The sequence below is a fragment of the Vigna unguiculata genome, chromosome 6 (assembly GCF_037176805.1).
Source record: "Vigna unguiculata cultivar grain cowpea cultivar isolate G323 ecotype 2 chromosome 6, ASM3717680v1, whole genome shotgun sequence".
Classification (NCBI taxonomy): Eukaryota; Viridiplantae; Streptophyta; class Magnoliopsida; order Fabales; family Fabaceae; genus Vigna; species Vigna unguiculata.
In genome coordinates this window covers 44,665,948-44,738,036 of record NC_140797.1, presented here as the reverse complement: position 1 = coordinate 44,738,036, position 72,089 = coordinate 44,665,948, and the positions used below count along the sequence as shown (strand labels likewise).

The window sequence follows — 72,089 nt, the reverse complement described above, 5'->3', positions numbered from 1 at the left end:
TATATTTAAAAAGACATATATAATTATATCTAACGACATGTTATTTAAAAAAGTGGTCAGTGGATTATTTGCATTTTCTATATAATAAGTATTTCTTTAATAATTATATTAATATTTTACTTTATTTTATTATGCTTATAAGGAACTAAGCTCAAAAAGTTTAGTTTCTTCACAGGGCATTTCTTCCTGCATCCAATAAAACCTAATAAAACCTGCAATTCCCGATTACTAAAAATATAATAAAAGTTTTTAAAAACTTTCAGTATTGAATGTTTCATAAAAAGTATTTTGAAATCCAAAAATAGTTTGATGAAGATGTATCGGAAATATAAAATAATTTTTTGAAATAGATATTTGAGAAGATATTAGTCACAAGGGGGATCCGGAATGCATGATACCCTAGTTGAATTCTCTGCACTGCTATGCCACTTTTATTGCATCGTTTTTGGAGAAACATTTGTATTGGGTCTTCCATTTTGGCCCAACCACTGCGTTCCTTGGCAAAGATGAAATTTGCAGGCATTGACTCATGCAACAGAACAGACCATACTTCTCGATATGTCTTATTATTCACTCATTTCTCACTGCTTTATTGCACTTTCTTCTCTTTTTTCGTCAAATTAATTAATTTTCTAATATATAATTAGTACATATTTGATCTCCAAATTAATTAATAATTAAATGAGAATCAATTAACATTTGTTTTTCATGAGTAATTGGAACGCCAAATAGAAACGTTGCTCAAAAAACTATGCAAACGCAGAAGTAGTGCTGGGAATTGAAGCATGGCATCATGCATTCCGGATTCCCACTGCGGGAAGTCATTTTGTTTTTAATATTTTGGAATAGACAGCTCGTTCTGAATTTCATAATACTTTTCAGAATATTTAATTTAACGTAGAATCAGTGTTTTACAAGATATTTCTGAATTTGAAATTATTTTTCAAAATATATATTTCAAAAAATGTTTTTATATTTTGGATAGGGTATTTTGAAAAATATTTTCAGATTTGAAAATATTTTCCAAGACATTTAATATGAAAAACTTAAAAAGAAAAAGTGTACAATTTTGTATTACATTTTTAACAAGGAATCATTTAAAAAATGCAAGTTTTATGGGCTGCAGAAAGAAAAAAAATGGGTGCAGAAATAAATGACCCTCTTTATATGGGTTTGGGTAAGGCAAACACCTTCTTACCATACTTTAAGCAATTGTTTATTGCATCCAATAAATGTTTCCTGGCCTTTTGAATTATAATAATACGTAAAGATAATTTTTTTTATTTTATATTTTATAATACCAGTTTTATTTTTAATTATTTTATAAATAATTTATTTTTAATTTTTATTCTAAGAATCTCTTTTAACTTAAATTATTATTTTAAATTTTTTTATATATCTTATTTTCTTTTAATTTTAAATTTAATAACTATTTTAAAAATTAATTATATATTTATTATTAATTCTAACTTAAAAATGCGAACATACTAGCACATAGTTATAATAATAATTATTATTATTCGAATTTCATAATATTAATAAAAATAACAAATGATATTTTTTGTGGTTTTATCCACAGAACTATAATTTTTATTATTCGATTTTTATAATATTGATAAATAATAACAAATGATAATTTTTCTGGTTTTATCCATAGAACTACAATTTATTTTTAAGTTTTATGATTCTGATAATTTTTCGTGTATATATATATTATTGAAATTTATAATTTTTTTAATGTATATATTATCTATAATAATATATAAAGAAATACTATTTTTTGTTTCATATTTTGTTATTCCAATTTTACCTTTAAATATTATTTTATAAATAGTTTACTTTTAACCATTAGTCTAAAAATCTCTTTTGTCTTCAACAGTTATTTTAAAAATTTCTCTTATGTATATATTTTATTTTTCTAATTTTACGTTTAACAATTATTTTAAAAATTTATTATATATTTTTTATTGAACTTAACCGAATCGAATTGAACTGAATCGAACCGAAGCAAACCAAACCAAACCACACCGAAACAAACCAGACCAATCTGAATCAAATTGAACTGAACCGAACCAGACCAGACCAAACCGAATCAAACTAAATCGAACCGCACTGAACCAAAAATGAACCAGACCAGACCGAGTCGAACCAAACTGGACCAGACCGAACCAAACCGAAACGAACCAGACCAGACCAATTCGAACTGAACCGAACCGCACTGAACCGAAATGAACCGGACCAAACGGGATCGAACTGAACCAAACCAAATCGTACTAAACCAAACCAAATTGGACAGAACCGAATTGAACCATACTGATCCAAACCAGACCAAACCAAACCAAATTGAACCGAATCTAACCAAACTGAATTGAAATACTCTTTAGTTGTGTTGAATTTTAAAACAACTTCAAAAAAGGGGGAAAAAATTTTAAGGAAAATTTTACACTTTCATAATTAATTAATATAAAGCAAAAGTATATTTGCTTTGTAATGTTGACACAAAATTTCATACCCAAAAGTTTTTACAGCACCAACACTGCAATCGTAAGGTCCATCTTAAACAATTGAAACATAATGTTTTTCCCAAATTAAATATAGTCAGTGTATAAACAATAACATAAAAAAACTGCATTGAACTGTTAGTTAGGGTTAAGATTCAAAATAAGACATACCACTTTGGTGGGGTGTGAGGTGTTATAATTGCAGTGAAGGTAGGTGGGATGACAAGAGCAAGACTACATGACCTTATATAGTAGTGTCGGGGATGAGAAGCTCATGATCATTGTCTCAATGGTGGTGATTGAATTAAAAAATAAAAAATGGAGTGTGCACAATGTTTAGGATATAGGCCATTGAAGAGAAGGGAAAAAATAAAATACATAATTTAATTAGTGAGAAGTTAACCAATAGAAGTTCAGCTTTTTAAAAATAAACGGTAAAATAATACGATTTAATATTTAATTTTTTTTACTATAATATATAATTTTTATTAAAAATAGTTTTTTTTACTTTAATATAATACATATAATTATAGTTAAGTTTAGTTAGATTAATTTTGTTCATCTATAACAATATATAAAGAGGATACTCTCTTTTGTCTTCATATTTCATCATTCCAATTTTACCCTTAATTATTATTTAAAAAACTAATTATTTTATAAATAGTTTACTTTTAACCGTTAATCTAAACACCTTTTTTTTGTCTTCAACAGTTTTTTTAAAAACATCTCTTGTGTACATATTTTATTTTTTTAATTTTACGTTTAACAACAATTTTAAAAATTCATTATATATTATTTATTGAACTGAACCGAATCGAATTGAACTGAACTGAACAGGATCAGACTGAACTGAACTGAACCGGATCGGACCAAATCGAAACGAACTGAACCGAACTAAACCGAAACGACCGGACCAGACCAAACTGAATCGAAACGAAATGAACCGGACCAAACTGAACCGAATCGCACTGAACCGAAACGAACCAGACCAGACGAACTGAACTGAACCACACTAAATTGAACTGAATTGGACTGAACCGAATCAAACCACACTGAACCGGACTGCACTAAACTGAACCGGACCACACCGAACTTAACCAAACCAAACCAAACCAAACCAAATTGAACCGAACCAAACCAAATTGAACTGAAATACTCTTTAGTTGTGCTTCATTTTAAAACACCTTAAAAAAAAGAGGAGAAAATTTAAAAGAAAATTTTACACTTTCATAATTAATTAATATAGAGCAAAAGAATAGTCACTTTGTAATGTACGCACAAAAAAATGTAATACGTACAAGTTTTTTCAGCACTAACATCACAATTGTAATGTCCCTCTTAAATAATTGAAACATAATGTTTTTCCCCAAATTAAATATAGCAAGTGTATAAATAATAACATAAACAAACTGTATATTTTCAATGAAAAAAAAAATCCAAAGGACAAGCTTGAATTGGTTTGTATTCGCCTTTCACAAAAATAACTATTTTGTCAAAGTGGAGAACATAGAGTTCCGAAATTGTTAAAAGCCAAAATATTTAAGAAAAATATTATAAGACGATGAAAAAAAATGTGAAATGGGAGTAGTGAAGCATTGAGTATAAAAAAAATGAGAAGAATGCAAAAGACATATAAGAGAAGGATAAAATGTTAGTTAGGAGGTTCAAAAAAAGACATACCAGTTGAGTGGGATGCGAGATGTTAGAATTGCAGTGAATGTGGTAAGGTGGGACGATGAGAGCAAGGCCACATGACCTTATATAGTAGTGACGAGGATGAGAAGCTCACGATCATTGTCTTAATGGTGGTGATTGAATTAAAAAATAAGTGTGCGCAGTATTTAGGATAAGATGTCATGGAAGAGAAATGAGAAAATAAAATACATAATTCAATTAGTGAGCAGTTAAAGGGTAGAAGTTCAATTTTTTTAAAAAATAAACAGTAAAACAATACTGTTTTATTTTTTTTACTTTAATATTTAATTTTTATTATTATTTTTTTGTTTACTTTAATATAATACAAATAATTATAGTTAAGTTTAGTTAGATTAATTTTGTTCATTCTAAAAGATAAAATAATTTTATACTAATGGTATATTCTTAAATATAAAGAGAAAATAGAAGAAACAAAAATCATAACAAAAGAATAACAAAAATAAGATACAACTAAAGGAAGATATCAAAGACATTTATGAGACCTATGTTATTATATTCGTCAAGTCAATTTTATCAAAAAAATTTTACAGAACAATCAATGTTTCATTTTAATATCTTTTATTTATTTTTTTAATTCCTTTATTATTTTTTAGCCTTTCATTAATTTTCTTTTTATTTCAAAAGGTCCAAAATGAACTTTTTACAATCTTGATTTATCTTAATAATTCCCTTTAAGGATACATTTGTATATGATTGAGCGTACAAATAATTTCATGCTATAATAAAAGTAATCAAGTCTACTACTATTACTATGAGAGATATTAATCTGTCCCAATGTAGATGTTAAATTTTGTCTAAAATAACTACAAATCTCTTCTACAGTGGCAAAAATATTAAGGGTAAATATCTAAAATTTATAAACCATTTTGAAAATTTTATTTAATAGACAACAACTAGACAATCAAATCAAAGAGATGAAGAAGCACATGACAATTTTTTTTTCCAGCAAGCACGTGACAATGTAAATGCAATAAGTATGAAAGAAGGAAATCTCTACTACATTTAAAGGTTAACCAACAAGTAGTTATAAAATATTTACAAGAAGAAATAAAAAATATATTTTCTATTGTATTAAAATAATGTCAACTGGTGATTGGTTGTGTCTATTCTTTATATATTGTTATAGATGAATGAAAAAGACTTTTTTTTTTTGCACTCCTATGATTTATAACAACAGTCACATGTTTCAAAACAACCTTCTACACTTCCTAAAGGGACTTCAAGATTACCTATTCAACAAGATTTTTGGAACAAATTTTATGAAATTCTAAGAACATGATTTCCAAAATAGGGTTTTTGGAAGAAAATTTTTGAAATAGAATTTCTAAAGCATATGAAATACATTTTGTAAAGAGCTTTCTAGACCAGAGTTTTCAAAATAAGCTTTCCAGAACATATGAAATACTTTTTTAGATGAACTTTTCAGATCAAACTTTTCAAAACTTATAAGATGTAGTCTGAAATAGGATTTCAAGAACAAGATTTTTGATACAAATTATTCAGAACGAGTTTTCTTGAACAAGCTTCCCATAAATTATCATCGGTTTACACTTTCTCTTATTGCTTCCTCTCAAAAGGATTGCAGCAACAATGAAGAACGAAGGTGTAATGACAATGGCGACGGATGTGGAGGCTTGGTAGCCGTAATGACATGGTTCAACAATGAAAGATATTTTAATATTTTTGCTTTTAGCACGAGAGTTAAACTTAACTCAAATTTCTATAAAATATTAAAACACACAGACGCAACAACGCCTATGTTTTTGCTACAAAAACAAAAATCATTACCAATCCATATTTGGTACAACAACAATCTTTGTGTTTATCAAAATATATGCATCAATAAGGTTATTACTATTTCTTCAATATTTGTATACCATTACATATACATTTAATGTCTCGTAAGTAAATAAAATATTCAATGATATTATTTAGTTCTTTAAAACTCAACAACTTATGGACCATGCATGTGTTCTACAAATAATTAAGAAGATTGCTTCAAAGGTAAATAAAGATTGTTTTTTATTATTTATACATAATTCAATTGCTACATAATATTTCTGTTATTTGCATATATATTAACAATAATATTTACTTTTTTAAAAATGCAGGGAAGCTGAAATACATCTTAGACATTAATCTTACGAAGTAGTAATTTACTGTTTTCTTTTTCAATCAATCTACATATACCCATCTTAAATTGTCATTGATGATTATCAATATTATACATGTAAATACATAAAAAAACCGAACACACATGCGTCACAGCACTATGTTTTCGCTAGTTGGTTATGAAGAACTTTATTTACAGAGTAAGGTTTCCATAATGCTCTTTTCTGAAGGCAATTTTTTTTTGTTTATTTTAATACATTTTTTTTTGGAGGGCCGTTCATTGGGCCTATCATGGTAGTACTCATGGAGGGTTTTTTTTTTCCTGTATCTTTTTTTTTTCTCTTCCTGCATCCCATTAAATTTATAATTTCCAAACTACCCGTACTTAAAATTACAATTAAAACCCTGCATTTCCCATTTTTCTTTTAATATTTATCTTCTAAAATACTTAATCCAAAAGATACCATTATATACTGGATGTTTCAAAATATATTTATCAATATATCTTTCCAAATACACAATTCAGATTATAAAAATATTTTCCACAATAATTGGGCTTGAATTCTTCTTATGGGCTTCATTTCTTTGTCTTGTGCTCTTTTCTTCCTATAATGAAGGGCTTTGTTATTTCTATCCAAAATGTTGCTATCAATAACTCTAACTTTTTAAAAAGAAAAAAATGTTTCTGACAAAAATATTTCGGACACCTGACACTCTTAATATCATCGGATTTTATCAACACCTACGATGAAAACATATTTTCACGCATATATCAACACTTTAAAAAAAAATTATACTAATATATAAAAGATGTAATTTTTTAGCCTCTGATGTAACTTTTATTAAATAATTTTATTCTTTGTTAATTTATACCAGTATATAAAAGAACTCAGCTCTTATTAAAATTATTTAATCAAACAATTTTATCTTTTAATGATTAAAAATATTTTTTCATTTAACAAAATCCATAATAAGTACACAATTTCTCTTCTTAAATATAATTATATAATTTCTTCACTTAAAATAAATAATACATACATTAAAAAAAATAAATCATTTTTTTAAAATTAGATCTTTAAAAAAATATATCATTTGAATTAAAAAAAATACAGATATACAACCGTAAAAAATAGACGTGCTTCCACTGCTATAAATAAATAGGATTTACTAAAAATATGTTTTTTTATATTTTAATAAATTTTGTTTATATATTGAATTTTTATTATACTTTTTTATGGTAAGTTTTTTAAAAAAATATATAATTATTATATAATTATTATTTTCAAAGTTGGAAACATTTAAAATATACTCTTTAATTATTAGTATCCTTATTTTTCAGTTGAATATTAATTACTTGATATATAATGCAATGTATAAATAAAATACATGCAAAATGAAAATTTATTGCATTTATTGGTTTTCCAAAAATAATTTTATTTTTTATGGATCGAACTTTATAAATATTTTTATTATGTTATGGAGTGTTAAATAGCAGGGTTTTTTTTGTCAATTTCTTTAAAGCAATTGAATACGTACTTATCGGAAAGTAACAGTTTACTCTTAAAATAAAAAATCTGGTAAGAAAATTAGTTTGGTATGAAATAAAAATTTAAATAATTATTGGATAAAGAAAAATAGCAATATGATGTCTGATAACTACATTAGGAATATATAGTGTGTTTGGTTCAATATCCATTTTCCAAAACAAAAATAAGAATCGATTATTTCTTTTTCAACATAAATTTTTTATCCTTTAATTAATTTTGCAAATCAAATACGCACCGATTTCTTATGCACACCTCTCAATTTTTATATCTCTTCCTAACATCTAATAAAAAAAAATCACTTTTCTAATTGGTTCATTTTAAATTATTTTATATTTTAAAATAAAAATATTACTTTAGATAGGTGTTGATATAGAAATAGTACTTTTTTATATTATCATCAAATGAGAAAATACACTCACGAGAAAGTCTTCTTCGTCAAGACAGAGAAAATGATTGTGTTGGCGGAGTGATGATGATGATGGTGTCGTCGAGCCTTAATTAGAAAAAGGTGTTTCTAAAGAAGAGGGTCTTGTGCTACAAAACTGTTTATTAATTCTTAATTCTTAATTCTATCACATTATAGTTAATATTTCACATTTTTTTAAGTATTTCTTATTTTCAATTTTCAATTAACTAATTAATTTTCGGTTTTTCATATTTTTGTTTTATGTAATTGTTATAGTTAGTAGTAATTACTTGTTGTATTGTATCGTTTCTGTCATTGGTTTTACCACACATAATAGTCTCCTATCACTTCAAAGTTGACATTTAAGATAATTTAAGTATTCATTATTCCTTTTGTCATTTAAAATGTCTTTTAAGGATGAAATTGGACCACCACGCTCTAAAGCGAATAATACCACGGATGCATGGTAATTAATCTTTACTATCATTAGACTTGGGAGCAAAACATTCTAGGACGCCTTTTGGATGTATGTTGATTGACCTTATGATGTAATTTGACGAACTTGGGATCAGAACATCAGTCGCTTAAGCCCTCGAAACATTGGTACTCATTGTGGAGTCAATAACGAGATTCTAAGACAAATCATTGATCTCTTAAGTCCTCCGTTGGGATGATTCGTAATTCTCCTTAGACCTCGATTGGGAAACTTATGTTCCTACCATGCTCAATAGTCTCACATCAATTAAGAGTCGAGGCCAAAGGCGGTTTAAACATTCCTTTCTCTTTCTTCATTACTTCTTCCACCCTTTGAAACACGTTTTAAGGATAAAACCATGACGAAACGCCATGTTGCGGACAATATCTAAGATGTATGGTGATTGACTCTTACGATGTAACTCGACTAGTGGCGGAGCTATTTAGGGGCAGGGAGGAGCCCTGGCCCCCCAAGATTTTTATTTTTTATTTTTTTTACATATATATATATATATATATATATATATATATATATATATAATTTAAAAATATATTTAAAATTTATTAATTTTTTAAAATTATAGATAATATATATTAAAAATTAATAAAAATTAAATTTTTTATTTCTTTTATTTAAACATAACATTTAATGTAAATACATAAAAAAACATAAAATTAAATATAATAAAAAATAAAAATATTTAGGTTTAATTATTTTTTTGACCCCTGATTTTATTTAAAAATTAATAATAGGATTAGGTTAATTTTATCAACAAAGCAAATCATCCATATTAACCGTTTCAATTTTAATGGAAAGATCATTGATATGTTTCGAGAAATTTAACAAAATTTATCATACAAGACGATCAGTTTCTCAAAAATTGGGACCAAATTGAGACTAAAAAAAAATTGGAGGACCAACTTAACATTTTTAAACCAAAGCATGAATCAAAAGAATAATTAAACCAAATATTTATTAACCTAATTTTTATTTTCCTTTTCATTGTCTTTTTAGTTTTTCACAAATTGTAATAATTTTCGACTCTCATGTGTCTTCTTTTTGTTTTTAAAGAAGAAAAAAGTTAGACATAAACCCATTATATTTCTCATTTGTCCTCTTCCTTTCATGTCTTTTTGTCTTATTTGATAATGAAAACATTATTTTTTTTATCTAATGAGCTTTTTGTATTTTTTTTTATGAATGTAGAAAAAATAATAGTGTATTATGTATTAAGAATAATGAATATGTTTTTCTTTTAATAATTACATATCTAAATTTTTTATTAGATTATGATCAATTATATTTTAGTATTATTTTAAAAAAAGTATGTTGATAAAGAATGAAAGAATAAATTAATCCTTTAAGAGTGACGAAAAGAAAATTATTAACTAAAACAATATAGATTCTACCTCTTCACATATTTTAAAGCATTATACTAATGATAAAAAATGTTCAGTTAGAGAAGTCATTTTTTGAAGCATTATACTAATGATTGAATTTAATAATCTCAAAATTATATTACTTTGGCCCCTCCGACACTTTTAGTCAAGATCCGCCACTGAACTCGACGTACTTTGGATCAGAAGTCGATAAGGAGGTTATAAGACAAACTATCAATCCTTTAAGTTTTCCATTTGGGATGATTCACCGTTCCCTTAAATCTCGACTAAGGGACTTATGTTCCTACCACACTTGATAGTCCCACATTGCATATAAGTGGCCTAAAGTGGTTTAAATGCTCTTTTCTCCTTCCACCCTCCGATGCACCTTTTTTTTTTAAAAAATCGAACACTCCAAAGTAAATAATACCTCAAATGTATGGGGATTGACAAAGATTCTATCATCAAAATTGGGATTAGAACATTGGCTAACTACGAAACATCGGTCCAGTGAGCTCTCCATTGGGGATCATTTGTCATTCATTCCTCTTAGACCTCAGCTGAAGTAATAATCTCACATCGGTTAGGAGTCGAGGCCTAAGGCAGTTTAAATACCTCTTCCTTCTTTCATCATCTGAGACGTCTTTTAAAGATAAAACCATAACAAAGTGGTAATAGTCTCACATTGGTTAGGAGTTGAGCCCTAGACGGTTTAAATACCTCTTCCTCCTTCTACCATCCGAGACGTCTTTTAAAGACAAAACCATAACGAAGTGGACAATACTTTTGATGCATGATGATTGACCCTTACGATGTCACCCGACGGACTTGGACTCAGAACAATTATCATTTATAATTGTAGACATTTTGATCCTAATATTATTTTATTTGTTATCACCACTTCTATTATTAAAGTGTTATTCCTGGTAAGTTTATTTACTTAGTTAAAATTGAGTTAGATTAAATATCACTTTTTTACATGGTATCATAGCCATCTATTATAGCTTATTGTTGCGAAGATTTTATTCATTCAACTTATTGTGCCATTAACTATCAAAAAATTTATTATGTGGTGAACTTATCATGTCATCTACCATTTAACAACTGATTAATATCTAATCTCATACTCGAGATATATATGTTCCAAATATGAAGAGAACGTGTTAGAAATCCTAACCTTACCTTATAAACAAGTTATATAAATTTGGATTAGACTTAAAATTCACCTCTTGATATCTTATATAAAATATTTGTGAAATTATTAATTTATATATTTAATGTGAATATAAAAGAATAATATTCAAGTTATGATATTCCAATTTGTTTTATAACTATTTGAACGTTAAATCAGTAAGACCATGTGAATGTTTGTAGTGGATAACGAACGATCTTAATTTCTTCTCATAATTATTTAACAATTTCTACAAACAAAATAGTATAACTAGGCATGAGACCATGGTTGAGATTTCTCGAAATGTCCTAATAGATAGGGTTTAATAGGACGATTACAAAATTTGTGAGATGCGCATTAACGAGTGATGGAACTCAACTCCCAAAGTATTTTTTAGTGCTCTAAACAGGAATACAAATAACTTTAAATACAGTTTCCAAAAACACATTTCATTTTTTTAAAGTTTTTTTTCTTCTCTTAATTACATTGATTTTATTGTTTATTTATCCAATTTGATTCAATATCGCTACAAATAAAATATTGAATCAAGGATTTCAATCTTAGAAGTACAACGGCGTAATCTTTAAGATTCAATCAAATCCTATAATTTAAAAAAAAAAAAAAACAGTGAAGTTTTATTTATTTTTATTTTTTTTTAACATTGGTGTAGGCAGTTTTATAAATTATCATTACATATTGGTTTTGAATAAGATGTAAATACACATCATCAATATTTGTTTATTAACAATTGCGCTTTTAACTGGATGAAAAATACATACGGCATTTTCTGAATTAAGGGATATTTAATTAAACATGTTGAACCAAATTGAATAAAACATATAACTAATATAATTAAAATTTAATAAAATTGGCTTTTTTAGTTTAGTTTTTTACATGTGGAACTGGGACATTGTTGTGGCATGGATTTGTCGTAGTGTGAGTTGTTGATTTAGGATTTGAAAGATGAGGTAGTTGATAGCCAGCAACTATGTCCCTTCATTGTTTAAGGGATTCAATCAAAAGATTCCCTTCATCACCATCTCATTCATCTTTAACTTCAAACAAACTCTTATTACTGCTTTTTTAAACACAGTCAATGCTTTTGTGGTTATTACAATTATCATTTAATTAATTCTTTCTAGTTTATTATTTTAAAAGATTATGATATAAAGATAATTACCATAATATCTATAACAATATATAAAGGTGATTCGTATCTATATTATAAAATTTTAATATTATCTTTTAAAATATAATTATTTATTAAAATTTTTAAAATTGACCGTTATTTTTACAAGTTCTTTATAAAATTGTATATCTATGCTTCTTCTTTTATTTCTTAATTATCAATCGTTATTCTCTCATATTTTTTAATATATTTTATTTTATTTTTAACAAATATAAATTTATTTTATATATTAATTTAATAACATTATAATATCATCACCTACTGATATAATATCATGTATATATAAAAAATACATACACACAAACACGATAACACATGTCTTTACGCTACTATGTTTTTGGGTTAAATATGTTTTTGGTCCCTCAAGTTAACATTGAAGCAAAAATGCGTCAAACAGTATAAATAATTTAAATACTATCATGAAATGCGCTTGAAACGTCAGATAAACTTAACAAAATTTGGTTAAAATTACTAAATTCACGGTTTTTGAAAAATAAATGACTAAATTGGTCAAAATTTTTGATGAGAGACTAATTCCAAATTTCGCTGAAACTTGAGGAACCAAAAACATATTTAACCCTTAATATTATCTTAAGAAAAGACTACACATTAATTAGTGCTAAGTTCCAGGGCATTTGTGACTTTCATGAAATGTTTCGGTTCAATTATTGCATGCATTACATTTCAATTATAAATAATTCTAATATTCCACGGGCCAAGTTTCTCCAAATCACTGTTTCCTCTTTTGACAAATGCAAAATTATGCCTTTTGTTATATGTTAATATAACAATTAATCTACAAAGCCATTTCTCCACTGTTAAAAAGGGTTTAATTATCTGATTGTACATACTTTAGTAGGTATATGTTAATTTAGTATCATTCCACTTTATTATAACGGATATCAATTCACATATCTCTGACAAAATAAATATTATCTGAATAATTAAACTTTAAAAATAAAAAGATTATTATGTTATATAATAATAATACAACGCAAAATTGTGACTTCTTTATTCAAAGAACTCATGCTACAATGGAATAATTAAATCGTGTTATTATAAATGTATTTGTTTTAAATTAATTTTATTCTTAAAATATAAGTATTCAAAATAAACTAAAATGAAATGCATTTTAAATATTTTTTATTCAACATAAATTTATGATTTTTACATATGATTTGCAATTACTGTTTTTTCTTTCAATTCGTTCATCGATAAATAATACCGACTTGTGTGTGTGTGTGCGTTTTTTTTTTCATTTTACCCTTTCAAAATGATAAGTTTATTTTTTAGTTCTTGTTATTTTTTTTATTCCGATTCTTATTTTCCATCATGTGACTAAATATCATTTTTAAAACATGTTTCATAGGAACTTGTAACAAATCCCAAACTGATAACGATGGTTCGTTCCATAATTACACATATTTATTAAATTATTATAAATATAATGAAATGAAATTAGAAAGATATTGATCATTTAGAAATTTACCAATATATTACTTATATAATTAAAATATGGCCGTTATCATTATTGCTTTGCTATTGAAAATCAACAAAATATAATATATATATATATATATATATATATATATATATATATTTCTACCATTATTTCATGATTTAGTAAAAATTAAATGTATATTGAAATTTAGTAATATTTTCTTTTTGTATTGAACTTTTAAAATTATTTTTTTAATTAAAAAATTAAATCGAAGAAAAAACAAATATTATCATGTAATATCATTATGTATGAGAACTTTATTAGTGTGGGTGACTCTTTGGAGCTCTTATTTGAGTGTGTTGTATGTTAGCTATTTATTTAGGACGATATAAGAGGTAGCAGAAAATTCAATGATAATAATATATGAGTCAAGAAATTATCATCATCTAGAACTCAAAAGTTTAAGTTCGCGGGTTTCTTATTAAATATAGTTTATTTCAGCTCAATACAATACTTTATTTTTAAAACAACATTAAAAATAAATTTTTTAACGTATTATGCATCATATCATAACAAATAAAACATAGTCAAATAATTATATTATATATTGAGGATGCTTTTCAATCATGCCTTAATTTTCTTAACATTACATCAGTACAATCGATAATATATGTTCACTAAATATAACATATATGATTAAATTGACTCAAATTCTATATATCTTTTTATACTTTTTTTAGGGTTTAAATATGTTGTATTATATGGTATGTATCAAGGATACACTAGCACAAAAAAACTTTATAATGTCACTTCAATAACGTCTGTCTAAAAAAAATCCAATCTTAAAAATAACTGGGAACATTTTTATAAATAACCAGACTTTTTTAACGTTTGTCCACTCCAAGTCAGACGTCACTTAATATGTTATCCGATCTACAATAAAAAGTTCACAAATTACCTGAAGTTAAATATTTATTCATAAATAATTTGTAATCTTATTTTATTGAAAACACAGATAAGAAATTTATGATAATTTTTTTCTTGAAAATATTATATTTTGATTAATTTATTTAACATGACAATGAATTAAAATTTATTATAAAGGGAATCTGTCATTTATTTCCTTTGTAAAATAATTGACATGACATCTTATTTAATATACAAATCTAATAAATAAAAAATTGCATAATCATAATAAAATAGAGTCAAGACAGAAACAAAATTAACCTTTTACTAGTCCTCCGAAATATATTGAACAGGAAAATGAAGTCACAAAACACATGTCATAAACAGAATTTAAACACATGTTAATTTAAACTAAAAATTTGCTCACAGCAAGAAATTACAAGATAACAGTACTTAAAAGGACTCCATCATAGAGCAAAATCCAACTAGCCTACCTAAACTGCAACATCTACGATCACCGCGAGCTTCCACATCTGCTTAACCTGATCATTGCAAAAAGCAAAACACCACAAGAAAACATAACACAAACAGGGAAAGGGTAAACTAATTGCAACAAGAAAAAGAAATACACATATATACCAATATATATATATATATATATATATATAACACTCAAAAGAATTACAAAATAATGCATCAATTACACAAAGCTAAGCAATATCAACTAACTTATCACACAAAATGACACAAGATTGATGTATGATTCTTGGTGGTTTTTGCACTTGTGGTGGCCTCTACTACCTGCAGAGTCATTGTTAATGAGTTTCACCCCACCACACAAGATTAGTCCTTTTAACCGTCATAAGTTGGGACTCTTCTTAAAGACATGACCTCCTGCCCCTCTCACCACATGACTCATTCCACTTTACGTGAGTCTTGAATGAACATTAAAGTATTAGGATTAACCTCTAGTACTGGCTCCTTACATCAATGAACACTGCTAATTAAATCAAATAGGATTTCCCCTATGGAATCTCCTATATTCTCACACAAGCTTTTGAAAACACATTAAAAACCATATAACACATGTCTCTCTTGAAAAATAACTAATTCTTATAATTTTTATCCAATCCAACTTAACAACACATTATGCAAACAATTTTGGATTTTTAGAAATAAAATTGCAGTTTGTTTAAAGCTCCAAAAATTTTGTATTTATATTCAAATTAAATATGATTGAATCAAGAACCAAATGCTAAAAGAACCAACTTAATTGAATAACTATAGAGAAAATTATGCACCAAACAAGCAACAAAGGTCAATGTTGTCAACAACCAAAACTATAGGGACCTTGCGATAAAAGCTAATCTCACTACAAATATCCAATTCAAGATCTGACCGATCAAAGTCAAGAACTATGTGTCTAGGATTAGTTGTTAAAATTTCAGATCGATCCAACGGTTAACGGAGTAAGAACCTTCATTTTACGAAAAGTGTGCAGTGTAGGAAAATGGGTAGCGCGACACCACATGTTTCTTGGTTGTGATATTTTGTCTTGTTTCACTGTACAATTTGGTATCTTGCACTTTTATCTTCTCAAACTCATTTCAAAGTGATTTATAGATAATACCAAACTGATCAATTGCAACCATCGATATCTCTATTTCCAATTAGATTTTAAACTACTTAAAATTCTCTAACCCTTATATATTTAAACATGAAATTCATCCTCATTCAGTGCAATCATCAATCAAACATACTGAGCACATTCCAAAATGAAAATAAGTACAATCCATTTCAAAGAAAAAAAATGAGTTATAGCTTTCCTTATCTTGAAAGATGCTAACCCAACAACAAGCCCCAAAATAAGAGCACCACGACACGACTACAGCTTACGCCGGAAAACATGACCAAGGGAGGCGAAAATGAGGTCAGGACAGATAACAACATGGACCAAAACTTTGGCATAGAAAAATTGAAGTGGTACACAACTAGCAGAGCTTTCTACTTCAGAACTGTGAGGGAGAAGAAAAAATGTTTATGAAAAGGAAATATATGAAAAGGAAATATAATGAGAGTGAATGGATGTGAAGGAGATTCCAAAGACAACTAGTGGACTGACTTGAGCTTTAATACTTAGTACGACCCATCTCATAAAACAGAAAAAAAAAACACAAAAGGGGTTTACAATTTATATAAATACATTTCACCGATTAAGGAATATTTATTATACTTAAAGAAAATCAATAATCATTAAAATTATCATTTTCATAAATCACGATTTAGACCTGAGATGTCAACATAAATTAACATAAACAATGACATCAATTTATTAAAAAAATAACATTCTGTTTTGAACCAAACGGTTCCTTTAAATATTATTTTAGACACAAATTACATTTTTAAATGTATTGTTTTTAATCTAGTATTTATAGGACATAAATGCATTAAATTATATTTAAAAAATTAAAGTATCTTTTTACGTATTTAATTTAAGGTAAATGATTATTTTGGTTGTGAATATCTCAGTCACAATTTAGTCCTAAAAGAATAATTTGATTTGTGCTGCTATAAAATTTAAATAATGACATTTTTATATCAATTTATCATTAAAATAAAGTGTTCAAAGGTCAATTTAATCTTAAATTTATTTTAGGTATTTAATATATTTAACGAACAGAAAATTACACAATAAGACTAATTACTATATCTTTTACATGATTAAATATTAAATTTTGGTTGTTTAATAAACTAAAGTGTTTATTTATATTACACAGAAGACAAGGAATTAAAAATAATAATTGACTACTTTAATTTAATATTATTTTTAGAAGAAGAAAAAGAGAATGGTAAAAAGAAAGCGCGCGTGAGAGAAGAAAGCGCGTAGTTGAGAAAACTTGCAAATGTCGCCACTATGACCCCATCATCGCTCTCCTGTTAGAACTTCAACCCACTGAGAAAGAGAGAGAGAGAGAGAGAAACCGCCGTTTCTTCCATTCTCCGCCAAACATCCAACCACCGCTAACAACCATCCAACAACCACAATCCAATTCAATTGAATTCAATTCAATTAGGGTTCCCACTTCTTTCCCTCTCCATGGAACCCCAGCAATCTCTCCCTCCCATGGACGATTCCGAAGACCCTTCCTCCATTTGGGACTTCTCCTACCTCCTCGACTTCAACCTCGACGAAGACCACACCAATAACTCTCTCCCTTTCTCTTCTCCCTTCAACGACGCTCCCGAGATCCCTAACGACCGGGTCCGAAAGCGTGACCCCCGACTCACCTGCTCCAATTTTCTCGCGGGTCGGGTCCCCTGCGCCTGCCCCGAACTTGACGCCAAGCTTGAGGACGAGGGTTTGCCTGGCAAGAAACGCGCGCGCACCGCTCGTGCCTCCTCATCCGCTCGATGCCAGGTCCCTGGTTGTGAGGTCGATATCTCCGAACTCAAAGGCTATCACCGCCGACACAGAGTCTGCCTCCGGTGCGCCAATGCCAGCACTGTTGTCCTCCACGGCGAGCCCAAGAGATACTGTCAGCAGTGCGGGAAGTGCGATCTCCTTTCCTTCACTCTCTTCGCCGTCGTTTGATTCAATTACCTCGCCCCCTAGTTAGTTTTATCGTTTGAGATGCGCTTCGATTGAATGTTAGTCACGCGATTGTGTGGTCTGTGTTGTCGTTTTGACGGTCAACGCTTCGCAGGTTTCATGTTTTGTCGGATTTCGATGAAGGGAAACGAAGTTGCAGAAGGAAGTTAGAACGGCATAACACGCGGAGGCGGAGAAAGCCCCTGGTGGACTCTGGAGGTGCTGCTATCGCCGAACTTGAGGCCGTTACTCAGAATGAGGAAAACAATTATGATGCGGAAGCAGGAAAAGGTTTATGTTCTGTATTACAGTGCCCTGTTAATGGTTTCATTTGTATTTTTTTCCTTTTTTTCTCTACATATCGCTTGTGATTTTATATTTTGTTCCACCGAGTGGGAACTAAGACCATATTTGAATAAACCTCTCTATTACCGCTTTCAGGAAATAAAATAATAAAATAAGTTATTCTGTAAGCAAAAACTAGTCTATACATAAGTTTAAAATCATATAGGCTGTGTTTCAAGAATACTGTGTTAAGAATGCTCATTGGCTGTGTAATTGTGCATGCATCCCACAGATTGTTCAAATTTGAGTAATGAGATCAACGACGTAGTAGTGTTGCCAGATCATGGAGATGAACCTGTTCCTATTTTGAGATCAGCTCCTGATGCTCAGAATGTTAATAGTGACAGTGTTGTGTCTTTGCCTGTTTCGGGTGAAACTCGAGTGAATAGTGGGAACACTTCTAATTCGCCTTCTTATTGTGACAATAAGAGTGCCTACACGTCTATGGTGGGTTGCCCTTCTTGTTTATTGTTTTTGTTCCAAATGTATGTTAGTATCGTGGAATAATTGTTGTTAACTTTTACTGATTGTAGTGCCAAACAGGTCGGATTTCGTTTAAGCTTTATGATTGGAATCCAGCAGAATTTCCTAGAAGGCTACGACACCAAGTATATTAAAGCATTGTTATTGCAGTTTAGTATTTGAATAATGGCAAGTCCTTCTGCTGTATACGTCTTAGTAACTGATTAACAGGCTGCCAAATGCATTTGCAGATATTCCAATGGCTGGCAAGTATGCCTGTGGAGTTGGAGGGTTATATCCGCCCTGGGTGCACCATTTTGACAAGTTTTATTGCAATGCCTAACATTATGTGGATAAATGTAAGGGCTCACCTTGATGTTCTTTTCATTATGTGTTTTTGTGTCGTATTTAAGTGGTTGTGTTATGGGTTACCTGCCTCAGTATCGGACTTATTAACTGTAAGATTCTTTGTTCAGCTCATTATTCTAGACAGTTCTTGCTAAATTTTACTGATTGAGGTTTATTTTGTGCTTTAGTTTACCATATACTATCTGATCCATACTCTCTCTTTTAATTTGACAACTCTAGAATTGTACACTTCAACTGAAAAAATAAGAAAATTTGTTACCCCCAGTTTTCAAGTTTTCACGAATTTGATTTTTTTCATATTTTTTAATGTTTTCTGATTTCATTTTTTTCTCTTGTTGTGGATCAACCAGTTACGGAAAGACTCTTTGGAATATGTCAACGAACTTGTTGCCCCTGGAAAGATGCTATCAGGAAGAGGGACTGCACTAGTTCATCTGAATGACATAGTCTTCCGTGTTATGAAAGGTTTGCTTCTTTTTTTTGTTCACTATGTATTTATGGTTTTTTTTATATATCTTCTTCTTGGTTCATTCTCTTTCATATTTTATAACCTGATCCTTATTTCAATACTGACGGTTTCGTAGGTATTTATTCTCCATCTTGCAGATTTTCATTATTCTTCTAATGTTTCCAAAACAAATTAAATAATATCTAGTTTCTTTTGAGTTGGTTTACAAATTTCTTAATTTTTCATGGTCCGTTTGTTTTACTTAGGATTTCGATCTATTAATGTATGTGAATTTTTTTTGCTTTATGTTTTGTAACATAGTACACATCGTATCATATCTAGTCAATGTCAATCTCCATATATTCAGTCTGTTATTTTTTTCTCCCTCATGAGCAATATCATTTCAACAAGCACATTTTAATGGTTACAGATGGAACTTCTGTGACAAAAGTCGAGGTAAACTTGCAGGCACCCAGGCTTCATTATGTTCACCCTACATGCTTTGAGGCTGGCAAACCTATGGAGTTTGTTGCTTGTGGAAGTAACTTACTGCAGCCTAAATTCCGGTATGTAATGGTTGCCTCTTGTAATAATTTTAGTAAGTTTTCATTGCACATAATTGAGCATGTTGGTCTACATTTGTGCTAGTTAAGTTTAGTCTAGTTTTCAACCAAATCCAATTAAACATTATTGAGTTGGGTTTGTCTGTTTTTATTTAGCAGCTCAACCTGATTCGACTCGACCCAACTATATTTGAGTTGGATTAGGTTATGTCATCAACTTGAGTAATTAAAAGATATTGTTATCTTTTTAACTCTTAATAAAAGGTACCTTGGAATCAATATTTTTAATATTGTAAGTCATCAACAACAATACTTAAAACATAAATATAATTTATAAACAGTAATTCTTGAGATACTAAGATATTAAAACAATACTCATAAATTCAATTTAGAGCCCACTTAATCCGGTTCTGAGAGGATGTAAGGAATGAAAAATTTATTCTAATAGCATGTGTAATATGAAATGTTTACTCATAATATTCATTTGATCAACTTTAAAATCGATTTTTCTATGTAGTATGGCTACTGCGCAAATAATATTTTTACTACTTATTTATTATGTAATTGGATTGGGTTGAGTTCACAAGTTTGAAATTCATAAATTTGTTACCTCACCCAATTCTAAATTGGTGCACTAAATGAAACCCAACCCTCAAAAAAATATAATTGGATAGGGTTGGGCAGGTTAGAGGGTTGTGCACAACCTGCTTAAACTCTTAATTTGTGCTATATATATGGTTTTAGCAATGTTGAGGATCAGAAGTTGGGGTTAACATCCATGAGAAAAAAAGGGAGTGCGAGATTTGTAATATTATGGAAGAGGGATTGGAGCATATTTAGATCTCAATGAAACCAAAATCTAAGTATTATTTCTGTGCAATAAACAAAAAACTATTAACTTGAAATTCGGTTTACATGTAATTGGTTTCTGGTAAATTTGTACCACTGTTTTTCTCATGTTTTGGGATTAATTTGGCTTTATATTTTGTAGAAAGTGGACTTTAAGTTTGACTCAATTTGACTTTTAAGGCACCCACTTATATAGTCAATTCCATGTTTGTGTTTTGGTCTTCCTTGACGACCCTAGTGTTTCTGCAAAGTTTTTATCCTTAACAAAATTGAAATCATAAAAGGTGGCTTACCTTTAAAAAATATGAAGTTTGAGCTCATTTATGACTTTCATACTTTTGCATTTATGAATTTTTTCTTAATTGATATTTTAACTTCATCAATTTGCTTTTCTGATAATGTACAAACAGAATTGTGTTGAACATGTGGTATGTAATAAAGAAATAACAAAGACTGCTAAAATCTCCATCAACAATTTAAATAAAGGAGTTATTGATAATCTATGAAGCCCAAATACTTAATATGATACAGGGATATGACAATTTTTTGAAAAATAGGATATGATACGTTAACAAAAATTGATAAAATATTTTATGTGCAGAATATTGGTAAAGAAAAAGGCATTGATTATTTCTTATTAATTCATAACTTTGGCAATCGCAATTTACAAAGATATTTGTGATCATAACAAAAATAACAGTTTCTGCCAATATCATAGCCAACCTTGATTAAATGTATCCATAAAAACATCTTGGACAGAATTCAAAGTAAGTATTGTTTCTGTACAACAGCCTAGAATTCCAAAGCATCATTACTGCAGGATTGTTTTATGTTAATTGTATCATTCTCCTTTTCCCATTACCAGCATCGAGAAAAAAAAAAAAACTTCTATGCTTGATTTATCAAGAGACAACACTGTCAATTCAAGAAGTCTAGAACCATGATCAAGTGGATCATGTGTATTTCCACTGATGACCCACAACCTTGTCTCTCTCTTTTGATACCTTTCATTACAGTCAAAGATTGGAATGCACATAAACCAACTCTGATTTTTTTGGATCCATTTAGTTTCTCTTAGAAGAATGAACAAAGGAGTATGTACTCTGATTTCTTTTACAAGAGTTAGGAAGGGCTTCGTTGCACAAGAAGCTTTAAGACAAACTTTTTGGATACTTTTCAGATACAAATCCGAAAGTATCCATGTTGTATCTTAGTTATTTTTTAAAATATGAAGAAGAGATTCCTTTTAGATATGTATCTGGTAGTATTCAAGGAGAATTGGTGTCTAAAACTGGTATGAATGACAGTGGTACTTTTCCATTTTTGGAGTACATGGGCTTCATAGTTCACAAGCTACCAATGTAAAGCCTGAACTTGTCTCATTTAATAATTGAACCCAATTTCAAGCTTGAGTTTGTTTATTTAATTAAACAAACAAATTTGGTCGAGCATTTAACAAAACAAATTTGGTCGAGCATTTAACAAAACAAATTTGGTCGAGCATTTAACAAAACAAATTTGAATGGTTCACAAATAACTCCACTCATTTATAACCCCACACGCATGTGTGTATATATACATATATATATATACATATATATATATATATATACATATATATATATATATATATATTATTTTGGAATATGAGTTCTGTGTATGGTAATAGCTCGAGTATGGAAAATGTGCAGTATGAGGCACTAACAATGTTACGACCTTTCTCTATTTTTCTCCAATCCCAAATCTGTTAGCAAATGTCATGTGATGTCAAATTAATTGTGCTTTATACTTTATTTTATTTTAGCTGATATATTCTCATTTTCAAATGTATCATTGTTGTACAGCTAATTTAGATTATGATTCATTTGTCAATGTGTTTTTTATAGTATTGAGGTGCTCCCTGTGACAGGCTTCTTGTATCGTTTTCTGGAAAGTATCTGAAATGTGAGTATTGTGTACCGTCTCCACATCACTGGACTCAAGAAAATATTTCTTGTGCTTTTGACAATCAGTTATACAAGATATATGTCCCTCATACAGAGGAAAGTCTCTCTGGGCCTGCATTTATTGAGGTAGTAATTGACGTATAAATCTGTTTGCTTTATGTGTGCATATATTGGTTGTGCTGGAAAATCATTGAACAAATTAGGAAAATATATTTTTTAATGACCACTGCGTACTTTGAACTTAGATGATATAATTTGTGTGCCATGTTTGGTTGGTAACTTCTGTATTTTTCTAATAACTAAATTTGAGGGCTTCATAAAATTTTCATAGCAAGCGTACCAAACTGTGGTAGCATATCATTCTTATCGAATCCCTCTCTGTTGTTGAATTCAGCACCGTGATATTGGTTCTTTTTATTAGACTAGTTCTTGTCTTAAAGTACATGTAATACATGTAAGAAGGTTCTGTGACAATGGCTACAGTGATTAGGAACATTGAAATCCAGTACGGAATTGTACTAATGCTTTATTGATCATTTACACATGTCACTTGATCAGCCAATATAAATCTCGCCATTATATATGGATCATCATTGTCTGGATCATAATAACATCACATTAAGATAAACTGTCTTCACCTTTGATTTAACATAATATTCATTGTTTATTCATTTACAAGTTTGATTAATTTTCATTTATAAATGCTTCACATCAACCTCTAAGAACTTCTTTTTAAATTGTTGCTTTTTTGCCAGTTCATATTTCTTCCCCCCTTATGTTTTCTTATGTCGCTTTTGCCTTTTGTAGGTGGAGAATGAATCCGGTTTGTCAAACTTTATTCCTGTACTCATTGCGGATAAAGAAACTTGTTCTGAAATGAAGACACTGCAGCAAAAATTAGATACATCTCTCCTTTCTAATCAATTCCGGTCTGCATTAGGTCGATCTATCTGCAGTTCGTGTGAAACATGTACACTTAGCCACACATCATCAGACTTACTTGTAGATATAGCATGGTTGCTCAAGGACACCACTTCAGAAAATTTTGACAGAGTGATTACAGCTTCACAAATCCAAAGATATTGTCATTTGTTGGATTTTCTGATGTGCAATGAATCAACAGTCATGTTGGAAAAAATATTACCAAATTTGATAATCTTGACAGAAAGCATGAAATCCAATTGTGTGATTAATACAACGAGTGATGTTGATACAAGGCAACTCCTGAATCACATACATAATGCTGAAATTGCCATATTTCAGAAACATCAGAAAAATGGAAGTATAATTGTGCAGCCTGAAATGGAAGGCTTTAATAACAAGATCTCAGTTGCTATCAACAGTCAGGTTAGGACTAATAAATTCTTTCAGTTTTTTCTCCATGATGATGAAATATGATCGTCTTTTAAAGTTTTAGATTAAGTGGCTTTAATTTTACTTCAATGGTCATTTTCTTGCCATATAATGAAAGTAAATTGATGCATCTAGTATTGGTATAAGTTGTCTAACTTTTGTTTTGTAAAGTATTGGCAACTGCAATCAATTTGTTTGAGACCTTGACAGTTTAAGTTGAGTAAAATTTGATAACATGAAACGTTGCAATTGAGGTGTTGGTGTGTGGGTTTCATTGATAACAAAAGAATTTATTGTATTGTTATAGAGGTCGCAATGATTGTTAGTAAGAAGGAAGTTGTTAAGATGTTAAAAGTGGTGAAAGCATGGGTAAGATGATTGAATGAAGAGAAAAGGGAAAGAAGACCGAAAAAGAGGTGAAAAAGGAAAAGAAATAATAGTCGGGGTTACTGATTGAAATATAGAAGCAATGAATGATCACCACTCTTTTTGTTGGTTAACTAAGGAGGCAGAATCCGCTGAAAATGTGTCGTTTTTGAGATTATGTTCAATGTATTATATTACACCTTATTATCATCCATTTATCCTGAATTTCTTATTTTTAGCTTACGCTTTAAATTAGTTTCTTACATGCGTCTATACTTTTAGCTCAAGGATTATACACGAATTGATTACTGTGTTAGGGTGACATGGCATTTTACAGGACCCTTGGTGTGTTCCGTGTTCCAAATAAAAGGGTGTTTTCCTTGAATAATATTACAATAGTGTAGTAGGAACTTAGTAACTTAACGGGAATGAATCTTTCGACCTTTTTTCACTTATTAAATTATGTTGACTCTAGAGCAAATAGCTTTGAAGTAGAGCAGAGCTCGATTCCCATTCCCCAAACCTTAATTAGATTCATATGGTTTCTCAAGTTCTAAATTATCTACTAAAAAAGATGGTTTTATGTGTCATAACATTTAATAGAGAATATTACTTTAATTGTATGCTAAACTAGTGCATTTTAAAAAACAAAGTGCCTTGAAATCAATTAGTTTCTGATTGCTTCAAGTCCAAAGCTAAGTTTTATTTCATTTGCAACTTGTGTTATCAATGTTCAGCGGATCAATTTGTTGGTAGTATATGTTAATGTGTTAATTTATAGATCGTAGTTTCTTGCCGGACTTATTTTTGTCCCTAAGATGATGTGGTCTTTTTTTATCCCTACTTGGTATTCTGGTATTATGTCTAAGATCTAGTGACTCTGCGTTAGCAACTAACATGGCATTTTCTACATGGATTTTTGTTTTGCAGGGTATCCTGTCAAGAGCAGATGCAAAGTGGGGAGTACTGAAAAATCTAACTTGTAGTAACAAAAATGAAAGAATACCTCTTTTAAAGAGAGACATTATAATGAATGTGGAAGAGTTGCCTGAAAGATATGGTGGTGGATGTTTAGGCAGCAGGGGGTTGTTGAGCCCTCGACCTGCTATTTTTGTGATGGTTTCGATTGCTGTTTGTCTTGGGGTTTGTGTAGCTGTCCTTCATCCAGGAGGGGTTACTGAGTTTGCAGTATCGGTTAGAAGGTGTTTGTTTAACTATTAGTTGAAGCTTCAATTTTTTTTTTGTACTTGTAGTTCGTACATATTTGTTGTAACACTAAATAAACATCGGAATCAGAACAATTAGGTAGTTTATTGCGTTGGAATCGTAATCTAAGCCTTCTAATTTGTGCATTACCAATTTAATCGGATATGCAGAGGGACTTGGCTGCTGTGACTGCAACGAGTCCGATTATAGTTCAAGAATAAGTGTGGTTGGTTTTCTTCTTTCATTAAAAGTGAGGTAATTTTATATGTTCAAATTCAATTCATTTATGTTTAGTGAGCTAAACGAAATTGTTTTTACGGTCAAAATCATTTTATTTTAATGAATATAGAAAGTCGCTTTCGATAATAATTTTTTTCCTTAACAAAATTAAGTTAACTCAATGTAATAACCGAAAATAAGGGTTTGAATGGTCAATGCCATATTTTCATTCATAGAAATAGTAAGAAATAATTGACTGGCTTGATGCCAACTCACTTTTTGTCAAGTGGACTGTTTTTAAGAGAAATAGGTGTTAAAGCCGAATTTGAATTCTTCATCTCATTAATGAATTTTCAACGTGTTTTTCGTCCATGACTACACTCATCTTTTTACTTTGAATTCAAGGATTTGTAGAGTAGTTAAATGCTAGCTTCACATTGGACAAAGAATTTTAAAATTTTAAAAAGTTCAAAATGTTTTGATTTAATTTTTCCATACTGTCAAATGCTTTACTTTCGATACATCAATTTAAAATTTTCAATTTGATCTTTTTCCCTTCTACCCTCATCTTAATCCAAACAAGTATACTAGATAATAATATATTTTTTGAGTAAAAATTTAGCGATATATTTATATATTTTTACATATTATAATTTAAAAAGTGCACATACTTCAAATTAGAGAAAAAAAAAACGTAAAAATTCGGTTGAATCATCAAGATCTTACGACTATATACAAAGCATTTAGTTAAATGTCCTCAAATAAAATAATCAGTCAAATACATCTCAAATATTAGAATGTCAGAATTAAGATCTTTTATGACCTACTGTTGCTGCTACTAATAATTTTCATATGGCTTCCTGCTATATTCATGTACGTGTTCATCTTTGAATGGCCAACTCAATTTTTTTTTTTGGGATAAAATGTATTCTATTAAAAAACATTAATAATTAACTTCTGTTATGTATTGCGATTCTTATTTTTGATATAATATATTTAACAAAATTAACTTTTTTAGTAAAGATGTCATAAGTTTACACTAATAATATATACTACTTGAATTTCTTTCTAAATATAGTTTAAGTTTTTTAAAATATTAATAAAAAGTATAAATTATTTTATCTTTGATAAAATAATTATAAGATCCTCTATTTACTCTTATTTATTTCCACCTATAATAATAAACACATAAATGTGAACTAATAAAAAATTAAATGAAGAGTAAATGACATAAAAAAAAATTACTGTTATATTGAATTTTAAAAGGACATTTAACTATAACTTTTTTTTTTTTTAAATTGATAGTTAAAAAAGAGAGAGTAATAACTAATGCGTTATATACTTAACATATATAAGGTATATCTGTAATATATAAATAAAACTATTATGTTATTATCAAATTTTCCCACGTACTATATTAATATAAATTAATAATAGTTTAATTTCATAACATTTTTATAAGTGACCCTACTAAACTGAGAAGTGATTGTTAAAATCGTTGCACGTTCCATCCCCACGGAAGAAGATGCATGTTACTTTCATCTGTCTCGATTTAACATCCTAGTTTAATTTTCTTATTTTCCACACACTAATAATTGGTTATTTATTAATGTTAATGTTTCTCAATGATTGGTAGCATACCCACAAAGACTCATAGCAAATCAGACACAGTATCTTGTTCATTATATAGTACACCTAAATTGTTGACCATCCTCACCATAGCCAGAAAAAAATGTTATACTCGTAGGAACAAAGATAAGATATATTCGAAGATCCTTCACAAAACTTTCTTTTATATTTGTTGAAAATAATTTAAGTGTGAATCAAAGTCTTACATTAAAAAAAAAAGACAAAATTAATAACCCAACAGTGGTATCATAGCTTATGATTCAGAATGACTGACCGCATAACCATAACACAAAAAGAAGTCATTGAAATAACTGATGGCATAACCATAACCAAAAAATGGTCACCATACATCTAAAGGGAAATATACCAAAAAAATAAGAGACTCACCTTAAGGAAAGATTGTTGGGAATAGTCCAAGTGTGAATCTGAGTCTCATATTTGATAGAAAAGACAAAATTCTATACTATATAAGAATAAAGACCCATAACATCATTACGTTAAGATTTTTAGGTTAAAACAATATTAAAAACCTTTCATATATATATATATATATATATATATATATATATATATATATATATATATATATATATATATATATATATATATATATATATATATATATATATCGACCACATTCTCTCTGTGACCATAATCCATATATAACCCAACAATATTATCTAAAACTTTTCACACACATGTTGATAATATTTGCTTTTATACAGTTATACAAATGTAATGGTTATGTTGATTTCTTTCTGCAATTACAGAACAACAAAATGATGAGAAGTACGGGTAGAGTAGTACCTTATACCTTATACCTTATACTCGTATTTGTTTATTCATTTGTGGCACAAGTTCATTACTCATGTACAGCTATAGTAGTATTAATTTAATTTGTGCAATTGATACGAGACTTTGTCTTATCTCCACAAGTGCATGCATGCATAATAAAACTTATATTAAAATAACAATATTAATAATGAAGTGATAAGGTATATGACTCTGGATTTCAGCTTTCAATTTTAGTCGGCTGCCTTTGATAATTTAAATAAAGCATAATCATAATTATGTATTTCATCCTTTTCTTTTAATATAATTAATTTTTATTAAAGACTAAGATATAATATTTGTCATCTTTTAATTAGTTACAATATTTTTTTTACCTTTTCTTTTCGTTTCTTCGTCATTATTCATATTAATTAAAAATTAGATGAAAATAAATGTTTAACTAATACAAGAATGGTATTAATATTATCTTAAATATTAAAAGTGCATTAGTAAAAATATATATGTTTTCAAAGATTTGTTAGTTAAAAAGTAACAAAGAGAGTTCTATTATAATGCAATACTTTTTTTTTATTTAAGAAAAAAACAGTCTCGTTATATTTTTAAGTTGTTTTTTTTTCAACAATTACCATTTGATTAGAAGAAAATGTAAAAATAGTTGAAAGACTAGCGATATTTTTAACTAAATTTATATAAATTAAACATTTCTTGATCAGTATGTTTGTCATTTTAAAATGGTACTATGTCCCTTTTAGGCAAGAAAGTATCATCTAAAATTAGTAAGTTTTTCCGCATTGCACGGATATATTTAGTTTAAGGGAAAATATAAATGAAATAAATGAAAGAAAATAATATTTATTTTCATAATCAATAAAAGATATTTTGCTTTACTAAATACCAACAAAATTAAAAAAAAGGACTTTTGAATTTGAAGAAAATGTTTTAAAATTAAATTACTTAAGATTGAAAATCCAAATTCTCTGTAAAAAGTGTTCTCGAGATAATGTTATTTTTCTCCCCCAACAGTACAACGTGATCTTTCTGGGATACTTGACAAACCAATGATGCAGATAATGACAAGGTTCCTTTGCTGTTTTTTTTTTTTTTTTAAAATATTTACCTCTGTTTCCAGGGACAGAAATTAAGGGTTTGAAGACAAGTCATAAAATTTTGGGGTAGATCTATATAACCTGTTTGTCAGCTATAATTGTTCTTTTTCTCTTATTCTCTCCCTATACATATTCAATATTGTAATATAAAATACTCCATTTTTGTAATATAAAAATAGTTTATAGTTTAATTAATATGATTTCGATTTCTTAGATTAGAGAAACATTTTAATATTTTAAAAAATAATTTTAATTTCTAGACTTAAAATTTTGAGAGACTAAAGTAATCTTTTAAGTATAATTAACAAAAGTTGTTTGGAACTTAAAATCATATATATAAGTTATTGTAAGTGATAACATAAAGGCATGAAGAACTATGACTTGTGTTATTTAATACATTTTTAATGAAAATAATAAAGTTATTTTTTGTTTTATATTAATTGTGATATTATTTTATATTAATTATAAAATTTTAATTTTTTAACATGTAAATAAAAATAAACAAAAACAGCGATAGATAATAATTGCATCATTCAAATAGTTAATGAAAGAATTAAACATCCCTCACTTAATTAAAAATGTTCTTGTTAAACACTCGAACAAATCAAACAAATTTAATAAAGACTCGAATCAAAATACTTACATATATGTAAATACACATGTATTTCCACTAATAAAAAAAAGTAAATATAATATAAATTTGTTTTTAATTTTTAAACTATTCTCGTGTCACTTTTTCATTAAATGATACGTATTAGTTATACAGTAGTATTGTTGAAAAAGGGAAATTAAAAAGAAAATAAAAGAAGCAAACAAAAAATGTTAATAAAAAACATTTTTGTTTTGGAATGGAAGGAATAATGTTTTTGAAAAATATTAACGATCAGAAAGGTAAATATAAATAATATTTTTGGAAAGATTAAAATCCAAGTTATAAACCTTTAGAGAGAGAGTTAGATTATGATTAGATATGGTTCATAATTGAAGATAACACACCTCGAGACATTCTGATCATTATAAACTGGAAACAATAGAGATATGAAATGAGTTTTAAGGCTTATCATAGCATATTTAATACCATGATTTATTTATATACACTATATATATTGAAAAACATAATTTAATTTCTAATGTTTATTCGATTACATTATCACTTATTTTTAATTTTATTCTAATTAAAACTCTTTTAAGAGACTTTAATCATTTTAATAATTCATCTTTTTTTTAATTCAAATTATATATATATATATATATGTATATATATATATATATATTATAGGGTTAAGTATGTTTTTAGTCCCTGAACTTTGGTCCAAAATTGGAATTCGTCCCTGGTCGAAACTTTGATAAATTTCAATACCTAAATTTTAAAAAGGAATGAATATAGTCATTTTAATCCAATTTTGTTAACTTTTTTTAGGTTTCGAACGCATTTCTCAATAAATATTAGAGTTGTTTACGTCATTTGACACATTCTCAACTCAATATTTACTGAGAAATGTATTTGAAACCTAAAAAAAAATTAACAAAATTAGGTTAAAAAGGACTATATTCATTCATTTTTAAATTTAGGGACCAAAATTTATCAAAGTTTCGACCAAGGACGAATTTCAATTTTGGGTCAAAGTTCAGAGACTAAAAACATTATTAACCCATATATATATATATATATATATATATATATATTATTTTAACGAGCAAAACAATATTTGAAAATGTTAAAGTTGAATTATTTAAGAAAATAACTTAATTAATATTTTTTAAGATATTTTGAAGTGTTACGTAAAACTTTCATTATTTAAAACAATCCAAAACAACTCATATATAGAGTCTTATATTCTTATTGTTCCATCCGAGTAGGAACCACGTAAACTATGGTGAATAAAGAAAGCGCAATCATGCAGTGGCACTCGTTTACCAACAACTTGGATTGGAGCTTCTCATTCATCACCAAGAACACCTTCAAATTTGTTCTCTTCTGAACGCCACATCAGTGACAGCTTCATTCCCACATGCCTCTAAGTTCACACGTTTCTTCATTTTTCCATGCCATACCCTTTATCCCTCATCAACACTATCATCACAACATTCCAAACATCTTTCAATGTTTCATGCAGTATTATAAATACCCTGCAACACACCATGCTTTTGCATTCTGCTACTATCTTGTGTTGTCACTGTTCTTTTGAGGCCATTTTTCTTGTTATATAAGAATATGGCAATTGAGCAGCACAGGGATGTGGAGAGTGGTGAAGCCACCAAGCTCCACTGTTTACAAGAGCCCTTCATTCAACCAGAGGAGGCTAAGCATGGGGAAAACAATGGATCCATTAGAATGGTTTTGCTTAGCACACTTGTTGCTGTTTGTGGTTCTTTCACATTTGGAACTTGCGTAAGTATTGATCTTAAACAAACCATAGGAAAATTACAGTTGGAAGCCATGTATGTTTTCAGTGGCAAGACTACTGAAAGGGGAAATTAAAAGAGAAGAAAGTGAAAGTTTCTGAGCATGACTTGAGAAAGAAACATACCAAATGTACAGAAAAGGAAAAAAAGCTTTCACCTTTTTTTTATGTTGTGCTGAAGTTATCATTTTGGCAGGTGGGGTATTCAGCACCAACTCAAGCAGCTATAAGGGAAGATCTTAATCTATCTCTTGCTGAGGTTAGTATATTCTGGTTTTCCATTCACATTCTCATTTATATTATACAAAATTCTCTCTTCTGATTTCCTTCTTTTTTGGGATTGGTAGTTTTCATTGTTTGGTTCTTTAGTAACCATTGGTGCAATGCTTGGGGCTATGACCAGTGGCCGGATTACAGATTTCATTGGCCGAAAAGGGGTATGTGAAATCTAAGTGCCTAAAAAACAGAATCTATATTCCGAACCATGTATTAATTATGCATGTAACATGTTAGTTATTACTTTTTTGATTTAATAGTATATTTATAGATACTATGACAGGACTTGTATTTCTGCATTGCCATTCAATTATAAACTGTTATGTATGATAAATTTCTTGACTGTAATAATATTATTTAAAGTTCATATTAAAGATCAGTTCTTATTCACAATATAATGCATATTAAACTGTTACTGTTCATGTGAAACAGGCTATGAGGATTTCAACAGGTTTTTGCATTACAGGATGGGTAGCTGTCTTTTTCTCAAAGGTATTCATTTTCTGCATATATGTGCTCATATGAAGAAAAGTTGTGGCAAAATACTAGATAGGTTTTTATTCTTTTCTATCTATTGCAGAGTTCTTACTCCCTTGACTTGGGAAGATTTTCCACAGGGTACGGCATTGGAATTATCTCATACGTGGTAACTAATTTTGATAATCACTTATTCCATTCATAAAGTTTAGGCTAACTTAAATATGTTTGTTTATTCATATATGTTTCCTCTTCACTATAGTATATATAACAAAAATATGTATAATGTAACAGGTTCCTGTGTACATAGCAGAAATAGCTCCCAAACATCTTCGAGGAGGACTTGCAACAACAAATCAGGTGAAGAAATATTAGGAACTTTCCTATCTTGTTCTATATTTAAATTTCAAGAGTTAAGTGCAAGTGAGTTGAATTTTGACTCTGACTCTGATTGATTTGCAGCTTTTGATTGTTACTGGAATGTCTGTTTCATTCTTAATAGGAAGTGTCATGAATTGGAGACAGCTTGCACTAGCGGGTAAGCACATAATAACACTAGTTTTGAATTGTAGGCTAAGGTGTAACAAATTATGGATACAAAAAGGGTATAACTTTTATTTCTTTGATTTGAACTGTGCAGGGCTAGTACCTTGCATTTGCTTGGTGATTGGTTTGTGCTTTATTCCTGAGTCCCCAAGATGGCTGGTAAGCATTATTCAGCTGCTAAGGACCAAATCAATGCAGTATTTTCTTCTTAATCTTGCAATGAAAACTAACATGTATGTATTTTTTCAGGCAAAGGTTGGCCGTGAAAAAGAATTTCAACTTGCTTTAAGGAGTCTTCGGGGTAAAGATGTGGATATTTCTCATGAAGCTGCTGAAATTCTGGTACATAACAAGATGATTGAGAACCTTCAGAGAAATTTCAAAACAACTTGACATGTTTTTGACCTTAGCTAATTCTTTTTTTGGCTCAATAGGATTATATTGAAACTTTTCAAAGCCTTCCAAAGACTAACCTGTTGGATTTGTTCCAAAGCAAATATGTGCGCTCGTTGGTTGTAAGTAACACACTTTGTCTTGCAGAAATCTAGTGGCAATGAACATAATTGCTCAAAAGATCTAAATTGCATTTTTGTCTCAATTTCAGATTGGGGTTGGGTTAATGGCATGTCAACAATCTGTTGGAATTAACGGCATAGGATTCTACACAGCTGAAACTTTTGTAGCAGCTGGTAAGTGAGAAGAGTCAGAAGAAAGAAACCAGTTTCTTCGGTTTGTTTTGTCACACTTATTTTTCTTCAACTGTTGAATTTGCAGGATTTTCTTCAGGAAAAGCTGGAACCATAGCATATGCTTGTATGCAGGTAGTTCATCCCTCCACTAGTTTCTCACAAATCAATAGCGTGAATACCATTATTGTGTCTGAACTTCACCAGTTACAATGAATGACAGGTTCCATTTACTATATTGGGAGCAATTTTGATGGATAGGTCTGGAAGAAGGCCTCTTATAATGGTAAATCTATTTGAAAGCAATCATTTATTAAGAACAAGTAAAATTAAGTGGTGTAAGAGCTTTGTTTCTTGACAAAAGTTCTTGTACACATGCAGGTTTCTGCAAGTGGGACATTCTTAGGTTGCTTCATAGCAGGAATTGCTTTCTATCTCAAGGTAAGTCTTCAGTATTAAATGCATTTGTACTGTCATGATAAAACAGATTATAGTTTGAGGTCATTTAAACTTTAAACCAGAACAGTATTATGTTTCAATAATTTTATCTGCACATGGTCCTCATGTGTGCCTTTTTTCTAAAATTGTTGATGACTCAATGGATCAGGACCAAAGCTTATTACTTGAGTGGGTACCTATATTAGCAGTTTCTGGCGTGTTGGTGAGTTTTCTTCTGCAACATTAATTCCTACCCTACTCCCCACGTTCTGTCAAATTCTAGTTTGACCTGAAATTGTCCCATCTTTTGAATCTTACTGTGATCAGATCTATATAGCAGCATTTTCAATTGGAATGGGACCAGTTCCTTGGGTGATAATGTCTGAGGTATGTATCATTTAACACCAACATTTATAATAAGGGTTAAATATGTTTTTGGTCCCTCAAGTTTTAACGAAATTTGGAATTAGTCCCTCATCAAAACTTTTGACCAATTTAGTCCTTCATCTTTCAAAATGCATGAATTTAGTCCTTATAACCAAATTTTGTTAAGTTTATCTGACGTTTCAAACACATTTCATGATAATATTAAAATTATTTACATTGTTTGACACATTTTTGCTTCAATATCAACTTAAATACTATCATGAAATGTGCTTGAAACGTCAGATAAACTTAACAAAATTTGGTTAAAAGAACTAAATTCACGCATTTTGAAAGATGAAGGACTAAATTGGTATAAAGTTTTGATGAGGGACTAATTCCAAAATTCACTGAAACTTGAGGGATCAAAAACATATTTAACCCTTATAATAATGCTAACTCTTGTAGCATATAATGCTGGTCAACATTGAACTGATACATCTTCCTATTATCGAAGTCGAGGTCAAAGACAGTTAAAATACTCTTTATTCATTCTATTTTTCGAGACATTTTTTAAAGACAAAACGTTAATGAATAGATTCTAAAACGAATAATACCTCGAATGCGTGATGAATGAGAATAATTCTATCATCGTTATCGTTAGACTTGGAATCGGAACAATACTCATCGATATTTGTCTAAAAAAATGTGCTACATAAAATGTCACAATTTTGAAGGGAATACTGTGCTGCTAAAATCCTCTCCAACACACTCAGTTAAAAATAAAAATTTGCATAAACTTGATGTTACTTTTCATATTTCACAGATCTTTCCCATAAACGTGAAAGGAACTGCTGGAAGCTTGGTGGTTTTGTTGAATTGGTTAGGAGCTTGGATAGTTTCATATACTTTCAACTTTCTTATGAGTTGGAGTTCTCCAGGTAAGCACAAAACATAACTATAGAACCATGCATTCTTAATTTCTTGTGCCTATCTGACTATAATCAGTGAAATGTATTTATGTTGTTTTTGTTTTCTTTGGACAGGTACTTTGTTTTTGTATGCTGGATTTTCCCTCTTAACTATTCTGTTTGTCGCAAAATTAGTCCCAGAAACCAAAGGAAAAACATTGGAAGAGATCCAGGCTTGCATTAGTTCATAGAGAGAAAGAAAGTTTCCACCATTTATCAAATTCTTTTGGATCCATTTAGGATTCTCAAGGCATCAAATAACAGATTGTGCCATATCCATTTTTTTTTTGCTGCATAGTAATAACATATCGTTAGCATATCTGATAAGAAAAGAAAAAAAAAAAACATATTCTGTAACACTGCCTCTTCTGATTCTTTTAATGGATATTCTTGTGAGTAATTAATTGCTTCCAAAATTTCTCGATGCAATCTAGTTCGAACTTGAGGTTTCACGGATTACAAAAAAAACGAAGACTTTCAATTACCATGTGATAATTAATTTGAGTTTTTTCTGTTCTTGTTGCAGTACTGAAAGGAAAACTTAAATAAAAGAACCTACTGTACCGTGTACCGTGTTGTTCGTCGTTAATTTAGTTTTTGTTAACGGATGGTAGTTATTACCTTAACCAGATACATCATAGATTTAGATTGAGGTTCACTATTAGTCCACGATCTTGTCTTAAAAATTTTACACCATACGAAATTAATCTTTAAAAATAATAAATAAAAGAATAATGGAAGTAGTGTAAAAATGAAAACAATATAAAAGAAGGTTTTCAATTTTACCAAATATAAAAGAAAACTATAGATTTTGTGATGATTAAAATATTTTTCTTTCTTACTACAATAATTTGGAAATATATACTTTGGGAAATGCATAATAATTATTTAATCTATCAGTAATTCACAATAGATTTATTGCACTTTTTAATATTTAATTTAAGAAAAATGCTTAATGGTAGAACAAAAATGGAATTTCTAAATAGGCATCAAAAGATAAATATAAAGATTAAATCTTTTCATAAATATCTTTATGCAAATTTCTAAAATATTATAGAAAATACTAACCCAACACCTTTTGCATAGGCAGAAAAAGTATAAGTAAACGTAGTTTTATATTGATAATAATTTAGAATAATATGAATACGCATATATAACCCAAAAGTTAGTAATGTAAGTTATCTATGAACCTCTCTAAAACTTAATGAATGAACATATATGAGAAAAATGTTCCTTTCAAGTGGTACTACAATTGGCTTTATTATACTCACCCAAATTTAGCATGACACCATTAAAAAGTGAAATTACCATAGTTTAAAAAAGGATGAAAAAAGTATGAATTTCCTCTTGTGTGTGCATAATTCTTTCGATGCATATTTTCTAATTAGGAATAGGAATAGGAAAAGGAAGAGGAAGTGCTTGTTTTTGACATGTGTTATAATAATTTTTTTTATCGAATTGTTGATGAACATGTTTTGTGAATTATGAGATGTTGTGTATTATAAGATGAATATGGGCTATATAAATGCAAGTTCCTGTATTTTGTATTTGTAGTGAGAAATCTAAATATTGACTTAATAATCCGAGAATTTAAGTTCCGATTATTCATTTACTTAACAACATGAAAATCTAATAGTTAAGTTTAATTTGTAGATAAATAATGATTAATGTATTTATCTTTGTATTTTCACCCATTCATATTTTACTGGCCATAATAGATATAAATCTATACAAAAAAGATTTTTATGGTCCTCCACTTTGATCAAAATGATTTCTATCATCTTCTACTTTGGCCAAAATGAACCCTTAATAGAACCTCACGATGGAAAAATCATAATTATCAATTATACTGACGTGATAAGAGAGCATTAACATATTTAAATAAATTGAATAAACTTATAATAATTATACGTGAGTATTCGCAAATATATGTAATATATATATAATTAATTAATTGGATTAAATATGTTTTTAGTCTAGATTCAAAATCAGAATTTGTTTATGTCCAAAACTTCAATATATTTTGGTCCCGAAACTTAAAAAATGAATGAATATAGTCATTTTAACTCAGTTACGTTAACTTTTTTGAGATGTAGAACATTATTCTTAGCAGATATTAAATCAGAAATGTGTTAAATGATGTAAACAACTCAAATACTAACATGAAACGCGTTCAACATATCAAAAAAAGTTAACATAATTGGATTGAAATGACTATATTTATTTATTTTTAAAGTTCAGAAACCAAAGTATATCAAAATTTCGGACAAAGACGAATTTCAATTTTAGATCAAGATTGAGGGACTAAAAACATACTTAACACTGTATAATTACGTTGTTTTTCGCTTTTTTATTTGTAATAAACATGTTTAGAAAGTGAACATGATTTAATAACTTGTTTTATATTTATTTTATGAGTCTTTATAATTAGATATGATTTTTTTATACTTATAAGTATTTTACTTTTTTTAATATGGAGGTAATATATATTAATTATTTTCTATATCTTATTATTTATTAAAGAGAGACATAACTAAATTTTTTTTTCACAAATTCATTTAATATTCTATGAAACCTTTTTTTCAAAGCTTATTAAAGATATTTAATACATTTTAATATCGAAGAGTCTTATAAGATTTCGATTATTAATAAACTTGATGATAATAAATATTGTTATTTTTTGAGATACATATTTAAGGTTTAGGGTTATTTTCTTGAAATATATTATAAGTGAAATATGTTATTTGTTTCTAAAATTAAATAATGTTTGTTTTTAATTCTAAAAGATCTCTTTAGTTTTTTATTTATAAAAAAGAATCAAACAAATATTTTTACTCTCATCTGTAATTTTAATTGAAATATGTTAGATAATTAATAATAAATATTAACCCTCCTGTTAAACGATATTATTATTATTATTATTATTATTATAATAGTCATACATTTTTACCGTGAATTTTAATTTTAATTGTTAGTAAGAAAATTATTTATTATTTTGAATCTTAATTTAAGTTAGAGCTTGACTCACTACCTGGTATGTCTGTATCAGCCTGTGTGAGTACCTTACGTGTTCAGATAGCAATTTGTGAAGAAACCAAACAAAATAACAAAATGAAGGGCCTTTGACATTTCTAATTTTCCAATATTTAATATTCATTCTTCCCAAATTGTATCACTCACACTGCAACACCAAAACCAACTGATTCAATTCTAGACTTCACTTCTTGTTCCAAATCAGAGGTCACCTTCAATCTCCTATAATTCCTTTGGTTTTTTTTTTTTTTTTATTTATTTCAATTTTCACTTCAGCTGTTTGATCTTTCTCTCTGGAATAATGCTCAATTGTGTTTCATATTGGTATTCAGATGTTCGTTTTCCTTTTAATTACCGTGATTGGACTAAAGTTCCTTTCTTTTTGTTCAATTAGTTTGTTCTCTTCATTTCACACCAACCTTTTGCTGAATCCACAAAAAATGACCGCAAATGAAAACCTTTTAGCTGTGAGCAACGACTGTTTTTAGTTTATTTCATATGATTTGCTTCTTCACTGTGTGAGACTGAAAGGGGTTCTCTTTGGCACTGAATGTTAGCGTTGAATGTTGAAACTCATTCTGGGTTTGAAACAGTTCGAAATTTAAAGATTCTCCTTATATTGTTGAATATTGTTGGGTATTGCTGGCTTAAAATTTCTCTGGCTCAGGGTTTCTCATTGGAATTGGTGTTTTTTTTTTTCAGGATACCGAGAGAATTATGAGTCGGTCGAACAAAAATAAGAGTACTCGTAATAATGAATCTTCTGCGGGTGGAATAGCTGGAGAAAGGGATATTCATCTTGATCATGAAATTGCACAGCTCACAAAACTTAGGTCAAGTCCCCATGAGCTTTTGGGCCGTGTTGTTCCTGGTAGGATGAGGTTGCCTGCATCTACTGTGAGAATGTTAGTTGGTAGAGAAGGTAATTTTTCCGGAAGAGGGAGATTTTCATCAGCTGATGGATGTCATGTGTTAAGCCGGTATTTGCCTACCAAAGGTCCTTGGATTGTGGATAGGATGAAAAGCCGTGCCTATGTTTCACAGTTTTCTGATGACGGTTCTCTTTTTATTGCTGGATTCCAGGTTATTATTATCATTATCATTGTACTTAATGTAGTTGTATGTTTAAATTATGTTTGAAGCGAAGAAGGTTATGTTAAATTGAAGAGTTTTGTACCAGTACAAAAGGGTCACTAGATCTTCATTTCTAGCTGTTCGTGCTTTGTTATAAAACAGGGAAGCCACATACGGGTCTATGATGTTGATAGGGGCTGGAAAATTAAAAAGGACATCTCTGCCAGAAACTTACGGTGGACAATTACTGATACATCTCTCTCACCAGATAAACTCTATCTTGTAAGTTGAGTTGATTGCTAATGAAGTTGGTAATCATGGATATTACTAGGATCAAGGATTTTCAATTAAATACTACCTATTTTGTGAGGCCAAATTCTCTACTAGTATGTTGGTACTCGCCCTCTACCGTGCCTCCAAATTACCCTGAATCTTATATATTAAAAATACTTTTAATATATTTTGAATTATCAAATCAATGTAACTTAAAGACACAATATGGGAAAAACAGCATAGAATCCAAGTTCTAATTTAATTTTGACCATGGCTCATGAATGTGAGCACCTTTATCACAAGTTTGAGTGGTTAACCCCTTTGTTTCTTTTAGCTTCTCGTAGCTCACATTTGACAATTTGTTAATTAATTATTGCAGGTTTATGCCAGTATGTCACCAATTATCCATATTGTTACTGTTGGATCTGGAACAACAGAGTCAATTGCAAACATCACAGTATGTACTGAAACTTGTTCACTCTCATTCTTTATAGACTGTCAAATATGTTTTCATAGCTTTTCAATGTTGTAGAGTGGTAAGCAAATGTTACATTTACAGTTATTTTCCTAGTTGTGTGAAAATTATATTACTTGCAATAACTGTATTCTATGTTATTCTTGTAAGATCAACCACTGGCTAATGCAAAAGTTGTCACCTTATTCTAAGCAATTCAACTCTGTAAAATAAAGAGAAGCTTCTTATGCTTCTATAAAATGCAAAAAATTGTAATGTTCTTTCTTATAGATGCAACCATCCTTTTTATTTATTGTTGATATTTAGCATACACAGATTTGTTCTTATGCATTAAATTTCCAACCTAAAATGTTTTATGATATCTATAATGATAATAAAGGAAATACCCTACCTTGGTTTCTAATTTTTCTTATACCCTTTCACTGCTTATTATGACCGCTTTTGTTTTTCTCATTTTCTATCCAGCTTTTATTCTCTATCTTCTTTCAGTTAAAAATGCGGGCAATGAGTGCCTTTTTCTAATGTATGCACACACATTAAATAATAGTTTGTTTTACATTTGGGGACCTTTCTACTATTGCAGGAAATTCACCATGGATTAAATTTCTCTTCTGATGAAGATGATGATGAATTCGGAATTTTCTCTATCAAGTTTTCAACGGATGGGCAAGAGCTTGTGGCTGGAACCAGTGACAGTTCAATATGTGTATATGATCTTGGAGCAGATAGGCTTAGCCTTAGAATTCCTGCTCACCAGGTATTCTATACTATTTGGTATAACAGTTGCTAATTTTGAATAGTTAACAAAAAACTTGAAATATATGAGGATAGCGATTAAAAGTTGGCTGACTGCTTAAAATCTGAATAATAACTGACACTAAATTTAGATATTTTCTCCTGAACCAGTAAAAACTAGTCATGGTCCATTTTGGAATAGAGTTGGGAATTTTGGGAAGGCAACCAAATTTGAAGCCCGAGAATAATCTCTGCCTTTTCCTTTATCTTTGTAGAATTTACAATTATTGTAGTACAGTGAATCAAGGTGAACCTTTATCTGTGAGCAAGGAAGTGGATCATATCTGATGTGCCTTTTCTTGTTGCAGTCTGATGTTAACACTGTCTGCTTTGCTGACGAATCTGGACATCTAATATATTCTGGAAGTGACGATAGTTTCTGCAAGGTAATATTCATATTATTTGGTTAAAATGAATTTGACAATATCTGCTGATTTCTTTGTTGGCAGTGATATATTTTTTTTACAGCATGCTTTTATTCTATTATTGGTGAGTTAAGTTTATAGTACCGATCACACCCTTAGAGCCATTATAGGACTGATTTGGAAAAGTTTCTCCATAAGGACCTTTAGGAGAGAAAAATATGAAGTAAAAAAAGGTTTTTGGAGAAGCTATGGGAGCGTTTACAAACTAGCTCGTGCATAAGTTATTTTTAACTCGTGGAGAAGTCAATTTCATTTTTTGTTCATGTTTTTCTCTCCTAGAAGTCTTTATGGAGAAATTTGTCAAAACAGACCCTTAAACTGTTGTGGTGAACGGATAGTGGATTTAATTTGATCTCACTCGATGATGGCAATGCAATTAGTTTGAGTTTATTTTAAAGCTAAGGATATAGGTTTTTGTTGTTTCATCTTTTACTAAAACCAAGTGTGTTTTTCATAATGAAGAAGAACTAGGATACTTGAATTTCATTTTTCTGTTTCTTCTGCCAGACCTATTTTAACTAACTTGAAGACTGGCATGTATGTGGAATTAATATTTTAATATCTATTTATTTATTTTTAAATGTTTCTGATAGCAATTTAATATGGGGAAGGATCTTTTACTGTAAAATAATTTAACTTTCCTGAAGGTGTGAAATAAACCAGCATTTAGGTGTTCTCCAAGATTAAGGGGTTTCTTGAGATTTTTTTCTTTGAAATATAGAGGTGCAATTGGTGATTTCCAAGGTTATGCATTTTCTTTTTCTTTAAAATTACTCAAAATCTGCAACCTGAACTTTCCTCAAAGTGCTTTACAACTTTTTTAAACCTTCGTGCTTGTAAAGAGTATTCTTCAAATGCTTGGAAGTTAGTTGAGATGTGACTATTAGTATATTTATTTCAATGATATTATTTAATTTCATAAAAAAGGAACATGTTTACTAACGTTTAATGTGGTAACTGGTTAGGTCTAGATTAATGGATTAGCTACGTTGTCAAGAAAAAGCTTGACAATATAAAGAGCCCAATAGTAGGGCAATATTTATGCTAGTGACTTGTTGGTTGTTGTTTATATAGCCAAGCTTTTCAAAGATTGGATATCTTCGGTTTATGCTGCATACTAAGGAACGAGTTTTCAATAAATATCACATTATATAAAATAAGTATATATTTATGAATGTAGTTGCATCTCAAGGTGCTAGCCCAAAGACAGTGTTCTTTGAAGCTTGGACCTTGCTCATAACTAATGAGCTGAAGATTTAATGTTAATTCTCAAGTTGTTGCTCATTGACACTACTAATAATTTTCAATATTCATGGCTGTTGTGACATTGTGCAGGTGTGGGACAGACGTTGCTTTGTCACCAAAGGACAACCAGCTGGTATCTTAATGGGACATTTAGAAGGCATTACATTCATTGATAGCCGTGGGGATGGCCGATATTTAATTTCGAATGGAAAGGATCAAACTACCAAATTATGGGATATTAGGAAGATGTCTTCTAATGCTATAAAGTAAACATTTTTATCTCTCACTTGTTACGTATGTTAAGATTTATGCCAATGAATTTCATAGCTTCTCTCTGTAACCTGAATTTGCTTTGCTGTTGAAGGAAGAAAGAATACAGAGACCAAAAAACCGAGAGTAATTTAAATAATAAGATTTACAAAGAAAAAAAAGCTAATATTGATTTGAAAAATTTGATCTACAAAAATATAAAGTATTAATTGAGTTTGGAAGTTACATTGAGTCTGTTGATTCTATTGCTAACCCCTTGTAAATGTTATCCTGGTTCTGAACTGATGTGAACAATTGGACTGAGAATTCTGTAGTTAACTGATGCTGCATGAATGGAACTTACTCTTTCAATTGATATATTGGATGATTATTGATCTGGCATGATATTTTATGCTAAGGCAACACTTTGGTTCTGTGATGTGTATTTAAGATAAGAATGATGTTTATTTGTTAAACCAACAGTCTGGGTCTTGGAGATGATGAGTGGGACTATCGGTGGATGGACTATCCTGAATACGCAAGAAATCTAAAGCATCCTCATGATCAGTCATTGGCAACATATAAAGGTCACTCGGTATTGCGTACTTTAGTACGCTGTTATTTCTCACCTTCATACAGGTATCTTTTACTTCTAGAACTTTCTTACTTTGGTGTACCATTGCTCTGTAACATGATTTAAGATTCTAACTTATCCAACATATTTAGCTGTTGAATTGAAATTGCTTATGATTCTTTGTATTTGTTACTTTCATATCAAAATAGCTATATATTTTTTATAGTAATGAACCAAATCAATGGCTGTTAGTTTAGTAACTGGAATATGTTTCACAGAGTGGCTAGGATGTGGCTGTGCTTCATTGTCATCCATGATTCTTTTAAAATTTTCAACATTTTGAAGACCTTCTTGTTTCATTAGATTATAAAACCCAGATTTGAATTAATAGAACAAGTTTCCTCTGGCGTTGGAACTAAATATTGCTGAGAGAATATATTTTTCATGAAATATTGTTTAGCATATTTCAATATTGGTTCTTTTGTGATGATATTCCATGTTCTCACTGATCCTTTCCTTTCTTTTTGCAGCACTGGTCAAAAGTACATTTATACCGGGTCTAGTGATTCCTCTGTATATATATATGACCTGGTAAAAGAAAATTCTCAGATATTTTATGAATAGTTAACTGCATTTGTATGAAGAATTGACTTAATAAAATTTATATTTTGTAGGTAAGTGGTGCACAAGTTGCAAAACTTGATCATCATGAAGCACCAGTACGAGATTGTAGTTGGCACCCGTTTTATCCCATGATGATATCTTCAGCTTGGGATGGTGACATTGTGAGGTGGGAATTTCCTGGGAGTGATGAAGCCACTGTTCCTCCAAATAAAAGAGCAGGTCGAGTTCGTCGGAGAAATTTGCCTTATCTATAGCTTATGCTCTTTGTACATTGTGTCTCTTTATGGAACTTTTGTGTCTCTTCTTCCTCTCTTCTCCTACAGTTATAGAAAGGGTCCCAAAAATTTGTTATCATTATTTATACCTTGTTCTTCCGTTTTGCAAGTCTATCAGGGATGAACATGAAACCTTAGTTATTGTACAATGCTGTCCCCTTATGTATTAATAGACTCCAAATCGTTACTAACTTTAGCCTTTTCACTTTCTATTATATTTTCAAATTTCAAAGGCTGAAAGTTATATCAGATTAATAACAATAAGAGAAATAATCTAATGTTATTTTCTTTCTCTTTTACACTAGTATATACAATTCTGTTATTTTCCCTTTTCTTAACTAAACATGTCACTTCAGAGATGTTTTATCCTTCACTGTTTATAGTTAAGTTTTACATTTAAGTTTGATAAAAAATCATGTAATTAAATCAAAATAACAAAATATGTATAAGTAAAAAAAGAGGTTATATAAAGAAGGGTTACATGAAGTTCAGAAGAGTATGAATGCAATAAATGTATTCTGTTTACAAAAGAAACGGTTGAAATACTAAAATTATTGACTGGATTTTAAAAATTGATATTAACTTACTCTCATCACTTGTGAAAAAAACATCAGATGAAACCAGGTCTTGTTGGTATAATCAAGGGTGTTTAGAATCAAACTCATAAAAGAACAATTGAAATTTGATCATAAAACAATCGATAATAAATTAAAATTGAAAATATTTACAAGAGATGTGTGTGGAAGAGAAAAAAATTAATATACCTAATTTGTTTCACGTTCTATCTTTTTTCATTTTTGTCTATTCTTCTTTTAATTTGATTGGAAATGAAGTAAATCAATTAACTCCCCTTCGAATGAATTGTCTTTAAACCCCCCAAAGATTGAAAGGTCAAGAATCTATAATACCTATACAAGATTGAAAAAAGAATTGCAGAAGTTAGTTGAGAGAATTAAAGATATTGGAAACACGAATGAAGATATTATTTTTCAAAAACCAATAGAATGAATACACTTCTTAGCATATTATCGTCTACATGGTAAGATCTTAATTATCATGAAAGATATGATAACTAGAGTCACAATCAAAGATAAGGAGAGAACAAAAGAGGGAAGAATAATGCAAATTCAGACAATGGATCTTAATCAACAATAAAATGGATTCATGCTTTCCAAAATTTTATCTTTGACTATTGAAGTATAATTCATAAGTATGCATTACCCTAAATAACAATTATATGTTTAAAAAAGTTATTCAAAGTTTAAGACTAATAATAATTTCAGCTCATCAATAACTTCAACATCATAGCATGCTATTGGTGGTTAGATATGACTTCTTTTCTTACGACAACTTTGAAAACGAGTTTGAAGACTGGGTTGTTATGAGTGCACGAAAAACGAATCTTTATAATAATTAACATGATTATGTATGAAGGGTGGAGTTTTATTTGCATCCTAAAGTGGATCACAAGAGATGTGTCATCATCCTTATTAATGCTCGTGTGTGCATTTAGGGTTCATAATTGCCAGCATGCACTTGGAATATCCCTTTTGATAACTTTCCTCCCCAAAAACAACGTTCAAAGTGCATTCTCCATCTATGCATCGGCCAATGTTTTCATTTTAGTAATCATTTTCTATTATAATATACACTCCTTTTCTAGGTCAAATACTACATTCTAAGATTATGCATCCAAATATGTGTTACATCTTGAGAGTAGAGAATCAATGGGTTTGTACTCTATCCACTGGATAAATATCTCTTCCGTATTTGTATTTATATTTGTGTGAATATCCGTGATACGGGTACCTGCATATTTTTTTAATATCTACAGATATCTACGGGTACCTGTAGGTATTTACAAAAGAAAAAAAATAATATTTAATAAAAGGCTTAAATACCTTTTTGGTCCTCATTTTCGTAGTGTTTGTTGCGGATGACCCTCATTTTGACAAAATATTTAAAATGGTCCTCATTTTTACCGAATGTTTAAAATGGTCCTCATTTTTGCAATTCGTGTTTTATTTGGTCCTGTAACGCTGTTTAAATCATTAACAGAGCACTGTACAGGTGGCACGGTTTGTATTAGGGTATATGGCTAATTAACGTTAATTTTTCAATTTAGGAGAAATTTTGCAATTAGGAAAATTTATTCGTCTTCGTCTTTCTTGAGCTCAGATTTGCAGGAGAAGCAGCTAATACTTGTCATTTCATCATTGGATTGCAAAGGTATAGCAATAAGGTATCTCTGTAAGCATCAATATTTAACTCTTTAATCGTTAACATTACTCTTTCCCAAACTGCTAGGTGTGTGCTCCTAGCAGCCTTCCATAGTATCTTTAATTTTTTGCCAGAGAATCTTTTATTTGCATACAAATGCCTCATGCAAAATATTAGCTGCAATGACAATCCAATGATGGAATGACAAGTATTAGTTGCTTCCTCTGCAAATCCGAGTTCAAGAAAGACGAAGATGAAGAGATTTCCCTAATTGCAAAATTTCCCCTAAATTAAAAAAATTAATGTTAATTAGCCATATGTACAATGCTCTGTTAATGATTTAAACAACGTTACAGAAAATGACCAAATAAAACATGATTTGCAAAAAAAATGAGGACCATTTTTAAATATTCTGTCAAAATGAGGACCATCCGCAACAAAAACTACGAAAATGATGACCAAAAAGGTATTTAAGCCTTAATAAAAGAATTTAATCATAAATCCAAATAAAAATACAATGCATAACCTTTATAAATTTCAAACAAAGTGAAACTAATTCATTTAAATAGTGTTGAATGACAGTTTACAAATAAATGAATTTTTTTTAAAATCAATTGATAAAAAATAACACATTCAAAATCAATATGTTAATGTTTTAATAATTTTTTTAATTTAAATTAGAGTATAGCGGGTACGGGTATCTACGAGTACAAAATATTATGATAGTCGTACTCACGCCATTAACATGCGGGTATAAAAAATACTAGTACCAATTACTTGCGGGTATCCATTTTCAATATCCATTTCCTTTCCGTTACGAGTTTTATTCGCGGGGTACCCGCCCCGTTAACATGTGGGTATAAAAAATACTTGGACCTATTACTCATGAGTATCCATTCTCAATATTCATTTCTGTCCCGTTACAAGTTTTATTTACAGATACCCATGAATACGAATTTTTTTGACATCCTTAATTGAGAGGATTATGCTTCATTGAGATTGATTAATAATTGGATTTATTTTTTAACTCAATAATATATAAAGAAAAAAAATCACATAATCATTATCTTAACATTTTAGATTAAAAGTTGATTCATTCTCATTATTCACGTGTCTTTTAGAAAATCCCTCAAAAGATTTGTCATTAATATGTATCTCAAATCACATTAAATTGAGGAGAGGTTAAGCTTTGTGTAATTATGATTTTGATAGAATATTGGGTAAAGGAGTGTGGTGGCCGTACATTCAACACCCCCATCAAGTAAACTGATGAAAAAAAAGGCTCATTGGATGAAGGACTTCATGAATCATCATTCATGGAAGATGGACCAACATGATGATATCCCCTATGAAAAAAGAGAAATGACATGATAAGATGATACACAAATCACATCCTAAGCCATTTTCCTTTGTGTAAAAGAGTTTATCATTTAAGTTTTGGATATTTAGTAAGATAAAGAAAAACGTGTTGAACTTGGCCAATGAATATTTTCTCTCTCAATTAACATGGTGTGGCAAAATTATTAGATAATCTTGCATTTAAATTCGTGCTTAAGTTTTTATCTTAATTTTGAACATATGAAAGGACATTTATTGAGAGAAAAAAAAAAGTTCAATCTTTTTAATGGATCCTAGTATTTTCGAAAATTAGGTATTAACTTTGAAGGAAAGACATAACCAAGTTCACATGAAGAAAAAAAAGGTTGTCGTCCCTATCCATTTCCACTTCACGTGTATACTTTGTTCACTGTGTCTCTGGTGCAAGTAAAAATGCCACACATACTTTTTTTTAGCACGGAAAATTATCTTTTATAAATTTTTTACGATAGATATTTGATGAATGGATGAAAAAAAAATGATGTGACCTAGAAAAAAAATGTTTAATGTGTATTAAAAAATAAACCTTGTCAAATTTTATTAAAAAAAATTGTTAATATATCATATTCCTTTTTAATACTACTCCAACACCTTTACAAAAATATCTTGTGTCATTTGTTTGAAAGTAGCAGAATTTATTTTATTTTTTTTGAAATATCGTTAGTAATAATTTTCTCATGTAGATATAGACTGTTAAAATAATTTAAGTGTAAAAATTAACATTAATTTTAGATGGTGTGGGCTAAATAGTGTTTTTTATTTCTATCTAATTTTTTTTTAAAGAACATTGATTATGAAGATGTTTAGATGATATAGAAAGACATTGAAAGAAGTATCTATGCTTAGTATATTTTTGAAAGGATAATTAATTTCTAAAGTGAAAAAAAAAATGGATGAAAAAAAGAAGAAGAAAAGATGATGTTATATACACTTTCACGTGTACAAAGTTTATGAGAGGTTAGTGAAGGACGAAAGCCCAAATTAAAGAGAGACATTTGTCGCAAAAAGCATAACATCTTTTGCTGCATAAATTTTCCCAAATTTCATTTTTCTTCGTTTACATTTTCTATGTTTTCTATCTCTAAATCAATTAATCAAAATATTCCATTCATGATTGTCTTTTGTAGAAAACAAATAAAGAAAAACTTAAAAAGACAATTTCTGTCTACAGGTAAACAAAATATATTTTAAATGGCGGAAATTATTAAACAGTGAATTTATATTTCTCTGGCATACAATTTTTTTGTTCAATTTTATTCTTTAATAAATAATTTTTAAATCAAATAATTATCTTAACAATTTTAACTTTTTAAGTTGCCTTTTTTGTAAATATAATTATTATTTTAAAATTGACATTTTTATTGAACTTAACTATTTTTTAAACTAAAATATCTTTTTATATAAAATAAATAAAATTTATATACAGTAGAATTGTAAAAGTAATTTACATTTTATTACAACAAATAAATTATACAAATACATAAAAAACTTGAATATGCTTATCCCATTAAAAAACTATATTTTTCAAATAATAAATAAGATCAAACTCACCCAATCTTTTGTTTCAATCTGAATTTTGGAAAGTAAACATTTATTTGTTAAAGTAATCTTAAGTTTAGGTGGAGCAGAAAAAACATCTTTTGGTGAAATTTCTATATATAGTGGCGAGAATATGCTAAGTAGTGGCTATGGCCCATTACATCTATAAAAGTACTTCACTTTTTGACCAAATTATAAACACACTTTTTTTTTTTCTTTTTCTTTTCTCACTTGAAAAATGATACACATTTCCTCTTTAGGAAAAGGCATCATCTTAATACACACAATTTTATTTTTAAAACCATATTTATAGCATAGCATTTCATAGTCGCTCAATAGGAATATAGTTATTGCCCTATGAGTGGATACAACACAAATTAAAAATTTTATAAAGTTATTGCAATCGTATTTTGGTACATTTAGTTTCTATAATGAAATTTGGTAAGGATCATATAATGTAAGTTGAAATTTTATAAATTTTTTAATTGAATAAGTTTTAAATGTTCCACACACACACACACACACACATATATATATATATATATATATATATATATATATATATACATTTTTATTTAGGTGTTAATATAATTTATTTTTTGAAATCGTGTGTATCTAATAAATTAATCGTTTTGTTTAAGTATTTTCATTATTTGTGATAAGTTTATTTTTATGAGTCAATTAAGTTGTCTCATGGTGATCTTAATAGTAATACTCATCTTAAGTTTTTTCTACAACTTTTCAGGATGTGATATATTATCATAAAACATAAAAACATATATGGATTACTCGTGATTGGAGTCTTGGTCCTTTATGTTTTTTAACATATATAAAAATTAATATATAAATAAAATATTTTCTTTTAATTTTAATTATACTTATAAAAGCATTTTAATATTTTCTAAAAATCCATTATTGTCGATTATTACAATAAAAAATGAATAATAAAAAGGTCTACAAATATTTGAGAGATTTAAATAAAAATATTAAATTGTACCAGATCTAATCCAAAATAAAGTTGTTTAGTATATAAAATAAAAATGGGCTAGAAATCATGAAAAAAAAAATGATTTAAGTTTTAAACTTTTTTAGAATGATAGTATTTGTATTACTACAATTTGACTTTCTCTATGAGGCATATATTCCTGGAAGTGATTAAGCGCACATGCAGTGGAAAAAGTCATTCCTTCATTCATTCATATAATAAAATCAAACTCACTTTTTTGCTCACAAATCAACACCATTTACTCTCTACCCTCGCTGATTCTCTCAAAAAAATATCACAATCCCACACCAATTAAATTAATTTATAAACTAAAAACTGTGTATGTAATCTAAAACACAATAAATTTGTTTTCCTTCACACACCCATCAGAAATTATTAAAGAATATGACTTCTATTTGATTTCAAGACATTTAAATTTTTATAATTTATAAAAAAATTAATTAATTAATACAACATCACTTAAGAACTTCTGCAGCAGCACGCACCAATGGCATTCTCTCTTCTGAACTACACAACTTTTTTAGTCTCTCTCTCTCTCTGTCAACTGCAGAGAGGAACTCTCTTTTCTCCACACACCAAAACATTCATATTAACTTAACTTATCCACATTCTCTCAATTATTCTTCAACACTCAGCAAATTATTCTTCAACAATTACCAACACCATTCTCTCATTTCTTCTACTCAAAATAATGGAACTCTCCATCTTTAAGCTTGCATTATCCATAACTGAGCACTTAGAAATCATTGTAGATGTTACTCAACAAAACAAGTTCTCTGTATCAACCTTTTCAGCACCACAGTTCTATCTATACGTGTGTTGGTAACTGCTATCTGCCTTCACTTCTCATCATACTTTTTCTTTTATCTATATTATATATTATACTCTTGCAAGAGAACATTTAGATCATAAATAATTTATAAGTTGGTCCAGATTTTATTTTATAAGTTAGTTTTTTGGAATCAAGTTAATTTTAAAGCTTAAACGTTACTAAAAATTAGTTTTGTTTATGAAGTTGAATTAGACTTAAAGTTTGAATATTATTCAAATGAGACTGTATTGTTAAATTTTTTTTTTCACTTTTACACTGTTTATTTTGTTTGTCTTTTCTATTTTACTGATAAGTCAGAATCATCCTCAGCTTAAGATTAATGAAAAGGAAAAAATCAACCCAAAAAATAAAAATAAAATGTTTTTTTTTTAAATCATTTTCATTGTTGTCTTTTGTTTTATGGTGTAGACCAAACAGCAACAAGTACACCTGTAACTATGCTATTCATCAAAGAAATGGAATAACAGATTTTTAAAGGTAACCACAAGTAAAGATCATGAGTCACCCCAATCCCAATATACTCTTTTAGCATTTACTTACTTTTCAAAATTAAGTAATTCTTTTTCTGCTTCTTCTTTATCCTTCTCTTCTCCGTGGATTGCCAGAATAGATTAATATTGCATGTATGCAATTTCATGCACTACAAAGCCAATGAACACCTAAATTAAGTTGTTTTCCAATTCTACTTTTCTAACAGGGGTGTGTGACCTAATAATTTATTTACGTTCCTTTCACTTCCTCCACACAATAAATGAATTCTCTCTTCTTTACATGTTTTTCGCAGCTCTTACTTTATGTTCATCAAAACTCCTTTTGACTCTTTGACATTCCAACTGCATACTTTGTATGCAACAGAATTCTAGGTTACTCCAAAAGTAGAGAGAGAATGTCTCCAATGAAGTTTTGTGTAGCTGTGGTATTGGTTATGTTAGCAACTACCATGGAAGGCCAACATCATCGAATTCTTTTGGATACAGATGTTGATACTGATGATGTATTTGCTCTGCTCTACCTTTTGAAGCTCAATAGATCAGAGTTTCAATTGGAGGTTAGAACACCAAACCAAATTCAGAAACATATGGTGTATTTCCTTTATCTGTTTTCTTATTTTTGTTCTACTGTCATTGCTTTCATTCACCAAGTTGAAATCATTTTCATATTTTAGTAAATCTGACTAATAAAGGATCTGTCATGGTAAAAAGTGGTACTTTTTCTTTCTTTCTTTTTACTGGATAAGCCATAAGCAGTGTTTCATGTGTTGGATTTGATCTTATGAAGATGACATTGCATGTATGACATGATGAAAAGGATGATTATGCCATGCACTATTTTAGCATTTTGGATATGGAATTTTGTGATGTTTGAAGTGTGCATATACATGTAACTATAGGGAGTGACAATTAGTGCAAATGCTTGGACTAACGTGGGACATGCTGTGAATCAAGTTTATGACATACTTTACATGATGGGACGAGATGACATAGCAGTTGGAATGGGAGGTGAGGGTGGAATACTCCCAAATGGTACCATACTCCCAAATGTAGGTGGATATCTTTCAATGATAGAACAGGTATATATGTCTCATCTTTTTTCTTTTTGTTTTCCTTTTCCAAACACATCATAAGACAAAACTTATGAAAGTGTTCATGTTCATGTTTTATGCAACATCATATTCATGTTGATGATTGAAATGTTGGATCAAATGAAATTCATTGGATTAGGGAATGACAACAACAGGAGGTTGCAGATACAGACAAGCCATTCCTAAGGGTCGAAGAGGGCTCTTAGATATTGATACTAATTATGGCATACGAAAAGCTTTCCTTCCACAGGTATATAATAAACATTGTTAATTCCAACATGCTCCTTTGATAATGAGTTTCATTGAAACTAAACTGATTCATTTGTTGGAATATCTTGTAATCTGTGTACTAATACTGATTTTTTGTTGTTGATTGAGAATTAGGGGAGAAGAAAATACACTCCCTTACAACAAGCAACTGCTCAGGAAGTGCTGATTGAGAAAATATCTGCAGGTCCAATAACTTTGATTGTGATTGGGGTGCAAACAAACATTGCTCTTTTTCTTATGAATAATCCACACTTGAAGAAAAATGTGAAGCATATTTACATCATGGGTGGTGGTGTAAGGTCAAGAAACCCAACTTGTTGCCCCCAAAATGCTTCCTCTTCCTGTGTTCCTAAGCAATGTGGTGACCCAGGCAATTTATTCACAAACTATAAAGCTAACCCTTATGCAGAGTTCAATATATTTGGTGACCCTTTTGCAGCATATCAGGTTACTCTCAAACTCTGTGTACAATTATTGATTCTTAAAAAGTTAAAGTGTGTTTCAATCATTTGCATTAAAGGATTATACAAATTATTTAGATAAATTTTCAACAACACTTGTAGTAGAACTGTATCTAAAGTTTTGTCCTCATTCTGAATGTTGTTCTAGGTTATTCATTCTGGTATACCTATTACACTTGTCCCTCTTGATGCAACAAACACAATCCCCATCACTGAAGAATTCTTTAATGAATTTGAGAAAAGTCAAGACACATACGAGGCACAATACTGTTTCAAGTCCTTGAAAATGGCTAAAATGGCTCGTGATAATTGGCTTGACAACCAATTTTACACGGTAACATCTCAATAATATGTGCCTATGCTATATATGATGTTTCTTATCAAACATAAAAAGGAGTTTATACTGATACTACTCGTTGTTAACAGAGTTATTTTATGTGGGATTCTTTCGCATCTGGTGTAGCAATCTCAAGCATGAGAAACCCCAATAAAAAAAATGAATTTGCTGAAATGGAGTACACAAACATCACTGTAATCACTTCAAACAAACCATTTGGAATATGTGATGGGTCTAATCCATTCTTTGATGGCCTCAAAGTACCTAAATTCAATCTAAAGAAAGGTGGAGTGCACAGTGGCCATGTTCAACAAGGGCTTAAAGATCAATTTTGCTTTGTGAAGAATAATGGGAAAGGTAGATGTCAGGTACTTGCTTTTATCTTTGGTTTCATCTTTGAGATTATACACATACTTAATCAAAGTATGGAGTCAGATTCTCAATTGATTTTTTTTATTTTGTCTTCTCTTGAACATTAAAAATATACTGTATTAATATTTTAAATATTTTTTTAATATATTTTAAAACATTAAAATTAGTAATAATTAATGTATTATGAAAACACAAAAGAGAAATCGCAAAAAAATTCCAGAAGAGAGTCCGAATTCAAAAAAATGGTTTTGTTTATTACTTACAAAATGTGTTATCTGTGTAGGATGGTTATACATATGAGGTGGATGGTCCTAACTCAGTGAAAGTACTTATTGCTACTAAAGCAAAGCCTAACCAAGATGTTAGGAGTCCACTTGACAAACAATATTTCAAAAGCCTCTTGAATGTAAGTTTGCTTTTATTTTACTTTAACCTATTTAATTTCGTTTTATTACTAAAAAAACAACTTTGGTGAGGAATAAAGTCATCATAAATTAAATAAAATTATGTTAAAAAACTGTTAGTAACCAAAGTTGTGACAAAAAGAAAAAAAAAGTCATCACAAACATTTTTGTGAGAGATAATATGTTCCAACCTATAAAACACCTATTTAATATATATGTTATTCCTTCACAAATGATAACGAATATAAACTTTCCCAACAAATTGTGAAGGATTTGTGTGTTAGAAAGAATACATGAATACGAAAAGAATTTTATATTATGCTAAAGTGTTTGTTAAATTTATTTTTTAGTTATTGTAGACACCTTTAATGTTGATATTTATTAACAGTATTTTTTTTTTAATTATGAGATATAGAAAATAATCAATATTATATATATATATATATATATATATATATATATATATATATATATATATATATATATATATATATATATATATATATATATATGCGCGCACTCTAAATATAATAAAATTACTTAATTAGTTGTGGTATTTTTTAAGATTGATATTATGTACTATCTTTATATATAATAAAATATCTAATATGTACTTTCATATTAAGTATAATCGTATTTAATTTAGACAATGATTTAAATAATAGCATTAAGGAATTAGCTTAATTAGGAAAAAAACTTGATCACAAATAGAACATGCTCCAGATTGCTTAATATATCTTATTGGCATTATGTATAAGGAAACCATTTAAATATAAACTGAAGAACCATTTCAATAATAAAACATGCAGAAACTCAACTTAATTTTATATAAACTAAATAGGTAAGGGCAAGTTGGAAATGAGAGGATAAAGTGTACAACCAACAAAATTTTTAGCATAAATATAGAATAAACCGTGAAAATTGTATGATTTAGGTTTTGATATTTGGATAATTGAGACTTAAACATTTTAGTGGTTTATTCTCTAGTATAAGATTTATATTTGTATAAGAGTAACATGAGTTCTTGAATTTGAATAATTCAGATTCATCATATTTAAATCATAAATTATAGTAATTTTTTCTGTAATTCTTCTTGAATCTTGATAAATAATTTAAATTATAATTTCTTAATACAAATTTCAGTAATTTATCAAAAGTTTATTACTTATACAAATTTCAGTAATTCTTCACCAGAAGTTTTATTACATATATAATTTATGTTGTGATCAATTTTATAACGAAAATTCTGCTATGGATGAAAGTTTCTGTATAAAATGCGTCAAATAATATTTCAAATTCGATTTTTAACATTCTTTGTGCTGGAAAACGAATAATAATGGTATATTTTTTGTACCAAACTTCATCATTGAAGTATATTCTTCAAGTATGTAATATATATAACGAACATCATAGTAATGGAAAATATTTTATCACAAAATCCATTACAAATAGCTTAATTGAATGTTGTCACTCACGATGATTATGATCCGTCACAAATATTGTTAGGTTGAGAAATTTTCCTCAATCACATTTATTAGTTTTAATTTTTCTGACAGTTATTTGATATTTATCTAAAATAAATCACTAATTAATTTATTTAAAATGAATCGCATCACTGAGTAATTATGCATCGACTATTACTGGATCTATAAAATAAGATTTAGCTTATATCTACTTTTCAACCTTTGATGTTGTATTTGACAACTCTTAAATGCACACATCAGTGAGGAGACAAAATGTCATAAATGAATGATGATCTGAATTTTATGGTGGTTGTCAGGTTTTAAAGCAAGCAGAAAATGGTGGGAGGTTCAACTTCACTACACAGTTTCCTTACTACAAAGAAGTAACTTATGTGCCAAATTTTGAAAACAAAACATTAGGGAAACCTATTGTGTTTGATATGGACATGAGCATAGGAGATTTTCTTGCTCTATTCTACCTCCTTAAAGTTGATGTTGAAGTCATAAATCTTAAGGCAATAATTGTGAGTCCAACTGGGTGGACAAATGCTGCAACAATAGATGTAATTTATGATTTACTACACATGATGGGTCGTGATGATATCCCAGTTGGTCTTGGTGAAGTTTTTGCAGTGAATGAATCAGACCCACAATTCCCACTTGTTGGAGATTGCAACTATGCTAAAGCAATTCCCCATGGAAATGGTGGACTTTTGGACTCTGACACTCTTTATGGACTTGCTCGTCATTTACCACGTAGTCCCAAAAGGTGCTTTTCTTCTTATGTTTTTAGCTTTGCATAAACCTTAAATCTTTTCAAAGATAAGCATGTGCATGATAAGTGAGAAATTTTGTCAAAAGGTTACACTAACAGTTTGATATGTGACTGATTAGGTATACGCCTATAAATTCTATGAAGTTTGAAGCTCCTCAAGATACTGATGAACTTAATTTCAGACAACCATTGGCAATGGAAATTTGGGAGTCTGTATTGCAAACAATGGAACCTAGATCTAAGATTACAGTGTTAACCAATGGACCCTTGACTACTTTGGCAAAGGTTGTATCACTCAAAAACATTAGCTCAAGAATTGAGGTAAGTTATATTTCACAATCATCCCAGAATATCAGTATTTTATTCTTTTTAATCTATGTTGTGCATGATTTCAGCCTTTTTGATATATCAGTCAGCTAAAGCTTTTACATTGTTAAATATTAGAAAGTTTGATTTCCTTGTCATTTTTTTTTTTTAATTTGTGGAGGGGTTGAGCTATGAAATGATTTTACTTGTTTTTAAGTAACAAATTTAGTGAAATTTAGATCAAGTTTGATGGATTTTAAGTAACAAGAATTTTCAATGTTTCAGGAGGTTTATGTGGTGGGAGGACACATCAACAAGAATGTCTATGACAAAGGAAATGTATTTTCTGTTCCTTCCAACCACTATGCAGAATTTAATATGTTCCTAGATCCTTTAGCAGCCAAAATAGTGTTTCAATCAGAAGTTAACATCACACTCATTCCACTCAATGTCCAGCATAAAGCAAGTTCGTTTTCACACATTTTATGTTGGTTGCGTAGGATTCAACAGACACCTGAAGTTGTGTTTTCCAAGCGTGTGCTATTAAGGCTACAACGTCTGAAGAAAAGCCACCACAGATATCAGCATATGGTATACAGAGTCAATATATTGAGTTTAATCTCTCTATCATATGATACTATGTTACTATTGTGGTTTGGTTTTTTTCTATATTGTTTCTGCTACTTACGTTTTGTGTTTGCAACGTCTCATAGGATACATTCTTAGGAGAAATTCTAGGTGCTGTTGTCGTAGCTGACAAGCATTCAAGTCTAAGTGAAAAATTTGAGGTGAAGCCGGTTAAAGTGTTGGCCCAAGGAGATGTGTCCATGGATGGAAAAATGGTGGTGGATGAGGAAGATGGAAAATTAGTCAGAATTTTAAGCCATGTGAATGCAAAGGCTTATCATAAGATGTATGCAAACAGGCTTGGTGACTGGAACCAATCGGCTAAGATAGGAAGCTTTGAAGATCAGAGAAGGAAATGGAGTCATCCACATTCCTCATGACAAAAGCTTGAGGGAACTTCCTCATGGTTCCCCTCTAAAAGAAGAACATGTTTTCTTATTCTATACACTGGAGTTTTTGTTGTGTGGTTGATATTATTCAAGCCTTGATGTAAACTTTTTAAGTTTCATATATAGGAAAAGAAATAAAGCAACTTAGGATACGATAAATACTTCAAAGCAAAATATAACAGATTAACCTATACTGATTTTGGCTATCATCTTGTAATTACCCTTTAAATTCTTACATGACAATTGTATCAACTTTAGATGAAACAGTGTACTACAATGCATAAAAACTTAAAAAATGTTATGTCTCAAACATGAGTAAGGAGCATAAACTTTTGAATAGTATAATATTCAAAGTATAAAGATTCTGTCATCAGAAGCAGTTATTTATTTGGCATGTTTCATTGTATCAGTGAACAGAAACGAGGATAAATCTTCACTGCATGTGCCTGAGCGTGGCATTGGTGAGTTAACAGAGCTGTGGGGTTAGCATGTCTAAGGTTTGGGATAAGCATCCTAAGAATATCAACATAAAATTTCAAAAACGATTTTGTTTGGTAATAAGGCATATGGTCATGTTGGGCATTCATTTCCTTTTGTGATTTACTCCACTAAGGAGTAGACAAAAAGAGACAACGCCACTGCATCATGATTTGACTTCTAAGGAATCATATCTCCTCAAGATTCTCTTATCTTCCACAACAATTTTTAATACTTTTTTGCCGTCCTTGCCAGTTTCTTATTCCAAAATAAAGTGACTTTACAACCCCATTAGCTTATACCCCTACATTCTTTCAGCCATGGTGTGACAACTGGCTTATATCACTATATTATTCTTTCACCCTAAATACTGTCATTTATAGGATATTGCCATTTGATGCCATCACCATCCCTAGTCCACCACATCGCACTTCAGGTAAATAAAGAATCATGTATCATTCCCCATGGCCAAACATTTTGTTGACTGAAATTTTGTGTAAGTTCAGTGACAGTTTATATCTTCAAATAGAAAGAATTAGTAACACGCTGTATGATGTAACAAAATGAGAAAGATGGAGAGAAGTATAAAGGGCGAAATAAGTATTTGTGCAATTAAGGCATTATTCAGGCATCATTCTTGCAATTTATTCGTGTTTTCAAAGGATTGCACTGTGTTCAAAGGACTTAGTTCATTTGATGGTGCTATCATCCTTCATTAAAGCATGCAAGAGATTATAAATTATGAAGAGCTTTTTGGTGAAGAAAAAGGTACATTGGATGGAATCTTATATCTTCACAAAAACCATACATTCACCATGGACATAAGATAAAGGATAATCTTTTAACAAAGATGAGAATCATAACACAAACATCTCTACAAAACCACCCAGTCACCCACTGAAACTCAGTTCCGTAGGGATTGACCCACCAGCTGCCACGATCTGTTGCTCAAGCTGCATCAAGAATTCATAAAAGAAATATAAATTACAAATCCAGAATGTAAATAGAATGATATTCAGTTTTCTAAGTTTTCCATCTAGTTAATACCCTGAACAGTGTTTCAAGCTTATTCTTGACAAGGCAGTACTCTTGCTTCACTTGTTGCAGACATCTGAGGCACCTGCAGAAACTTTCAATAATGAGACCATGAAATAAACCAAACTAGCACACTGTAGCACTTAAAGCACGAGTAGCTTATTCATTCAAACTTGTGCACTTATCCTTCGAGACGCCAAAACTATTGAACAACTTTATAAAGATTAACAACTCACGCATCAGTGTTCTGCTCCTCACAGAAGTTGCGGAAAGCAATGCAGGCATTTTTCACCCTTTGTGCACCTATGCTGTGAACCAGACAAACAAAAACAAACTTGCCTCAGCAAACCAAGAGAAGACAGCATAGCATAGGCACTGGTTTCTCCTAATTAAGCTTAATTAGTCTTTTTATCCCGAGTATTAAACAATAAAACTCAACCTGTATAGGAACCAGAAGTTACACAAGCATTGGAAGGACAGACACAAACCAACACAGCTTAATCACACAAAAAGTCCAACGTATTCGGATTGCACGGTATTTTACATTTTTGGCTGGCTTTAAATAGAACCCCATACCTTGAACTGCTACCCTTTAACTGGTGAACATGAGCATCAACCTTTTTGAAGTCAACGCCATTCTGATCTCTGCACAGGAAAAGCCCCAAGAACATGGAAGAAGATCATGCACTTGCCTAAATTCATCACTTGACATAAAACAGTACTAACAAACAGCATTGCACTAAGTTTCTCACATATTCATCCAATCAATGCTTTCACAACCAAGTGTGGATTTTCCGCGGTAACAAAAGGTGACAGCATGAAATCCCACCCATTAAATTATAATAATAAAATAAAACGTAATTCAAAAAATCATAAACCTCAGGGAGTTCTTTTATTTAAATGCATGGTCCATTTTTAATTGCCGTTTATTAACACAAAATTGAGCGTGGAAAGTAAGAAACGATACTGACAGCGCAAAGGTGAGATCTTTGAGAAGCCTTTCAGAATCTTCGAAGAAGAGAGAGACGACTTCGACGACAAAGTCAGGGTTGTTCTCATCTTGAAGCTGCTGAAGTTGCAGAAACTGACCATCCAAGAACCCCTTTTCGAAAACAAAAAAAAAAAATTCAAGAATTGAAAGCAACCCAACAACAGATCTACTACTAGCAATTTAAAAAGGCTGAAAAGAAAATAAAAGAAGAGAAAGAGAAAGTGTGTTACCTCGAGGAAAAGGGATTTGGTGTAGTCGATCCACTGTCTCTGCATCTGACCCACGTCCATGGTTTATTGGGTGTGCTCCTCTCTGTTGTCTGTCACACAACACAACACAAAACAGGAAGACAGTGGTGGTTGTGTTGTTATATTATGTTGTGTTACAAAAAGAAGCAGTGAATGAGTGAGTTTATTTATTTATTATTAGTGAATGAAATAGTGTGAGAAATGAAATGAAGGGGAAAGATAGTACCTTGAATGAGAGAGACAGAAACAGAGAGAGAGAGAAGGCAGAATATTTTAAGGTTTGGGTGTTGTGTCTGCTCTAATACTCTCTGGATGGCCCCGGGAGAAAGGGTTTTTATTCTCTCTTTTCTTTTCTCTTCTCTTCTCTTTTCTCTTCTCTTTTCTCTTCAGTTATGCTTTCTTTGCTCTCTCTCTCTCTGCACCATTTGGGGCCCCACTTTCCCTCTCTCTCTTATTTATACCATTCATTCATTTCTTCCTAACGTTTCCTTCCACATTACTCTCTTCTCCAATCTCAAATCTTCTCATCTTCGTTTTTATTACACAGACACAAAACACAACAGAAGAAAATTAAGTAAATAAACACAGTTCAATTTGACAGTCAAAATGTACTTGTGTTTTCTTTTATATTCCATTACTACTCCACAGAACTGATTATGTTTCACTTTAAAATAAATTTATTACGTTGTAGGTTTAAACAAGAAAGGTGGTGAGATGCATAAAAAGAAAGAAAAACAAGCTTAATTTTGATTCTACTAATATTGATAATTTGAATTATCATCATTTGTTATAATGTCTTTTCTATTTATTTAACCTTTTCATGTAAATACATCATGTTTAATTAGGAAAATTTTTCATGTATACCTCTTTTTTTTTAGGCTTAAATACTTTTTTGTCCTCATTCTTGTAGTGTTTGTTGCGAATGGTCATCATTTTCACAGAATGTTTAAAATGGTCCTCATTTCTACCGAATGTTTAGAATGATCCTCATTTTCGCAATTCGTGTTTTATTTGGTCCTTTTCTATAACGTTATTTAAATCATTAATGGAACATTGTACATGTGGCACGATTTGTATTAGGGTGTATTACGTGTACTGTACAGGTGGCTTAATTAGATATGTGGGGATAAATAAGTGAGCTAGGGTTTTGGTAGGGAATGTTTGGGCAGTTGGTGAGTTTTGGCAATCTTGTTCCTTCATTCCCAATTGGTATTGCTGCAATCTTCTTCTTCCTGCAATCCTATTATATAGGTATGTTACGGTCTCAATCTTCTTCCTTTACCTCTGGTTGTAATCGTTGAAGACAACCATGTTGTATCACTTTGTGCACTATTAGTGGTTCAACGAGAAACAAATTAACCCCGATTTGTAGTTGCAGAGAGATGGCTGCTTTGAGGATGGCAAGAACTCTAAAGAATATTGGTAAAAAATTTTGAGTACAATCTATTTTTATTTTTGTGTTAATAATAAATTGATTTTAATTTTTGGTTTATTGATTTATAGAGTGGTGGTTCAAATAATGTGGGCTGCAAGTTTTTCAAATGGTGGTGTTGATGAAAATGATGTCATCATCATGACACAAATGAGACAGATTAATGATTTGGAGAAGTCATTGAAGTTGCTGAGAAGAGGCTGCAATTAGTAATAGGGTTAACTTGAGTTGTTATTGTATGATTCGTATTGTTATTGTGTGTAATTAAGCCCTAGCTCACTTATTTATCCCCAAATATGTAATTAAGTCACTTGTACAGTACAATACATGTAACACACCCTAATACAAACCGTGCCACATGTACAATGCTCCGTTAATAATTTAAACGGCGTTACAGAAAAGGACCAAATAAAACACGAATTGCGAAAATGAGAACCATTCTAAACATTTGGTAAAAATGAGGACCATCCGCAACAAACACTACGAAAATAAAGACCAAAAAGGTATTTAAGCCTTTTTTTTATTTCTAATTAACTCTTAATATATATTTTTTTTACTTTTTTAATTTATTTTCTTTAAATTTTTTAATATTTTAAAATAAAAGTAATATTTTGTTAATGTTAAATAAAAAAATTAAGATGTTTCATTTAACTAGTGAAACAATGATATAAATTCACAACAAATTATTCCTATGCAACAACAAAAATAGAAAAACTATTTGTTTTAAATAATTGATTATATTAATTAAATATAAAAAAATGTGAAGTGTATGAAAAAGAAAATAGCATAATTTTACTTTCATTAATATTGATAATTTTGATATATTATATGTTTATATATATATATATATATATACGTGTGTATATATATATATATATATATATATATATATATATATATATATATATTTAACTTAAGCGAATATATTAACTCATACCACAAATTATCATCATACAAATAGAAATAAGTGCTACCAATTAATCTCTTCTCGCATGAGTGTAGTAATCTTGCCTACCAAGTCTTAGAAAATAAATTCTTTTAAGTTTTTCAAGAATCTTAGACTGAGAATATTTTATTATATTTAATATGACAATTTTAAAAATCATTATCAAAATCTAACAATTTATGGAATATTTTTTAATCATGTATAGTGGCAAAATTTTGTAGTCCAGAATTTTTGTTGGATATCTTTTGAGTGGTTTTTATTACGTGTCTTCAAAATACATTAACTTTAAAAAAAATATTTTAAAATATCAAAATCAATATAATTTAAAAGTATAAATCATAATTATGTTTCTCATTGTACCAACATTTGAGATGTATTAAATATATTTATGACATTCCCATGAAACATGATTTATAAATGACAAAATTATTATGAAGAATGTTTTCACTAATTATTGATAAATTAGTTGTTTTAAAAATGATAAATTGTGATCCATAAATAGTTATTTTAGTCTTTATATTTAAATTAATTCATTTTAATCTTTACAAATACCATTTTAACCTTTTTAGTTCCTATGCAGGCTTGTTTAATTTCTTCAACCTTCACATTCTTATTTAAAAGTCGAACTTAATAATTTGATGTACTGGATTTAAAATTGTGGGTTGCATTAGGAAAGAAGAAGAGAGAGGAAAAAAGAATGTAATTAATTTGAGTGTGGGGATGAGTTGGAAGGTGCAATGCACTTAGAATCTGTTTGGAAGAGAAGGACCACAAAAAATGGCCATCTTTCTCATTTCTCTGATTTGACACCATTCTCTCTTTTTCTTTCTTCCATCTTTTCCAACTCCTTCACATACGGAAGCCTATGCTCACACCATTTCCTTTTTTGTTCTCTTCTCTTATAATTTCCATAACACTTTTCTCATCACATCTATAATACAATACCACGTTTCAACACCGAATCATGTCCATAAACACTTCTTAATAAGTTACCTTCCTTTCGTATAATCTCATATTAATTAAAAATACAACTAATTTATAATATATAAGTGACTACAAATTTTGTTTTACAATTTAATCTTGTACGATTAAATTAGGTTGAAAATTTATTTCTTTAACATTTTATCAGAATCATGAATTAAAATTTATTCTAATAAAATTCTTTTCCTCGAAATTTTAAAATATATTTGCTTATCATTATTCTTGAACCAAACGTGTACCTTTATTCACCAGTGTTGTTCTTTGTTAACCATACAAGACAAAAGCTTTAAACTTGAATTGACCTGGTAAGAAAATGAGTTAAAAGAAGCAGTTTATGCACAAAACAACAAAGTGCCTTTACAATTTTCAATTATTCTAACATGACACACTTTTTGAGAAAAGATTAGTAATCTAATAGCTTGTTAGGACCTGTATCCTGATCCACTTTTTCTAATATAATAATTACCTGATTTCAGTAATGACGTAGAAGTAAATAATTTTGCCTCAACTTGATCCACCTTCACATGACGGAAAGCCTAACCAAAGAGGCACTTTATCAATTTATACACTAATTATTGGACACCACCAAGGAGGTTGGCCCACAACAATATTTTCTTTCCTTCGCTAGGAAAAGGCATTAATTACTATCTTTCAATAATGTCGTGTCTTTTTAATTTATTTTTTAATATTTCATAAAGAAAAATATCAAACAAAAACATTTAATGTGTTCAAAACCTGAAAAATATTTCATATTTTCTTTACCATCATTCTTTAACACTAAGAATTTCGTATTAACAATTAGTAAAGGTCTCATTGGCGGACCAATAAAGGGACAGGAAACCGTGACCCCAAACTTTTTTTAAATTGTTTTAAATGTTATATAAAAATTGTTTTATTTTTTATTTTTTTAATTATGTATAAAAAATTTGATTTTTTGGAATTTTTTAAATAATAAAAGTATATATTAAGAATTGATAAAAATTAAAATAAATATCTTTTTATTTATTTTATAAAATATAACATTTAATGTTAATAAATAATAAAGTATAAAATTAAATTTAATAATAAATAAATAAATTTATTAAAATATTTTTTATTTTTTCTCTCATTGTTTTTTTAGTTTCTCACATACTTTAGACTTTTACTTGTTTTGTTTTCTTTTGTTTATGAAGAAAAAAAAAGAAACTTGAACACAAATTTATTATTTTGTGCTCTCATTTTTGTATGCTTTATTTTATTAATGAAGAAAAAAGTAATTCTTTTTTTCTCAATTGATAGTAAAATATTAGTTTAATAATTAATATTATTTTTTATCTTACGAGAGCATTTGGTATATTTATTTTTATAAATATAGAAGAAAAAGCAATGCACTAAGTGTTTTTTAATAACTGGTTTTTAATTGTGACTTAATTATCATATATTTTTCTTTTATTAATTACGTATCGCAATTTTTATTTAGATTATGATAAATTATCTTTTAGTATTTTTTTTAAAACATAAGTATATTGATGAAGAAATAAAAGAATAAATTAATTATTTAAAAGTAATAAAATGGAAGCTAACGTGAGGAAGAAAATAGACAAAATCAATCCTTGACAAAAATAGGAAGTCAATTACATCTACTTGATTGATTTTTTAATCTGTCTCGTCTTATTTTAACTCTTCTTGTTTATCAGAAAGATAATTTTCTACAGTGAAAATTATCAAAATAAGATTGTAAAATAAAACAGAAGATGAATTTTTTTGCTGACGATATGATTATTTATATTAAAAACAAAATATAACTAAAAATTTTAGTATTGATTCAATTATTATTGAGTTCAATAATCTTACGGATCTATAATTAAATATATAAATTTTAAATATATTTTGGTACCCCATAAATATTGAGCAAGTTCCGCCACCGAAAGTCCTCCTAAATATTTTTCACTCCCGATAGTGATTAGTTACCATTACTTTCTTCGTGTTGCCAAAAGTGATTCTCCTTAAAATAAGGTTCACGAATAGTTCCTGTAATGCATAGAGTAAAATTCAGTAAATTATGTTTTGTAATCACCAGTTAGGCTTCTCATTCATATATTTGGTTAAAACAAAATATTTTGGTTCTCTTGGTTCAATTTTAACTCCAGCTAAGTTGAATTCCAGAAACATATTCTCATTCCACGAAGGCAACAAGTGACCTAACAAAACGGTCAAAACATTACAATAAAAAAATATCGAGTCCAGTTTCTTTTCTGAAATTTTTTAGATTGTGTTCTGTGAGCATTAAAAACACATTATTGTGTTATTTTAAAGATAACTTTAATATATTTTAAAATTATAAAATTAATGATCATGTATTTTGACTTTTGACGTATTTTGAAAGCCCAACAAAGTAACAACGTAGAAAAATCACTAAAGAATCCAAATTAAAAATAACGTACACTTCCATTTCTCTCTGTGTTGTTTTATACAAAAAGTATCCGAGAAAAAAAAAATGGCGAATCCCGCTTTACCTGCCATTACAACTTCATAACTCACAAAATGTACCTCTTGAAAGTGACCATGCCATAGAACACTATCAGGGAGCTAGTCAATATGATGAAACAGAATACAATACAATTCACGAAAAAATGAATAATACCACGTGGAATCTGGAAAACATTCGGTAACACTTGTTCTAACATGCCTTGCAACTTTTCATGCAGTAGCCAGGAAGACCTGGAGATCCAACCATATATTCGGGATTACTAGTGCATTCTCCAAGGTTAGCCCACTTTTCACAGTTTTCATTATGATCACTGCACTCCCCTCCAACCACCGTATCAAATGAGTCCACATGAATCCATTTTGTAGCAGACCATTTCTCACCTTCAAGTACAGGGCATCCTGCATGCAGACTTTTGGTGTCTGGGATAGCATTTGGGAAGAGACTAAAGAAAAGAAGTGCATCACCTCGTTTTGGTTTCACTGTAAATTGTTCGGACGAGAAGGAAACAGAATAATTATTCAAGATAATTTGACAGGCAGCAAATGTTGCATGACATTAGTGGAGAAGAAAAACCATTAAAGCCCACCTGCTATTCCTTTTTGGGCACACTCAGAGAGATCATCATTTGTTTCCGAATCTTTGTGATGTGGAGATTCCTGTAACCAGAATTATAAAGTTCTCTTATTGAATTTAGATACTAGATGCAAAAGGAAAAAACAATTTCCTTAGCAAAATGTTCACACTCTTCTGTGAAACTTGATACATTCATGGAGTGGAAAACAATCAGAATATGATATCGCAGAAACTATTGCATCTACTTCCCCTCTACCTCTACCATTCTCAAAAACTGAAATGTTTCTTAGCATGCATTTTCTACGAGTATATGCCGAAGAGGCCCCAATCTAGTACAAACTTTTAAAACCAAAAGCTTTTGCGCAGTCTCTAGGCTTATCGTTAGAATAACTATGAGCAACTAGTGAAAAGATGAAAGAAACTCTGAGGTTAATATAATCTCGCATGACATTTTGGGTAACTTAAATATGGATTAGTTCTCAGAGATAGGTTCAGTTGACACTCAAAAAATGTAGAACTAAATAAGGATCTGAGCTAGAACAAAAAGGCCAATTATAATTATGGCGGTACCATGAAAAATAATTTGACAAAAATAATAACAGCAATGACTTACCACCCTTATATTTTTATTTCAAAGGAAATATGTGAAATAGTGGACAAACCTCTGCATTAGGGAACACTGTTTCACCGCCTTTGGTTACATCAGAGAGATACATGAGAACAGTGGCAACTCTGTGTCCACCCCGAGCAATATTAACTTGATCAGAAAAGTAATCATAATGAGGGTCGTATTTCTGCCCGTGCTCGTATCTTAATACTTGTATGTCTTCTCCATTTTCTGAAATTCAATAATCAAATACTGTAAGGAATTGACTACTGCCTCCTTATTTTAACATTTTCGTCTTGTGGGTTAAGGGAAGGGAGAGAAGCTGGAAATGCACTTCAATTATTTAACTGATTAGACAATAATTTAATTTATGAAGACACATTTTTTGGTTCGTGGTTTTATGAAGACAGTTTGCACTTGATACTTATGATTCGCAGTAACTATTCTTTGGTCACTATATTTCTGATTTCTCCAGTAAATTTTGAATGTTTTAAATTGTTTCTTTAGCTGCTTCAAAATGGATAGGTGCGTATGGAGAGTTGTCAAGCATTTATTGAATATTGATGATGTAACAACAAATGTTTATGACTGCTAAATATAAGCAGCAGAGCCAATTGAATGCTTGATTGGTACCGGACACAGGAAAAAAGGCGGATGAAAGAGTAACGCCCTTCATGCTTTCCACATACCCTAACATCTTTAAAGTCAGTGCTTAGAGTAATGGAAAAGCTAAATTCACACAAATTAAACCATTTACGCTATTTGGTTAGGAATATAAAAGGGGAAAGTTTATATCAGGAAATAAAGTAATGTGGGACTGTTTGAAAACAGAATTCCATGCTAAAAAAGAGAAATTTGCAGAGAATGATTTAGTGGAGTTAGTTTAAAAAGCGTACTGAATAAAAGCGTACTGAACACATAAGATGTCACTAAATGCAATCAACAGTTTCCTTGTTTCAACTAATAAATGATAATAGCTTCCTATATTTAATTGGGACAAGTTTAAAGTTCAATCTGCCATTTTAGAGGAATGAGAATTGAAATAAACAATTCCGCACATCACAGTCACAATATGCCTCTGATATGCAGAATGATACCGGAAAGGAAACTGTGCAGGAATATGGAAGAGAGAGAGAGAGAGAGAGAGAATGGGTTGCCTAAAACTTAAAAAAACTGTGAATCTTAATAGCTCGAAAACCCACAATTAGCATCACAGTTCAGTCCTGAAATAATGTGCTTATGTTCTATTCAACAAGTAAACATATTCAACAGTTCAGTCCTATGTTTTTTAAAGTCCTTGTTTAAGACTTCCTTTAAAGCCAAAGACTGCGTTACCATAACTACACAAGTGATACTTTGATAGACTTTCTGTAATAGCAAGACTGGAATCTCATCCACTTGTAATGTTAGGGTTTCAGGCTAAAAACTAAATTGATTGTGTGTAATCCAGACATTATAGGAGCAGAAGAAAAAATAACAATAACAAATGACAATTATATAACTACAGTTGTCCCAATCAAGTGCAAGTAAAATCCTTTCGCAATAACAAGTATCAACAGCGCTAAGATATAAGTCCCACAGGTTACAGTAATACGATGCAGACTTCAATCATGATTTTATATATACCGTACCTTTTGGAAGAAAGGTCCATGCCGAAATCCTATCCTCAATACCAGAAATAATGGGATCCTATAAAATAACTGAACAGAGTAAAAAACAGTTCATAGAAAACCTTTCAAAACTAAGACAACTAACAAACACCAATCAGAATATTCTCCCTTACCGTGTTATCCTTCTATAAAACAGTTCTCATCGTTATTCCCTAACTCGTGACTTTCTAAATCACAGGTGGAACAGAATTTTCAAGTCACCAGAGGTTGTTCTCTATCTCATGGGTGGAAATGACTATCTAAATTATTTGGTGCACTTTTTTAACTCTCATCTTCCCCATGGACGCGGGTTCAATTTTCCTTGACGCCATTAAAAGCTTATTTGCTGGGCAAACCTCTCAACAGAGATCCGCTAACACTCAAAGAAAAGACCAATTGAGTGGTCTATAGTTGGATTAAACTATTTGCAATTTAGACCTGTGTCGTAATCCTTTAAATGGACTTCTGTTGGTAGTCCCACAAAGTTATTGGGACCTACCAGATAGCATTGAGAGTGTCTCTCCATGCTACCATTTTCACTAACAAAAAAATCAAGCTAAAGACAATAAACATATGTTCTTCTATCGTTACATTACAGCCCCACATACAGCGCGCATAAGATTGACATTGGATCTACCACTAGCATACAAAATCAAATTCTAAAAACGCAATTAATAGCATTAAATGAAGATAACGAACCTTATTCTTGGAAATGAACATGCCGGAACTGGTTCTGACCTCACTCAACTTGCTCTCACCGGACAAATTATCGGCAACCGCGGATCTCTTGAGCTCCGATTTGGCGATGGAAATCAAGTGGTCGCATTCCAATTCCGTCAGGAAACCCTTGTAAACGAAAGCTCTGCACCATCCAAATCAATGCAATCATCATTTGCTCAATACCAACTAGAGTTTGATAAGAAAAACATGTGTAGAAATACAAACAGACCTCGGTTTCCACGAAATTTGTTTGACCTTGGAAGGGTCTATAATAGCACTAGCGGTCCCGGCGTAGGAACCCCACGCTCCGTGCCATTGCATCATCAACGCCAAAGCTGATACCACTACACACCAAACCCTACTCATCTTCATTTCCCTTTCAATTCCTAACTAACTTTCTCTGTACTTTGCCTTTACACCATCATTAAAGACAGTTTGACTTTTTGAATCTTTCTGTCATTATTAATTTCGTTTTTAAATCAATTATTACATTATTATTCCCATTATTAGAAAACTTGTTTATTGATCTCATGTAACAACTAAACTGTTCTCTTTTAAGGGGAGTTTATGGGCATAATTATCTAAATAACTTTTTTATATATTAAATTTGAGCGTACAAGTTTACTGTAGAAAATTTAAGTTGAATGAGATGAAATTAGATCACATTTATTATTGATGTTCTATAAAATTTTAAAATTTTAAAACAATAAA

At 29.8% G+C, this 72,089-nt stretch overlaps 6 protein-coding genes across 7 annotated transcripts; 4 read left to right on the top strand and 2 right to left on the bottom strand.

The window, feature by feature from the left end:
• Positions 1-17,764: 17,764 nt before the first annotated feature.
• SPL7 (squamosa promoter binding protein-like 7) lies at positions 17,765-26,492 on the top strand. Its single transcript, XM_028076413.2, has 10 exons — positions 17,765-18,395; positions 18,548-18,723; positions 19,010-19,224; positions 19,311-19,385; positions 19,491-19,598; positions 19,959-20,073; positions 20,487-20,622; positions 23,378-23,540; positions 24,222-24,761; positions 26,064-26,492. The coding sequence occupies exons 1-10, from the start codon at positions 17,941-17,943 to the stop codon at positions 26,352-26,354; spliced, it is 2,274 nt and encodes a 757-aa protein (XP_027932214.2). The 5' UTR covers positions 17,765-17,940; the 3' UTR covers positions 26,355-26,492.
• A 5,655-nt stretch (positions 26,493-32,147) lies between these two features.
• On the top strand, positions 32,148-36,647 carry LOC114187416 (Major facilitator superfamily protein). The gene is made up of 18 exons (XM_028075672.2): positions 32,148-32,477; positions 32,687-32,749; positions 32,838-32,927; positions 33,199-33,258; positions 33,347-33,412; positions 33,538-33,603; positions 33,706-33,781; positions 33,884-33,948; positions 34,039-34,131; positions 34,224-34,304; positions 34,394-34,478; positions 34,564-34,610; positions 34,699-34,761; positions 34,857-34,916; positions 35,083-35,136; positions 35,241-35,300; positions 36,103-36,217; positions 36,323-36,647. Exons 1-18 carry the CDS (start codon positions 32,301-32,303, stop codon positions 36,436-36,438), a joined length of 1,437 nt encoding a protein of 478 aa, XP_027931473.1. The 5' UTR covers positions 32,148-32,300; the 3' UTR covers positions 36,439-36,647.
• Positions 36,648-39,273: 2,626 nt separating this feature from the next.
• Positions 39,274-45,480, top strand: LOC114189191 (LEC14B homolog). Of its 2 annotated transcripts, none has more exons than XM_028077898.2 (10): positions 39,274-39,487; positions 39,983-40,363; positions 40,517-40,636; positions 41,007-41,084; positions 41,686-41,859; positions 42,206-42,283; positions 43,658-43,833; positions 44,300-44,455; positions 44,921-44,981; positions 45,065-45,480. In XM_028077898.2, exons 2-10 carry the CDS (start codon positions 39,998-40,000, stop codon positions 45,266-45,268), a joined length of 1,413 nt encoding a protein of 470 aa, XP_027933699.1. In that variant the 5' UTR covers positions 39,274-39,487; positions 39,983-39,997; the 3' UTR covers positions 45,269-45,480. The 2 variants fall into 2 exon arrangements, with proteins under 2 accessions (XP_027933699.1, XP_027933698.2); XM_028077897.2 differs by lacking the exon at positions 39,274-39,487 and adding an exon at positions 39,729-39,747.
• A 7,306-nt stretch (positions 45,481-52,786) lies between these two features.
• Positions 52,787-59,586, top strand: LOC114188995 (nucleoside hydrolase 3-like). Its single transcript, XM_028077690.2, has 12 exons — positions 52,787-52,962; positions 53,119-53,311; positions 53,654-53,833; positions 53,985-54,095; positions 54,230-54,562; positions 54,725-54,910; positions 55,003-55,281; positions 55,569-55,691; positions 57,470-57,921; positions 58,047-58,248; positions 58,519-58,824; positions 58,947-59,586. Exons 2-12 carry the CDS (start codon positions 53,150-53,152, stop codon positions 59,238-59,240), a joined length of 2,628 nt encoding a protein of 875 aa, XP_027933491.1. The 5' UTR covers positions 52,787-52,962; positions 53,119-53,149; the 3' UTR covers positions 59,241-59,586.
• Positions 59,587-60,476: 890 nt separating this feature from the next.
• On the bottom strand, positions 60,477-62,511 carry LOC114188996 (histidine-containing phosphotransfer protein 1-like). The gene is made up of 7 exons (XM_028077692.2): positions 62,227-62,511; positions 61,983-62,071; positions 61,733-61,863; positions 61,338-61,406; positions 60,998-61,069; positions 60,774-60,846; positions 60,477-60,679 (listed from the first exon to the last, which is right to left on the bottom strand). Exons 2-7 carry the CDS (start codon positions 62,040-62,042, stop codon positions 60,617-60,619), a joined length of 468 nt encoding a protein of 155 aa, XP_027933493.1. The 5' UTR covers positions 62,043-62,071; positions 62,227-62,511; the 3' UTR covers positions 60,477-60,616.
• Positions 62,512-67,767: 5,256 nt separating this feature from the next.
• On the bottom strand, positions 67,768-71,829 carry LOC114186707 (putative prolyl 4-hydroxylase 4). Its single transcript, XM_028074680.2, has 6 exons — positions 71,608-71,829; positions 71,358-71,520; positions 70,641-70,698; positions 69,065-69,240; positions 68,416-68,485; positions 67,768-68,308 (listed from the first exon to the last, which is right to left on the bottom strand). The coding sequence occupies exons 1-6, from the start codon at positions 71,748-71,750 to the stop codon at positions 68,019-68,021; spliced, it is 900 nt and encodes a 299-aa protein (XP_027930481.2). The 5' UTR covers positions 71,751-71,829; the 3' UTR covers positions 67,768-68,018.
• Between the last annotated feature and the right edge of the window lie 260 nt (positions 71,830-72,089).

What these genes read in the sequence shown, in the direction of transcription:
- LOC114187416 (XM_028075672.2), top strand. Translation starts at nt 32,301, where the DNA reads ATGGCAATTGAGCAGCACAGGGATGTGGAGAGTGGTGAAGCCACCAAG. An exon ending in CTGAGTCCCCAAGATGGCTG is followed by an intron (nt 33,949 to 34,038) that starts GTAAGCATTATT and finishes GTATTTTTTCAG; the next exon opens with GCAAAGGTTGGCCGTGAAAA. An exon ending in ATGAAGCTGCTGAAATTCTG is followed by an intron (nt 34,132 to 34,223) that starts GTACATAACAAG and finishes TTGGCTCAATAG; the next exon opens with GATTATATTGAAACTTTTCA.
- LOC114188996 (XM_028077692.2), bottom strand. Translation starts at nt 62,042, where the DNA reads ATGGACGTGGGTCAGATGCAGAGACAGTGGATCGACTACACCAAATCC. An exon ending in CCAAATCCCTTTTCCTCGAG is followed by an intron (nt 61,864 to 61,982) that starts GTAACACACTTT and finishes GTTTTCGAAAAG; the next exon opens with GGGTTCTTGGATGGTCAGTT. An exon ending in AAAGATCTCACCTTTGCGCT is followed by an intron (nt 61,407 to 61,732) that starts GTCAGTATCGTT and finishes TTTCCTGTGCAG; the next exon opens with AGATCAGAATGGCGTTGACT.
- LOC114189191 (XM_028077898.2), top strand. Translation starts at nt 39,998, where the DNA reads ATGAGTCGGTCGAACAAAAATAAGAGTACTCGTAATAATGAATCTTCT. An exon ending in TTTTTATTGCTGGATTCCAG is followed by an intron (nt 40,364 to 40,516) that starts GTTATTATTATC and finishes GTTATAAAACAG; the next exon opens with GGAAGCCACATACGGGTCTA. An exon ending in CACCAGATAAACTCTATCTT is followed by an intron (nt 40,637 to 41,006) that starts GTAAGTTGAGTT and finishes TAATTATTGCAG; the next exon opens with GTTTATGCCAGTATGTCACC.
- LOC114188995 (XM_028077690.2), top strand. Translation starts at nt 53,150, where the DNA reads ATGTCTCCAATGAAGTTTTGTGTAGCTGTGGTATTGGTTATGTTAGCA. An exon ending in GATCAGAGTTTCAATTGGAG is followed by an intron (nt 53,312 to 53,653) that starts GTTAGAACACCA and finishes ATGTAACTATAG; the next exon opens with GGAGTGACAATTAGTGCAAA. An exon ending in ACATTAGCTCAAGAATTGAG is followed by an intron (nt 58,249 to 58,518) that starts GTAAGTTATATT and finishes TCAATGTTTCAG; the next exon opens with GAGGTTTATGTGGTGGGAGG.
- LOC114186707 (XM_028074680.2), bottom strand. Translation starts at nt 71,750, where the DNA reads ATGAAGATGAGTAGGGTTTGGTGTGTAGTGGTATCAGCTTTGGCGTTG. An exon ending in ATGGACCTTTCTTCCAAAAG is followed by an intron (nt 69,241 to 70,640) that starts GTACGGTATATA and finishes ATTGAATTTCAG; the next exon opens with AAAATGGAGAAGACATACAA. An exon ending in CAGTGTTCCCTAATGCAGAG is followed by an intron (nt 68,486 to 69,064) that starts GTTTGTCCACTA and finishes TTCTGGTTACAG; the next exon opens with GAATCTCCACATCACAAAGA.
- SPL7 (XM_028076413.2), top strand. Translation starts at nt 17,941, where the DNA reads ATGGAACCCCAGCAATCTCTCCCTCCCATGGACGATTCCGAAGACCCT. An exon ending in AGTCTTCCGTGTTATGAAAG is followed by an intron (nt 20,074 to 20,486) that starts GTTTGCTTCTTT and finishes TAATGGTTACAG; the next exon opens with ATGGAACTTCTGTGACAAAA. An exon ending in CTGGGCCTGCATTTATTGAG is followed by an intron (nt 23,541 to 24,221) that starts GTAGTAATTGAC and finishes TGCCTTTTGTAG; the next exon opens with GTGGAGAATGAATCCGGTTT.